At 47.6% G+C, this 71,488-nt stretch overlaps 3 protein-coding genes across 3 annotated transcripts in view; all 3 read right to left on the bottom strand.

The window, feature by feature from the left end:
- The window catches only part of LOC311183209 (phospholipase A and acyltransferase 2-like), a gene marked incomplete at both ends in the record, with an annotated part of 6,110 nt that extends 3,297 nt beyond the window's left edge, over positions 1–2,813 (bottom strand). The window contains 2 exons of the mRNA XM_084252524.1: positions 503–611; positions 2,793–2,813. Coding sequence (XP_084108650.1) covers positions 503–611; positions 2,793–2,813 — 130 coding nt within the window. The remainder of the gene's footprint in view (positions 1–502; positions 612–2,792) is intronic.
- Positions 2,814–10,071: 7,258 nt separating this feature from the next.
- Positions 10,072–28,473, bottom strand: LOC311176614 (phospholipase A and acyltransferase 3). Its single transcript, XM_084242268.1, has 5 exons — positions 28,443–28,473; positions 27,307–27,384; positions 19,200–19,302; positions 17,576–17,844; positions 10,072–10,715 (listed from the first exon to the last, which is right to left on the bottom strand). Exons 2-5 carry the CDS (start codon positions 27,319–27,321, stop codon positions 10,614–10,616), a joined length of 489 nt encoding a protein of 162 aa, XP_084098394.1. The 5' UTR covers positions 27,322–27,384; positions 28,443–28,473; the 3' UTR covers positions 10,072–10,613.
- Positions 28,474–35,262: 6,789 nt separating this feature from the next.
- ATL3 (atlastin GTPase 3) lies at positions 35,263–65,743 on the bottom strand (the record flags this gene model as incomplete). Its single annotated transcript, XM_084245886.1, has 13 exons — positions 35,263–35,349; positions 36,314–36,745; positions 37,110–37,181; positions 38,039–38,095; positions 38,973–39,100; positions 43,287–43,425; positions 44,082–44,174; positions 44,946–45,002; positions 49,154–49,204; positions 50,297–50,401; positions 55,068–55,211; positions 55,328–55,542; positions 65,698–65,743. The coding sequence occupies 13 exons, from the start codon at positions 65,741–65,743 to the stop codon at positions 35,263–35,265; spliced, it is 1,626 nt and encodes a 541-aa protein (XP_084102012.1).
- Positions 65,744–71,488: the final 5,745 nt, after the last annotated feature.

Here is a 71,488-nt window from a genome sequence, read left to right as displayed (position 1 = left end):
CATGCACTTCTCCATGTCACCCCTCCATGTCACCCCTCCACGTCACCCCTCCACTGCCAGGAAGCGAGGGACACACCCCTGGCTGCAGAGGCTGCAGCTGCACTCAGCAAGGTGAAGTCACAAGTTCGACCCACACTGTGGGCGGGCACAGGACGCAGGATTGCACACGGGGCTGTCTGGCTGGGAGGGCCTTGCTTCAGTGACACGGCAGCCAGCTGGACACTAGTTGAAGAGAATGACTGTTTCTTATTCTCCAGAACAACACTGACCAGGGAGTGCAGGCCCAGGAAGGGTCTGACCATGGTGGATTGGCTGGGACTGAGCCCCACTCCCTAATGGGACAGAGGTCAACAGTGTCTCCACCAACTTACTGATAACGAGCACGCCAGGGGGCAGCACGACTCAGCAAATGCTCCCTGCACTGAAGGGAGAACCTGGCGTAACTGTGCGGCTATCCTGTTCCGAATCCACGCCTGTGCTTAAGCAGAGGCCCGGTCCTTACTTAGAACACTCAGATGGACGACATAGCCGTTCCCCACATAGACGGCCCAGTGCTGGAAGCCAGGGCGGAAAATCTCAATCAGGTCCCCAGGTCTTGGGCCTCCTTGGTCCTGCAACAGAAAAGTCAGAGATGAGTGAGCCCTGGCAGGGACACCCAGCCCAGTTACAGGCTGTGCTCATCACCGGCCAGAAATAGGGAGCAGGGGGCTCTTCCCCTACAAGTGGGTAGCCCCTCCCTTTTCTGGGTCGGCTGAGCCGTGTGGCTGAGTGTGAGCAAGGGAGTGGGGGAGCTGGTGTGTGAGCGCATTTTACACACAGAGCATGTTTGTGACAGTCAGTGACTCTGTGGTCCCAGGTCTACACCCTTCCCAGGCGGTCCTGCCCCTCCTCCCGCATCTGTGTGATTCTTGGGGGTTTCAGAGCTGCCACTTGCAAGGCCCAATATGGCAGTCACGGTGCTCCACCCTGACCCCCGTTTTCCTCACTCCTCTGAGCAGCAACTATCACCTGGGGGTCTGCTGCCCCTAAGCGGCCTGTCCGGCCACCATTCTTTGTCACCGCAGTTCCGCGTTCCTGCACAAGGTCAGAACCGCCCGGCCGGTCTCAGGAACCAAAGCTTACACGGTGCCTTTCAAATCAACCAAGAGCTGAAAGCTTGATCACTCTGGGAAGGCTGTGCCTCCCGAGGTATGACCAGGAACTCCTGGGGGGCTGATGATCGATGCATAAACACACTCCCTACTATACAGCACGAGACATGACAGGGAACACGGGGGGGGGGGGGGGGGGGACGGATGTGTGACAAGGGACCCTAGAAGCTGGTCAGTGGTAAGTCTTGGGATAGGATGGAACCATGGCCGGGGTCTAGGGTTCGAGCTCAAGTGCAGGACTGAGTCATGAAGCAGATGGGACGTGCCGGGGGCAGACGCGCAACCCCGAGACGCCAGATGACGGAGCACATTTTCTAGCCTGACCCTCCCTTCTCTCTTTGTCCTCCTTCCCCTCACAGCTGATGCTGGGTGTTTACTCTAAGAATAAAAAGGCCAGGATCTTGCTCTTTCAGCAGCACCCTGCCTCCTACAGCTTGCTCCCCGACTCCCGAGTGTCAGTGTGGTGTCAATGCGACAATCACTGCCCCACTTGAAAGACGAGGAGGCTGAGTCTCGGGGAGGTCAGGTAACCTGCCAAAGGTGCTCACCTGGGCAGAGCCGCGAGACCAAAACCCAGGTTTGCAGTTTGAATGAGCAGGAAGTATGTTGCCTGGAACACACTCAGAATTCAAGCAATCCCCGGCCACCCCTTTTCAGGAGCACCCTGAGGCCGCCCTGCACCCTCCTCCTCTGTCTCAGCTGGGCCAGTCTCCCCGCCCAGGAGGCTGACTTGTGTGGGCGTCTGGTGGCGGGACGTGGTGGAAAGGAAAGCCTTCGGCCATGGGAGGCAGAGGTCAGCCTGACCCACAAGGGGACAATTTGAGCATCAAAAAGAATCAGAACTACGCATAGATCGAAATGCGCCAAATATTTAGAGCAGGCAGGTTTGCGGGGTCTGGGGTGCCCCCTCCCTGCCCTGTAGCACTACTAGCTCCCCTTGAGTTCTGGTTCATTGTTGAACAAGGAAAACACATTCACATATTTTTGTGAAATCAAAAAAATTTTTGGTTTGGCTTTTTTGTTTTTGTTTTTTTAAGCGAAGACTTTCCCTCTCTCTGCCCCGGTGGTAAGGCGCCTCCAGTCCTCGGCCGCCGGGCTGGGATGATTATTACCAGCCCCATGGTGTGGCCAGCAAAGATGCAAGAAAGGCCTCTCCCCGGTGTCTGGATGCACCGGGCAGCTTGAAAATGTGGCAGTTACTGAGCAGGAAGGAAGAAGGGCACGTGGAAGGGGGATAATGCGATAGGAGGGAAAGCAGAGGGGCTGGGGCTGTGCGGGAGATGAAGGGGGGCCGGAGGCCTTCCCCACGGCGCGCCACCGCCCTGCCAGCCCCTGCCACAGCCCCGCGCAGCTGTCAATCATATTTCTGAGACACACACACCCAGCCCCAGCCCCAGCTCGTCCCACCCACCCACCCAGCAGGCAGTGGCCCCGGACAATCGGGAAGGGGGTCTCCCAAGCCCACCATTCCTGCCCCCCAAGGCCGGCCCAGAGGAGTCTCCTCCCCCCCCACCCCATAGAGCGGGACCCTCAGGCCCCGCCACGGCGGCGCAGCTCTGGCCCTGCTGCCCACGCAGCAGCACCCAGGTCGTCACCTCTGCCTGGGGGGCGATTTTTGAACAGGAGCTCCCTGGGACTCACCGACGCCATCACCACCGCCATCCTGCCTCCGCGGCTGCCCGAGCGCTGCGCTGCGGCCGGAGGCCCAGGCTCGGGTGAGCTCGGAGAGTTTCGTTTTCCCTCCGGCCCCACCCAGGCCGCGCTCACGGAAAAGGTGAATCATAAATTGCAGAGCCAGGCCAGGTGAGCACGTGCAGATAAGGCCTGGAAAATCGGCCAGAGGCCGGAGCCCCGCCCAGCTCCGAGCCCACGACCTGGACAGCGCGAGGGCCCGTGGCCCCCATGGGCGCAGGGAGACGCTCTCCTCCCCCGCGGCCTCGGTGGGGAACTCCCCTGCGAGACCCGCGCGGGAACCCGGCGCCACCGGGTCTGGTGTGCGGCCTGCGAGTCTCCTCCGCGCCCACCTGGGGGCCGCGCCCCTGGCCGGGCGGGGTGGACGGGAAGGCTGGGGGGCGCCTGGATCCTCTGTGGGCTCCCCGCGGGCAGGGAGGAGCCGCTCCCTTCTCCAGCAGGCGGCGGGCAGAGGCTTAGTGCCAGGGCCGGGCGGCGGGCGCTGGACTGGGCTGCTCCGGACCCGAAGCATCTCTGCCCAGCGGCCGCCCCGGGCAGCGCGGGCCTCTCTGCGCACCTGCACGCCTGACCGCGGCCGGCACGTCACCTGGAAGCATCCTCACCGCCTCCCGAGGGAGAGCGAGGGGGGGCGGCTGCTAATTCCCAGCGCTGCTGGCCACAGCCCTTGCACGAGCCCCCCCACGCCCCCAGGCGTGCGGCCACTTTTGGGTCAGGCCCCCCAGCCCGGCCAGTCGCTGCCATCGCTGTGGAGACGTCACCGGCCCGTCCCCAGCAGCCGGCCTTGGTGGGTGCTGAGGAGACCGCGTGGGCCGACACGGGACCGCCCTGCCCTGTTCTGGTCTTGGAGCTTTGGCCTCATCGGATCTGTTCAGGATGCAGAAAAGCGGGTCCGCGAGCCCCATGAAGGGGAGGCCTCAACCAGGGCTGCTGGGCAGGGGCTGCTGCTCCTCCCAGAACTGCCCGTGCAGGACCAGAAAGGGCTCCCAGCTGGCCAGACTGGGGGGCGGGCAGGCTGGGCTCCAGCCAGCTGCATAGACAGAAGGAAAAGTAGAGGGATCGTGACTGTTTGGGAGATGGGCATACGTGTGCATATGTAAACACAGACAGATAAATTACACATACAGATATACCTAGAACTATATGTATATGTATGTGTGTTTGTGTAAATTATTTTACTTTATTTTTTTAATTTTTTTTTAATTTTATTTATTTATACAAGAACCAGGAAACAGGCCAGATGTGAGGGAGGGTGAGAGGATTCACCAGAGACAGAGCAGGAAACAGAACAGGCAGACTGATGAAATACACTGCTGAGGGGAGCAGCGGGCGAGACAGGAGAGGTCTGTCACACCGTGTGGGTTGCTCCGTGGTGGGCGGATATCGAACCAGCACTGCAGAGGCTGCAGACAGCTTCACAGTGCTGTGCTCAACTGTCTGCACCACCAGGTAGGCCCTTACTTTATTTTTTTTTAAGATTTATTTTTATTTATGCATACAAGAACTGGGGTGCAGGCCAGAGGTGCAAGGGATGACAGGATTCAAGAGAGACAGAGTGGGGAGCACAATAGGTGGATCTACTGAGATACACTGCTGAGGGGAGCAGAGGGGAGACAGGAGAGTTCTGCTAACCATGTGGGTAGCTCCCTGGCCAGGGATTGAACTCAGGCCGCAGTGGCTGGGGATAGCTTGATAGCACTGAGACTTTAACCCATTGTGCCACCAGGGAGGCCCTACTATTCATTCGTTTGCTCACATCCCATTCTAGAGGGCAGCATAGTTTAATACTCCTCTTTCCCATCGAAGGACACAAGGCTGTCCCATTACTGGCCAAACTGCCATCTTGTCCTCATGCCAGCCCCCAGGGCACCCGAGTCTTTTTGCTGGACAAAGACTTTCCAGGCTTTTTGGCCAAGATTCAGAGTAAGAAATACACTGCAATGCACCAGGATACAAACAGACTTGAGGAACATCAATAAAAGTCTTGCCAAAAATTTACCCCAAAACTGGAGACATACATCCTCTTATGTATTCTGTCATTCTGTTTCATTTAATTCTCTGGAAATATCAACTGTGACTACACGAAAGATTTCACTCACTAATGGGTCACAGAACCAGAGTTCTGGGTCATTGGTTGTGACCTTCATCCTACTGGAGAAAGAATGCCAAACTCAGCTGCCCACTGACCACGTGATAGAGCTGCAGCTGCTGGGCATCCATGTCAATCCTGGCAGCCTGGGAGCTGCCCCCTGCGTCCTTTCATTCACTTGCCATGATTTCTTACAGAGTGCCACACCTTGTCACGTGCTCACTGGATGTTTGTATTTACTCCTCTGTGTAGGGGCCATGAATATGCCCACTTTTCTGTGGAGCTATTTGTCTTTATCTAATGACTATGTACGAGTTCTTGATATATTTTTGTGTTACCAAAATCTTCCACCAGGGGCCTCCCTGGTGGCACAAGGGGTTAAGTCTCAGCACTATGAAGCTATTCCCAGCCACTGCAGCATGAGTTCAATCCCCGGCCATCCAGGGAGGTGACTGACCCACATGGCGGAGCAGCAGACCTCTCCTGTCTTGCCCGCTGCTCCCCTCAGCAGTGTATTTCAGTAGATCTGCCTGTTCTCCTCCCCACTCTCTCGTTGAATCCTCTCACCACCACCCCCTGCACCTCTAGCTTGCACCACCCCACTTCTTGTGGCATAAATATTTAAAAATCTTTAAAAAATATCTTCTACCTGTGTGGTCCCACTTTTCATTTCCTTTATGGTGTTTCTTTGTTCCGGGTTTGATTTGTTTTTTGTTTTGTTTTGTTTTGTTTTGTTTTGTCTTGATCGAAGTAACACTGTTTTTAATATTGTAACATGTTAACTGATCCATCAGACTCTCTATGTACCATGTCACCTTTACAACTAGAACTTTAGTCTTAAGATGTGGTTGGAGAAGCAAATCTTTTTATTTGAAGTGATCAATATTTTCTTGTTTGTTTCTTTCTTTTTTTCTTAGCTGTTTTCAATTTTTTAATTAAATGTATTCACTTACATATATCTTCTCCCCTTTGGTAAGACATCTTTTCATTTTGATGATAGTTTCTTTTGCTGCACAGAAGTTCTTCCCTTTGACATATAGCTGTTTGTGTACCTTTGAATTTCTTTCCATCGTAATTGTAGAGTGAGGCCCCAAAGACAACTCTAAGGCCCACGTCCAAGAATGTGTCCCCTTCCTTTTATTCTATGACTTTATGATTTCAAGTCTCACATTCAGGTCTTTAATCAATTTGAATTAACTTTGGTGGATAGTGTGAGATAATGGTCTAGTTTCATCCTTCTGCATGTGGCTGTCCAGTTTTTCCAGCATCATTTTTTGAAGAGACTATCATTTCCCTATTGTATGCATTTAGCTCCTTTGTCATAAATCAGTTGTCCATATAACTGTGGGTTTATATCTGGCTTCTCAATTCAATTCCATTAGTCTGTGTGTTCTTACTACTAATATTATGCTGATTTGATTACTATAGCTTTGTAGTATAGTTTCAAGTCAGGAAGTGTGATACCTTCCACTTTGTTCTTTTTGCTAGGATTGCTTTGGCTTTTGTACTTCCAAATAAATTTTATGATTTTTTTTGTCTTCTATTTTTGTAAAGAATGCTTTTCAGATTTTGATAGGTATTATATTGAATTGGGATATTGCTTTAGGTTGTATGATCATTTTCTAATTGATGAGCGGGGAATTTTTTATAGATCTTTACAGCTTTTTCTATTTCTTTCAATAATATCTTATAGGTTTTGGTAAAAGGTTTTTTATCTGTGATTAAATTTTTTATCTGTGATTAAATTTATTCCCAGGTATTCATATTTTTTGATGAGATGTAAATGGGATTGTTTTCCTAAATTCTCTTTCTGCTAGTTATTTTTGTATAGAAATGCAACTGATTTTTGTGTAATGATTTTGTAGCCTTCCATTTTACTGTATTCATTTATTATTTCTAATATTTCTTCACTGAAATCTTTGGGCTAGTCTATGTATATATTATCATGTCATCTGTAAATAGTGATAGTTTAACATCTTCTTTTCCAATCATGATATATTTTATTTCCTTTTCTTACCTAATTGTTCTGGCTATGACTCCAGTACTATGTTGATTGATTATAATGAACACAGACATCCTTGTCTTGTTCCTGATCTTAGAGGAAAATCCTTTAGTTTTTCTCCATTGAGTGTGGTGTTGCCTGTGGTTCTGTCTTGTACAGACTTCATCATGCTAAGATGTGTTCCTTCTATACCCATTTGTTGAGAGTTTTTATCATAAATGGATGTTAAGTCAAATGTTTTTTCTGCATTACTGAAAGATGATCATATAACTTTTTTCCTTCCTTTTTTTCCCTCGTGTTAATTGATCTGTATTTGTAGAACCATCCATCCATCCATGAACCCCTGGAATGGATCCCACTTGATCATGGTGTATGATTCTTTAATGTATTGTTGATTTGCGTTGTCAGTACTTTTTAAGGATTTTCACATCTATGTTCATCAGATCTATTGGCTATGATTTTCTTTTTTTGTGTGATGCCCTAGTCTGATTTTGGAATCAAGATAGTGTTAGCTTTATAATATGTGTTTAGAAGTTTTTCTTTCCTTTTCACTTTTTGGAAGAGTTTGAGAAGGTATTAATTCTTCTTTGATCATTTGATGGAAATCACTAGTGAAGCCATTTGGACCTGGACTTTTGTTTTTTGGGAAACTTTTGACTACTGTTGCAATATTCTTACTCATAATTAGTGTCATCAAATTTTTCATTTCTTCCTGCTTCAATCTTAGGATATTGCATCTTTCCAAGAATTTGTTCATTTTTTTCCAGTAAGTCCCTTGTTGCCATATACACCTATAGAAGCTCATCAAGTCTCCTTGTTCAAGAGGTTTTATAGAGTAGAATCTCCTGCCCTCCTTCTATTCCCAAAGGTAAGTAGGTAGAGCTGAAATTTCAAACCCTTTAATCACTCGGTCTTCCTGGTGACCACATAAGACTGTCTGGGGAGGGCCTCCCGGTGGCACAGCGGTTGAGCGCTGGGTTGCGAAGCTGCCCACAGCCTCTGCAGCACTAGTTCGATTCCCGGCTGCTCCCCGGCCACCAGAGGAGGGTCCCTCATGGCGTGCAGACCTCTCCTGCTGCCCGCTGCTCCCCTCAGCAGTGTACTTCAGTCCTGCCTGCTCTGCTCCCCGCTCTGGCTCTGGTGAATTCTCTCACCCTCCCGCGCTTCTGACTGTACCCAGTGCTTGTATAAATAAATAAATCTAAAAAAAAGAACTTTAAAAAAAATTTTAAAAAAGACTGTCTGGGGACCCCATCGTAAGTCACCTCATTAGCACAAAGTCAGGTGCATGCAAAAGAGGCTGATTGCAAGTAATAAAAGAAACTGCTCTCACTCAGAAAATTCCTAGGGATTTTGGTGCTCTATGTAGGAGCCAAGTGCAAAAAACAAATATATTTCATATTAAAACACATTTTTAATCATCTTTTTGTCCAGTATAATTTTGCTTTATATTTTTGGTTGCCAATATAATTATGCCAACTTTTAATTAGTAAGTATACCAGTTTTTAGTTAATATTTGCCTAGCATATTTCTTTTATGTTTTAATTCCTATAAATGATAATTTATTGAAATAGATTCAAACATCTTCTTTTATTTAAACTTTCAAATTCAAACTTCAGATATTTTAAAGATATTTACTAGATAAATTTTTTCACATACAGAAAGCACTAGAATACTAGTACACATATCCACTGCATAGATTAAAAACTATGCATACTTGCTTTATCTATATCTATTTTTTTTAATTAGAACATGATCTTATGTAAGTCTAATGCCATTATCACACAAAAATATTTCCTTAATATTCTTTAATATTCAATCTATCTTCAAGTTTCCCCAGTTATTCCAAATTACTTTCAAGGTTGTTTTCTCACATGTTGTTGCTAATCTCTACTGTCTTTGAAAGGAGGATGGTTTTCACACAGCCTCAGTGTTGCTCCTTGATGACACTAACATATTTATAAAGCAGACCCATTTCATATGAAGTGGCCATCCTTTTCATTTCAATCTTTGTGTCCTTACATTTTAGGATGCCTTCTATCAACTGTAGTCCGTGGATTAGTTTCGAATCCTGCATAATGTGTTGTTTTTTACTTAGAAAGTTCGGTTCATGTATATTTATGGTGATTACCCATCTATTTGGGATTAGCACTCCCATCTTTTTGGTTATTTTTATATATCCTAACCTTTGTATATTATTTTTCCCTTTTTAATTTTTTTAGTTGAACTGGGCTTTATTGCTTTCCTGTGTTTATTTTTCCTCATTCCTTTTTTCTCCATGGCTTGGGGGTTTACACTTCCATGTGCTCCCTTACCTTAGTACATGCAGGGCAGGGAGGGGCGCTTGCAGAGACCAGCCCTTTGAGCTTGACCTCTGTGCCTCTTGGAGAACTGACATGAGATGTTACATCAGCAGAGCTGAGGCAAAAAGAAAGGAAATTGTCCTGGGAGAAAGCTGCGTCCATCAACAGCGGGCATGGCCGAGCATATGTTTATCTTGCGCCAGAGTTGAGCCAAGCAGGAGGGAGCTGGCCAGCAGCCACCTGCGTTCTGTCCAGGAGCCCAACAGAGATGGTTCCCAGGCAACTAGGTATAAGGAAGGAAACATTCCCACCCAGAGAGAGGAAAAGTCTTGCCCTCTGGAGAAGAGCCAGCAGAGTATGTTTGAGGAACCCACAAAAGGCCTTTTCCGAGAAACATCCCTGTGAACAGCTGCCGGGCCCAGCCGGCAGTAGCCTAGATCTCAAGAGACCAGCAGTGACAGCCCTGCCCTCCCAGCAGCCTCCCCACCCCACCCCCACCCCCACCGCGCCTCCCCACCCCAACCCTCACCAGGGTCCTGCAGCAGGGCCTTCCCTCACAAGCCACCCTTAGGTCTGAGGGACCCTTGTTCCCTATGATCCCGGCTCCACCATGACCAGTTCGCAGGCTGAGCGATGTGGTGAGCTGAGCCAATCAGGTTCTCTCGGAGGAACTTGAACTGGGAGTCCCGGAGCCCTGAGCTACAGGAAAGTTGAGCTGAGCTGATGCAGAAGGAGAGTCTCCTGGAGGGGGAGGGTCTTCAGAGCCATGGGAGGTCATGCAAACCCAAGTGATGACGAAGAGGGGGCTCTGGGGGCAGGAGTGATGAGGCAGAAGAAAGAGAGGGCGAGCAGAGGAGGTGGGCAAGCTTTAAACCAGGCCGGTTCGTTTGCTTTGGTTTTTATTTGTGGCCAACATCACAGACTCCAGCTGCTGAGCCGCAGGAGCCACCCTAGGGCAGGCGGTGGACAAGGGCCTGGCATCTGCTCCTGGAGGCTCTTTTTATCAGTCAGGTCTGTCTTCCTTGATGCCCACAATCAAGGGACCACCCATTCCTTGCGATAACTGGGAGGTGGACTCTGTTTCCAGCAACGTAAAGCAGGCAGCCCGCCAAGGTGAGAGAAAATGTCTGCAGGGCCAAGGTACAAACTGGCGTCACCGGAAAGGGACCCCAGCTGTGCCCTCAACAGACCACACACCACAGTTCTTGTTGCATTTCACCCCATAAAATCCTCCCTTACTGGGGCTTTATTTTATTCTGTAAAAATAAGCCTTATTATAAAATAGAATGAAACCCACAAAGCAAACCTCAAACCCTCCAGGAAAAAAAAAAAAGACCCCCTCTGTGGACAGTCATTGCGGACAGGACATTCCTTTCAACTTATTGCTTCTGTCGCTTGTTTCTGGAGAGCATGACTCCGATGAGGCCCACGGCAGCCAAGCCCACGCCCGCGATGCCGACCGCCCTGACCGCGTCTCTGACCTGGAAGAGAGGAGGGTGATGAGACTCCCCGGGAACGAGCACGGGCTGTCCGCACACCAGGAGCGTTCAGCCCAGAGAGCCCCACGTGCCCCTTGGCCTCCTTGACAAACTCAGTCGTCAACAAATATTGGCCGGGACAAGGGGAGCAGAGGGCCGGGTGGGGGAGAATGAGTGGACGGGTCAGCGGGCCAGGAATGGACACAGGCTTGAATGGGAACTTGATTCACCCTGTGGGTATTTAAAGCACATCAGTCCCCAGAGTTGCTGTGGGAAGGGCAGAGAGCTGGAGCCAGGATGCTTGAGAGCTGGCTTGGCCAACGGGGAGCCCTTGACGCAGGTGTGAAATGGAGGAGGAGGAATCACTATTGATACTAAACACCCTCTGACCCCCGTGAAAGCAAAGACCTCCCCGGTGTTTTTCTGGGCCTTACCCCAAGCACCCATCCTGCCAAGCATGGGGGGACACTTTACTTGTTCTTAAGTGACTCAACGACAGGTAGTAGTGATATTATATTGAAATTACAAGGAGGGCTCACTTGGATTGCTTAGACCAGGTGGAAATGATGCAAAAGTAAGAATAAGTTTCAGGATAAAACTTGAACATGTGGGGCCTCCCTGGTGGCACAAGGGTTAAGTCTCAGCACTATGAAGCTATCCCCAGCCACTGCAGCACGAGTTCGATCCCCCGCAGACCTCTCCTGTCTCCCCGCTGCTCCCCTCAGCAGCGTTCTCCAGTAGATCTGCCTGTTCTGCTCCCCACTCTCTGTTGACTCCTCTCACCCCCACCTCTGGCTTACACCGGAGTTCTTGTATACATAAATAAATAAATCTTTTTTAAAAATAAAATATAAAAACTCTATTAGAATATAAGAGAATATTTAACCCTCAGCAAAGGGCAGGCAAACGCCCCACGAGCACACGGCTGCTGTGGCTAAGACACAAAGCCTCTCCTGGGCAGAACTACACATGACTTTCCAGAGTCACGAAAGAGGCCATGGCCACGCAGCAGGAAATCTCACCCTGGAGCCTAGGCAGCCATTTAAGCAGAATGGAGAGCAATAAAGGAAAAGACCCCCTAATCATCATTGTGTGCACACTAAGCACAGTGCAGACAGTGTATGAAAAATGCCAGCAAAGGATGAAAATGTGGACTTAGTGCCCAAAACCCACACCCCCCACCTGACATGGCCAACCCTGCCCTGGGCACCGTTAGCACAGAACCTGGCTCAACTGTCTGTGCTGTGGCCGCCTAAACCATAGGACCAGCAGAGCGATTCCGGGGCTTCTAGTCTGGGCCATCGGTGCATCCAACACAGCTGTGTGCAACGTCAGGGACACACCAGCATCATGATATCACCAGGTGCCCAGAACTGATGCTCTGAGCCTGGAACACAGGGTGACAAAGGTCTGGGTGGAGCTACTGGGCTACCATTCAGCCTTTACACCTCCCTCTTAAAGGTCCAGGGCCCGGCTCTGGGGTTAATGAGCTGGGGAACCACCTGCATCCAGTGTTTTCCTTGCTAAGCTCCATGTCAGGCTGGAAAATTGGTTTGCTGATAGTGGAGGAGGAACACGTGCCTCCAGTTCTTTGCAGAACCTCACAGTGTAACAACAAATGTTGATGCAGCTGGTTCGTACAAAAGAGACTTTGTGAGGACAAGAATAGCCTCATTGATTGTGGCCAGGCCCTAACACAGGGTCCAAGGTCATCATTCAGTACAAGAGAGGGGCCCCTGTTCGTGCTGACAATGCACATTTTACGGGGTAAGTGATCCCTGGAGGAGTCAGGGCTACCTGCTGACACCACCGAGGATGTCCTTGTCTGGATGTTCTTACCGCCAGCTGACGGCTGCCGCCCAGCCGCTGGCCGGAAGTGACAGGGGTTCTGATCAGGAAAATGGGCTACGTGGTATACATCCCAGGAGTTCAATCAGAATGTTGTGAAAGAGAAGAGCTGTCAGCATTAGCAATATAAAAATTCTGTTGTTTTTAAAGGGAGCAAACTGAAATTCTATCAGATTGCAAATAGCCACCCATGCTGGAGAAGGCTCCTGACTGAGCGAGGCTGAATTGTCTCTGGGAAAAAGAAAACTCTGATGTGCTTAAGGTCGTCCCTTCAGCAATGTTCTAAGTGGACAAAAAAGGAAGTGAGGAGAGCAGCGTTATCATGAAGAGAATTGAATTTAGATTATGAGCTGTTACGAGAGAAGACGGTTATGAAATATTGGTGTAGAAATTTACCTTTATTCACAGTCATTTTAAAAATAATGAAAATTTGTTCAGATTCAGGTAACCTACTTGTTGCCACTGGTCATATCTTCCATTTCCATTTCTGTTAAGATTTTGTCTGACAGCGTAGACTTCAGGATGAGCTTTGCTCCTAGTTGCTTTTGTAAAGAATTATTTAGTATGAAGGTTTATTTACAAAAGCTCACTAAGTGTACTTTTTGGAGGCTGAGTATCTTTAGGTAGGTGGAAAGTAGGAAATCCTTTTTTTAGAATACTCTCAGGCGTATAAAGCACAAACTACTTTTTCATTTGAGTCCATTGCTTCCTTTTCATAGTAGGAAGTTAAATGAGTCACCACTTTTCTTCTGTTAAAGGAAAATCCAGCCTGTTTCGAGGAGCCCAGCACAGAGCCACACCATGGCGACCACATTCTTAAAGACAGACAAAAACACCCTCGTGGCTTAACTAAAAAGAAAGTTACTGCTTGGCAGTGCTTCACAAGGAAAAACTGCCCTCCATCTTCCCATGGCCGTCTCTGGTGAGAGGGAGCGTGTGTGGGAATTGAATCTATTTTAGCCACAACATGCATTACCAGTAGTTCTCACCTTGGGACAGTTTTGTCCGCTGAAAAAGACACTATGAGATGTTCATTTGGGGTCTTAAGTTAAAAACCAGGCAGCACAGGGGCCTCCCTGGTGGTGCAGGGATTAAAGTCTCAGCGCTATGCTATGGATTGAACTATCTTGAGCTAGCCACAGCCACTGCGGCATGAGTTCGATCCCCAGGGAGGGAGTTGACACTCAGGGTGCAGCAGACCTCTCCTGCCTCGTCTGCTGCTCCCGTCAGCAGTGTATTTCAGTGGATCGGCCTGTTCTGCTCCCCACTCTGTCTCTGGTGAATTCTCTCACTCCCCACACCTCTGGTCTGCACTCCAGTTCTTGTAGGCATAAATAAACAAAAACAAAAAACAGGCAGCACAAACTCAGGTATTAGGGCAAAATGTGTCCCACTGAGGTCTTTTGGGGGGGGGTGTTAAATGAAAAAAAAGATGGGGGGAAGAAGATAGAATTAAAAAGAGCTTGGATTGGTTATAGATTATATTTCTTACAATGCACTGGTTTTCAGTCAATATGGCCTTGGTTACTATGGAGAAAAGAAAAAGGAAATTATTTTTGCACAATTCTCAGAGAAGGTCGAGTCTAACTAGTAACCAGTTCTTGCCAGTCAGTAAATAGATATTTTTTAAGTTGAAAGTTCAGTAAGATGGCGTCTCAGACACAAGATGGAGTCAGTTCAATCACCCTGAACAGCCCTTCCATGCTGCCAGTGACCTCAATGTCAGCGCTGAGGTTGAAAGCCCCGCCTCCCAGCCCCAGAAATGAAAGAGGAGCTCTTGGGTTGTTGTCTGAGGGGGAGCAGCAGGCCTGTTTACATAGCAACTATTGCTGTGTTGTCTGTTTCCGCTCTTTCATGTAGATGGGAAGGTGGGACAGGCCAAAGGCCCAGGAAGAAAATGGGGTACATCCAATTTGTATTGTTGCATTTTGCAAGAGGAGTTGAATTACTGCTTATAACAAGACTAAACAGTAGAACAAATTTCTTAGCCGGTTCACTGTGAGCACACTGTGAACAATCCAGGACCCCGCCTCCGGCTCCAGCATGCAGGAGAACCAGCCATCTGCACAGGCTTACGTCAGGACGGGCTGTATTCTGTGAAGAAGTCACATAGGAATCTAATGCCTGTGAGTAAACCAACCTTTCAGCCTTCACTAATGACCCGGGAGCCAGCCAAAGATGTTAACAATGAGCTCCTAGCCTTTGCATTGCCACTGTATGTTCTTCAGAAGTCAAGAAAACGATTAATCCCCAGCCTTTGCCCTCCTCTGCACAGACATAGCATCAGCATTTCTTTAGGTCCAGAGAACTTAGGAAACTGGAAGATTTAAACCTATCGATAAAGGGGCCTCCCTGGTGGTGCAAAAAGGTTAAGCATCAATACTATGAAGGCACTATGAAGCTATCTGCAGCTACTGCAGCACTGAGCTCAACCCCTGCCAGGGAGCTGACCCACAGGCACAGCAGACCTCTCCTGTCTCGCCCGCTGCTCCCCTCAGCAGTGTATTTCAGTCAATCTGCCTGTTCTGTTCCCCACTCTGTCTCTGGTGAATCCTCTCACCCCCCACACCTCTGGCTTGTACCCCAACTCTTGTATGCATAAATAAATAAATCTTTAAAAAATAAAATAAAATAAACCTATCAATGAAAATCAGAGGTCATTCTCAAGAATAATTACATTTTTATGACCAGTGACTCACTCTGTAACACAGTAAATAAACTGAACTCAAACTTGTGACTGCCAGAGCAGTTCTTACAGTATAAAGGCTGTTTCCCAGGTTTAAATCCTCACTTATATAATATAATAAACTTTGTGTAACTACCATTGAGACTTTTATTTTGGTTAACATCACTAGCTCAAGATTTGGGACTGTATTTAATTGCTCTAAATATTATTTGTGCCTAGTAACATATGTATTTTACTAAATTATGTCACAATTTTGTATTGACACAAAAAGCTTTACTTATTATAAACTTGTGAATCTGTTCTTTGGTCTATCAATGATCCCTGAAAGAATAGCTAAAAATGAGATGCTTTAGAGATATTTCATACATCTACCAAATCTTCCTAATGTAGCAGGGTGAATTTCATAAAGTAACTTACTCTTTCCCAGATTTGTAATCTTTATTTGGAGTTTATTGCTGCATAGGAGTATGGACATTTACCTGGAGCAGTAATTGTGTGTGGGTGAAGATCTTAATTGATTTGCAATGTCACCAATGGAGCAATCAGATTTATTTAGAGTTTCTCTTCGTTATATTAATATTGTCAATGCTGCTTTAAAAAAAAAACTCTCAATAAACTAGAAATAAATGCTAACTTTCTAATTTAAAAAAAGATAAATAATTGGAAAGTAGGAGAAAGAAGATTAAAAAATCAGAGGAGTAGTCTAAGGGTCCATCATCAAAATAATAGGAGCTCCAGAATGAAAGAAGAGAAAGTGGAAATTTCCCAGAACTAAAGGAATGGGTTTCATATTGAAAGGAGCCATCAAATGCCCAGCACAACACATGAAAATAAATCCTCACAAGGCCTACCAGTGATATTTCAGAACATGAAGATCAAGAGAAGATTCTATAAGCTTCTGGAAGGAAAAAACAGTTCACTCACAAAGGCATAATAACCAGAACAATTCAGACTTCTCAATAACAGTAGTAAAAGCTAGACAACAATGGAGCGATACCTTCAAAATTCTGAAGTTATTTTCAACCTAGAATTCTATACCCAGTTAAACTTTAAATCAAAAGCCTGTCATTTGTGTACTTTTCCAAACAATGTCCTAAAGCCCCCTCCCCACGGAAAAACTGATGTCAACAGTGCAAAAAAGGAAGAGGAGAAAGTGAGAGAGGATGGGAAGGAAGGAAGTTAGTTACCCGGGAGAAAAGATTCAAAAAAGAGAGCGGGCATGGCCCCAATCAAACCAAGCAAATGAATTAAACTGCATCCCCCGGGGTCTCTGGGACTGACCCTTGGATTTCAGAAGGTGATGCTTTTATAAACACGATAAGTGCATCAAATTCCAGCTCTGGAACTTATCAGCATGGCTGCAGACATGCCAGAAAATATTAGCACCGGCTCTGGAGAGTCAACACACATTGATTTGATGACATGAAGGGTAACCAGCAAATTACTGAAGCACAGCTAGCCTCCGTTTCCCCTTCTGTAAAGCGAAGTGATACAACCTGCCTCCAGGAGGCTGTGATGAGGGTCCAGCCGGGTGGCCAGGGAGGGCTCAGCAACGGGGTGACATCCTGGCTGTGACCCTCACCCTTGGCCTTGATGTGCTGGTCTGCTCTATCATCCTGCCAATCTCCCCACCCTCATCCCTACCCTTGTCCCCACCCCATGTCTTCAGGGACAGGGATTCTATCATCTTTGCTACTCATCCTGTTCATGCCTTCACCTCCACCCCAGTGCACACAGATGCCCAGCGGAGGGAGTTGAAACCATGGGGGTCATGATGGTCATCTCCTATTTCTGATTATTTTGCAAGAGCAGGGCAGGCTTGCAACAGTGGGCAAAAATGTCCCTACCCATCTGAAATTATGGGGGGAGAAACAATCTGTGTTTCAGAGCATAGGCCCAGAAGAGTGTTCTCTGTCCTCAAAGTGACCTCTCATTGTTTGGTCTGAAAAATAGTCCTGGAAGATGGAACTAAGACAGCCCCTCCTGGCTAGACAGACGGTCAGGATCCAGACACACTCACTTTTGTTGCAGTTCTGAACCTGAATTTGAGTGACACCATGGTTCAGCCGAAAGCCACCAATCAAACTTTACCAACCTGCATTTTCCTTTGCTGCTCAACCCCATACATACTGCCCCACACTGCCGAGAGCCCCATCCTCAGGGAGACTGGTTTGGATCTGCCTCCAATCTCCTGCCAGATGACCTTGCATTAAACTGGCTCTTTTCTCAAAAGCCGGTGGCAGGTTTTGGGCTTGGGTGCCCTTGGGCAGAGGCCGCCAGCATCAGGACAGTGTGCTCCCCGAGCATGGGGAGACGGCTGAGGACGCACCTGGTCGCTGCGGGCCACTCCATAGCGCAGCTCGTTCACAAAGTGCTCGCAGTTCTCGCTGGTGAGCTTGTACAGCACCTCCTGCCCCACCAGCTCCTCCGCCCGCTGGAGGATCTTGCTGGGCGGCAGCGGCGGGTACTCGTCATCGTGTTTGTTGTTGACCTGGTACTTGTCCCTCCCAGCCACGTCATACAGCAGCTCCTTCTTCACGATGGCCTTGTCAGTCAGGGCCGACATGATGCTTGCTGCACCCGCCCCGGCGACTTCACCTGTGGGTTCACAAGCAAGAAACAGGGGTGGGTCCCGGGCAGCCCGCGGGGACTCAGAGCAGGCCCCCAGCCGGAGCCACACTTGGCACCGTCCACAAGGGCATGAGTAGATGTGGAAGGGCCAAGCAGGAAGGGTGCGGCACATGGCTGTGGGGCTTTGGAGAAAGCTCTTGTGCTCTCTGGGCTCTGGCCTCCTTATCTGATATGAGGAGCGGTGAAGTTCCGTGATTCCATGGTGGTTACTCTGCCTGGACATAAACAGATCTGACAAGTGTGGGAAGGGGGTGTGCTCTGCGCAAGTGCTCCCTGCCCTGGGAGCATGAGGACCAAAACCCCAGAGCTGTATCCCGGGATGTGACACCAGGGAGGCCGGGTGGGCAGACCAGCATAGCCCTGGCCAAGGCTGGGAGCTGGGATGGGGCACCAAAACGCCAGAAGTGAAGCTGCTTAGAAGAAAGGGAATCCGGGGCCAATGCTCAGACCAGGAGGAGGCGGGAAAGCGAAGCCAACACAGAGACCACACAGCCCTCCGAGCTGCCGGCCTGTGTGTGTGGGTGGGTGGGGGTGGGTGAGACATGCACTGAAAAGGTGGGCCTGGGAGCCCAGGGCACATCATGAAAGGGGCTCACTCTCCCTCCGGCCCTGCCAGGATGGGACCCCCACAGTGCCTCTCACAGGGGAGGCACCTTGCTCAAGGAGCAAGACTGGTCCTGCACTGGGACACTGTGTGAGAGCCACAAGCAAGGGCAGGCGGCGCTGCTCTGTGAGGCTCTTCAGAGAGGCCCGTCTCCCTTTGCCCTGAGCACAAACCTTGAGATTTTAGGAAATCACAGGAATTCAGACTTGCTACCAGGAGGACGGGGGCACTCAGGGGCCCCCTGGATCAGCTAAGGAGACAGTGCTTGTGTCTGGGGTCTGTGAGCAGGTCAGCGTGGGAACCAGGCCAGAGTGGGGACCAGGTCAGCGTGGGTACATTTGTTTAAGAAAAGGGGTGAACAGCAGTTCTCCACGATAAGTCTTAGCCTCAGTTTACAAATGAGGAAACCAAGGCTGGAGAGCAGAACTGGATTCACAGCCAAGTCTGCTACCCGAACACCCGTGCTCTTTCCGGGACTGTATATATAAACGTTTTAAATCAAGCCATAGGAAACAAAACACAGAGGAGCAGAGCTGCTCCCGAGGAAGCCCACCTCAGCCCCTCCACAGAACCCCTACCCCACGCCAAACTGCCTTCTCATTGCACTCAGGAACTAACCGCCAGTCGGGGAGCAAGGAGAATGTTGGGGTGACCCCTTACCCACAGCTCCCATCTCCCACTCCTCCCAGCCCCAGCACAGCGAGGCCCTGGGCCTTACTTGGGGGGGCCAAGTGGATCACATATCCATCACCGACGTAGATGGCCCAGTGTCTGTACAGGGGACGGAAAATCTCAATCAGGTCTCCAGGCTTGGGCTCTGGCTGCGAAACCAAGAACAGGCTGTTAGAGGCGCCAGGAGGCCTTGGGGCAGCGGCAGGCGGGTTAGGAAGGCGCAGCTCAGCAGCCCCAGCTCTCAGCTCCTCCTGAAATCTAGTTCATGAACATGGAAACCACCCCCCTACACACCTGAGACAGAGCCCCCCATCCTTTGCCCAAGTCTTCAGGCACAGGAACCCCCCTCCTTCAGCACAGTGAAGTGGGGAGAGGGGCCCGGTCCTCTTGCTCTTAGGGGACAGACCTATTTCCTTTGCCCAAATCCCACCACCAGGCTCTGTGGACCTGAGAGACTCCATTTAGGGTGAGGAGGGGATTACCCGACCTTGTGCAAACTCCCTGGGATCAGAGCAAAGCGCAGTGGGAAGAGCCCGTCCCAACCCACCACGAAGCAGGGTCAAGGGCAGTTCATTTCCACTTCGTAACAACCACAAACCAGCATCACTTGGGCAGGGGAAACTTTTCATGAGATTTTACAAATAGATCATGTTCTCTTATGTAGCAATTACAATTCATCTTCCAAAAACAGACGCACCCAGACCTTCCTGAGAACCTACTTCAGAACAATGGGTAATGTCACAACTTGCGGATCTCTCTTGTTATCCAGAACAAAAGGGAAAAAATTCTTTTTAAGAGTTAGGGCATCTTTAAGGACCCCAAGGAAGGATTTAGCTGGGGGTCTCCATGAATAGGCAAGGACAGGGGCCCCACCCCCTGGAGGCTGCCCAAAGGGGGCACACGGGTGATGCTGTGTCCGTGACATACAGCATGGGGGGCACAGACCCAAGGCTGTGTTCCAAATACCAAGGAGAGACCTATACACAGGAACACGCCTTAGAAAAGTTCTTAATATAAAAAGGAAACAGCAGAGGGTGTGGGCTGCAAGACACGTTAAGTGAAAGAAGCCACAGCCCCAAAGCCACAGCCCCAAATCCAGGGGACGCCTAACCCCTGCTGTCACTCCCAACAGCAAACAGGGGCGATTGTCAGGGAGGGGGGGGGGGGAATGAGGAGGGGCTTGAGACAAAGGGGTGAGGGAGTTTCAGGGACAATTCAAACTCCTGTAGCCTTCGGATCCCCTCGGTGTGGTGGTTCTGCAACCGTTTATCTTTATCCAAGATACCCACAGACTCCAATACTAAAGGGATCAATTAGGCCTTAATTTTTTTAAAGACTAATCTTTTAAAAATGAAGATGTTGGGCCTCCCCGGTGGCGCAACGGTTGAGCGCTGGGTTGCAAAGCTGCCCGCGGCCTCCGCAGCGCCGGTTCGATCCCCGGCTGCTCCCCGGCCACCTGAGGAGGGTCCCGCATGGCGCAGACCTCTCCTGCCACCCGCTGCTCCCCTCAGCAGTGTACTTCGGTCCTTCTGCCTGCTCTGCTCCCTGCTCTGGCTCTGGTGAATTCTCTCACCCTCCCACGCTTCTGACTGTGCCCAATGCATATATAAACAAAACAAACAAATAAATAAAATGCCTCTATTTAAAAAAAAAAAAAAAACATAAAAAAAAAATAAAAATGAAGATGTTAAAGATTTGTTCATGGACACCTACACTTTGAAAGGAAAGATAGTTGTGATTTTTTTTAATCCTCCATCAAATTGCTTGCAAGGGCAAAAGGCACCCACTTCCAGGGCGCACGAGCCCGAGGTGGCCCCTGGCAAGGAAGCGCCTGTGGCGGGGGTGGCACCGCCCGTGGGGCCCCCAGCCACGTGCACGCGCCCGTGGATCGGAAAAAACGAGAGCGGGTCCCGCACACACCTCTCTGATGAGCCCCACTCGGACCAATAACATGTCCTCCTGAGACACGTACTCGAAAACTACATTTTTAAAAAGCGACGGCGAGAAAAGGACCACACAAATGAAAGCTCACACCCACCCACCGAGGGGGGCAGACGGGCAGGATGGTCCAGAGCCAAAGGAACCGAAAAGAAAACCCTCAAGACAGAGGGGCCTTGCAGCGACCCGCAGGGACTGGGTGCCAGGAACCCAGACTGTGGGTGATGGCCCTGCCCCCCAAAACCAGCCGAGAGAAGCAATTACATCACCAGCCGGCTCAGCTGGATCAAAGTTAAGAACCCGAGAGATCATGCTGCAAAATTAGCAGGACCGGCCGGCCGCCCGGGTCACGGGGTGCGGGGGGTGGGGGGGGCGCTGCTTATTTTTATACCTGCGAGATAAGAGCGGCTGCGCACGCCGTCGCGGTGGGAGCTGGCAAAAGAAACAGGCTGCCTGATAGGGAATTCAGCCTTCGGAGTCCACGAAGGCCCACTGGCCCGGCCTGACCATTCCTTCCCCTGGGCCTGGCCGCCTTCTCCCTGCAGGGGAAGAGCTGAGCGGCTGCCGAGCCCCGGGCTGCAAACCCTCAAGTCACTGCCCGGCCCTTTACAGAAAGGTGTGCCCGCTCGCGTTATGCACGGATCAGCAGGGACCCCTCCTTCGCTCGCTTGACCCCCAGTTCCAGGACCCGGGTTATCTCATGGCCCAGCTGCCAGCAGCAAGTGGGGGTGGGTGTTCCCAGCCTGCTCAGGGCTGGGCGGCGGGGGAGGCGCCTGGACAGCGGGGGCTGGGTGCCCAGGCGGTTTCAGAACAAAAAGTCTTTCTCCTGCAAAGCCCCGTCACAATAAGCTGTGTAACCATCATTTTCCCTAACAAGCAAATTGAAGAGCATTTTCAGGCTTCCCAACGTCCTATTGGAAAAACAACCTAAACAGCTATTCATAAAAACCAAAATAGAAGCCTCCCTGCTGGTGCAAGGGGTTAAGTCTCAGCACCCAAGTTCAGGGAGCAACCCACATGGTGAGCAGACCTCTCCTGTCTGGCCCGCTGCTCCCCGCAGCAGCGTATTTCAGTCAGTCTGTCTGTTCTGCTCCCCACTCTGTCTCTGGTGAATCCTGCCCTGCCCCCACACCTGCACATCTGGCCTGTACCCCTGTTCTTGTATGCATAAATAAATAAATCTTTTTTTAAAAAAGTCTTGAAGAATGAGAGAAACACATACGAGGTAGAAACAGAATTCAGACCCATATCCCACACTCAGCCTTCACACTCCTGCAGTCAGAGAAGGGCGTGGGCAAAGTGGACAGGTGGAGACATGTAGGTAGGTGTGCAGAACCAAGGGAGCAAAGCACAGGGGCGGGTAGGGGCTTGGGGTTCAGCCAGAAGCAGAATCCCTGCAGCATCCTGGGGCAGCCAGGGCTGGCCTGCATAAAGCGTGCAGGTGATGCCCTGTGCAGCGCAGAGTGGGTCTGAACAGGAGAGCATGTCTAGGGGGAGCTGAGAGGTTTGGCAGAAATGGGAAGTCACACCTCATTTTGCAGGGGGGTTATTGCAGCTAAGGGAGATGAGGGCACGTGCCCAGGGTTAACCTCAAAGTGGCAAAGTAAGAAGTTGACCCCAAACTCCTCTACAAGAAAGGAGACAGCCCAGCCCCATAGCAGAGTTCAGAGTTCAGGGCTTCACCGCCCACGAGCCGCTCAGACGGTACCAGAGCCTCAGCCGTGGCCTCAGGAAGGGCCCCGGAGAAAGGTGAGGGCACTTTTAGAAGAGCTGTCAGTGCTAGGGTTGAAACAAACACAAAGAATGCTTTCCTTTGATTCAAGGCCGCTAAGGAACTCAAGGCCAAGCCACGCACACTCACCTGCTTTAGCCCAGCCCAGGGGTTTGCGGTCTTATTTTTGAATGAATTATTTCCAGCATATGAAAAGGTGCAGAAAGTAAGCTGAGAAGCACAACCCTCCATGTTCACATCAAGGACTGAGTTTTCAGAAACAGCCCATGGATCACAGCCCGGAGGCTGTGGAACCCACAGCTGGGTCCAAATCCGGACTCTGCTGCTTACTAACTGCACCTTCTCCCAGCCTCAGTTTCCTCTGCCGTGCAGTGAAGTTCATCAAAGCACTGGATTGTCCCCCTGAGGATCGGTGCATCAATCCCTGTCAAACACACACGCGGCCTGGTGCCTGGGGAACGGGCTGGGAGTGGCAGGTCTCACTGCCATATTGTTGTGTGTGGATGTGGAGAGGTGACTCTGGGGCACTGGAGCTTGTAAAACTCGGCCCCAGACAAGTTCTCCTCTGTGTTCCGAAACCACACCCTGGTGAGCATGTGGAAATCCCTCAAGACATTCCATCAGTGTTCCAGGGAACAGTTCTTGTGACATGAAGAAAGACTAAAGTCCAGGGCAAGAGTTGCAAGGGACTTGCCAGCAAGGAATTGAGAGTTTCGATGCCAAGGTTTCAGGAAGAAAAGAAACCCGTGGCCCGGGCGCCAGTCCATCTGTGTGAGGCTGTTTTCAAAAGCAAAGCCCAGCCCACCCTCAACTGAGCCCCCTGTGCCCTATTGCTGTGATCTTCAGGAATCACTAAACCTCACTGAGCTTCTCTGATAAAAGGGGGCTAAGACCATCCAGCATAATCTGTGTGAGGAATAAACGAGATCATGGGAGCAAAAGTAGAGGAGTTGAGACTCCAGGAAGGGTGGGTGCCCGTCTCCCAACCTCAGGCCCAGAGAGAAGCTGGGGGAGGGGAAGGGCAGATGCCACCCCTACCCTCATGAGCTGCTGGGACACAGACAGTGGCAGCTCCAGCGGGCACCAGGTCCAGCCTCAGCAGCCCAGAGGCCATGAGTATCCCAGGAGGAGGCCCAATTCAGCTGCCCTCCTGGGCTCCTGGCCTCTAGGCCCAGGTCAATTTGATGTGGTAGCCCCCCACTGCACCCCCTTACAAACACACACACACACACACACACACCCTGGCAGCCACCACCACCCTGCACTGCTCAGGGTTTTCAATCAGTTACCAGAAACTCATACAGCGCCTTTTTACGCCAGGAAATGGAGACAGGAAGTAACAGGCCCAGGTTCTCAGAGGTGGAGAAGCAGTGCCAGAACCGTCTCAGTCCAGGGGCCAAGCTCCTCCCACCACACACAAGTAGCTACCACAAGGGTACTGCAGGCCCATGGCGAGCCCACAGCAAGCATTCCCACTCACTGCAGGCTGGGTCTCGATGCCCAGGTCATTCAGACTCCCACTCATCCCTCAAAAGGGCTCAGCCACCTCCTCCGGCCTCCCAGGCTGTGCTGAGGCCGCCTTCCCGCCCACACCCTGCTTATCTGTGGCTGTCACTGTGGAGCTGACCCAAAAGGAGTAGCTGCCATCTAGACTGGGCGCCCAGGACTGGGTCCAGTCCACCTGCCACAAGCCCCTCCATCGGGGACACTGCTTACTCCCCAAGTCCCTCTCAGCCTGGGGTCCCTCCAGAGTGAGCATGAACCCCTTCCCTCCACAGAGATCTGTCAGAACACCAAGCAAACCGGAGGAGTCCTGCAGAGTAAGAGAGGAAGCTGAGTCCCCCTCCCCCACTGCAGGCTGGCCCCACTGCTGCTTCACAGGAGAGTCTCATTTTCACTTTCCATCTTCATTTCCCCAGCAACCCCCCAGGTCAAGGGCAAGGTGAAGGGAAACAAAGCCTTCTGGCCCACCCAGCCTGGCAAATGTGGATGCAGGGAGAGAGGGGAAAAATGGTCAGTGTGACCCAGGCCTCACCGCCAGACCAAGGACTCAGGGAAATGTGGGTCCCTGGGGGAGCCATGCAGCCTGGCACGTGGCCCCAGGAAGGGTGCCTGAAGCTGCTGTAACAACTTACAGTTGGGACTCCCTGAGGCCCAGGCAGGCACACACCCAGAGTCGGGAGGTGGGCGCTATACTCCCTGGGCGCAGACATACAGGGCTGAGTGGTCTACGGAGAATTTTAAAACAATAATAAGACACACCAGGAGTCAGTCTGCTGTTTATTATCACCAGGAACCCACAATTATAAAGAATATCAGTGCTAAAATGCTACTCCCCGGCCCAGAGCCAGTTGGTCTAAATCCTACCCGCTACAGTCGCTGTTGAGATGTGATACGTGAGCCTCAATTAGCACGTTTTTATTTCTTACTCTTTCCAAAGCTTTGTCTTCCACATGGGATTTCAATCAGAACATCTTTTTCTACAACAGCCCCACACACAGACTGGGCTCGGGGTGTCTGGGCTCCCACACTCAGTTCCCAGTGACCCCCACCAGCTGGAGCTCACTTTGCGGCAAGGTCTGTGTGACTAAGCCTGGCTCACCTACATCTTCCTCTTCTTAAGAAGACAAAAGAATCTGCTCTCCCGTCACCCGCCAGAAGCAACTCAAAGTGAGTGTTTCAAAGTCTGGGCCAGGTTCTCCACGAGCCTGGCTCGCCCTCTAAAGCAATGGAGTAAATAAATGTCCGTGTTCCCTAATCGCTCGCCATTTCTCTGATTTTTACAGAAGTGAGAAAAACTTGAGGGAATTTTTGCCAAACGAAATGAAAACTTAGGATGAGTTTTCTGGTGAAGAGGTTTTAGTTAAAATATTTAGAATGTGGAGATATTTAAAAACTAGAAATGTTTTAAGAGACATACAGTATTGCAATTTCTGGAATTTATTATGAAAAGGGGCTTTCTATTTCTCTTTGACAAGCCCTAATATCTAAGGCTTTTCCTTAAACAGATGTGCTGTTTCAGGCGAGAGAAGTGAAGTTAAAATAGTTTAATAGATTTTATTAATTGTGATCAATCTATTTTGATAGGTTGATCTATTTTTATGGGTTAATAAAAATTGATTAAAATGCCCTTCCATGGGATCATGCTCAGCGAAATAAGCCAGAAAGAAAAAGAAAAATACCAGATGGTCTCACTCATAGCAAGAATCTAGAAAACCTAAACAAGGGACCAGGAAAAAGAATAACTATAAGAAAGAAAAAATCAAAATCAACAAACAACTATGAACCAGAGACACACTAAGGTTATTTTGTATGGGGAATACAAAAATAAAATTTTTTTAAAAAGTCACATTTATTTAAAAAAAAAGATGTGAAGTTACTTAATAAATAAAAAATTTTTTTAAAAAATAAAATGCCCTTTCTTCAACTGGAGCAAAGTGGGACTGATAAAGCTAGCTCTGCTGAATACTGAACATGAAAATGCAAAGATCAATATTGACAAAGTCATGGAGAACTGCTCAGAAGTTAAGTTTCCAAAACAGACACTGTAATGTTAGTATTATCCATGACTGCAATCAGCCTGTAGGTATTAAGATTTTTTCCATTTTAAAATACATTCATGCCATTACAAACTATCAATTCATTATTTTTTCTATTTTTGATCTATACCTTTTTCATTTTTCACTGTTTCACACAGGATTTCATATACACAGCTCAATAAAAGAAAATTCTCACTGCATCTTCTCCATTTTGTGATTATTACTGACAATAATGTTGCTAAAGGAAAGGGATATTTTTAAATGACCCCTCCAGACATCCAATGCACCAGGCACACCCTGATGCCAGGCACTGAGAGGGTTAAAATAATATTAGCAGTGAATTAGGGCAGGGCACTTGATAAGCGCACAAAGCACTGTCCCCAGAACTTCGTAAATGTGAAGCCCCAGAATCTTCTTGACCAGTCCCACAGGGGTTGGGAACCTGACCTCCAGCTCTGAAACTCTCCACAGCAGGTGGAGAGGAAGCACTTGCCTTCCTTTTTGGCTTCTGAACCACCGCACGGTTAGCAAAAGGAATTTCCTAGCTGGCCACAAGGTGAATGAGCTAAGGGCAGAAAGGGCCTCTGTGGGGTCAGCCCCTCGCAGGCAGCTCCAGGCCCCACACTCGCCCCCTGAGTGGGCCAGAGGTGCTGCTCCGACCCAGGAAAGCAGCGAGGGCGTCGCGGAGAGGGGCCGCCCTCGCCGCGTCCCGCAGGGCCCGTCTCCGCGCGGGTCTGCCCCGGGCCGGGGCCTCCACCCGGACCCACGAGGCGCTTCCCAGAGGTGCCCGCCGGCTGCGCCCCGCCTGACACCTGATGCTCAGCCCCGGAGGGGGCGCGCACCCCCCCTCGAGGATCCTCTCGGGCGCCGAGACTCGGGCTCCGGGGCGAGGAGGCCCCACCCTCGCAGGGCCCCCACCCCAGCCCGCCCGACCCCACACTTACAATGAGGGCGCGCATCTTCCTTCGGGCTGTGGAACCTCAATGTCACACTGGATTTCGCTCGCTCGGCCGCGTGGACACCTGGCAGGGGAGCAGGGATTCACCACCAGGAGACCGAGTCCCCCAGACTCAGCAGGCGGCGGGTCCCGGCAGGGAGGCCGCGAGGGGCGCGTCTCCGACCGCCGGGGAGCGGCCACCCCACCCCGCGCAGCGCCTCGCGGGCTGCTCCTGCCCTGCACCAGGCGGCGAACCCCCCCACCCCGCGAGGGCCGGGGCCCCCACCCGACACCCGCGAGCAGGTGGCGCAGCCGCGGGGCGCGCGGTCGGCGTCGGCTCGCCAGGAGCATCGCGCCCCAAAAAGTCAGCCCGGCCGGGCCGCACCGCGCTCCTCCCGCCCCTGCGCGCCGGGACTCGGCCGCCGAACTTGTTTACTCCAGCGCACCCCAAGTCCCCGCCTCCCACGCAGCCCGCGGGCCGGGAGCGGCCCCCGAACACCTCACCCTCCCCGAGTCCCGGGAGGACCCGACCACCCACCTCGCCGCTCCGAGTCAGCGCCGCCGCCACGTCAGGAGCGAGTTTAATGGCCGCGGACGGCGGCGGGGTGAGGTCACGCGGCCCCTCCCCGCGTGACGGGGTAACCGGACCCAGCCCCGGCCCAGGGACGCCCCCCCGCCCCCCCGCACCCCCCCCCCGCCTCGGGACAGCCGGGCCGCGCCGCCCGCCGCCCTGGGCCGCGCCACCCGGCTCGGGACCGGCCCCCCGGGTCGCCCCGCACCCCCGCACCCCTTCCAGGCCCCCCGGTATTCAAGGACTGGGTTCTGCCTGATCCCCGGGTACGCTGAGGGTGGCGCGATTCACTCATCGGCTAAAGCTGCATTCAAACTGCAAAGCGCCCAAAGGCCAGGGGCCCCTCAGGGAAAAGCACTTTTAGCTACGGGGCGCTAAGTGGCGACGCCCCCAAACCCCGCGCGCAGTGGCCGGGGAAGGAAGGCAGCAGGCCCCGAGCTGTGCCGCCCCCCGCCCCGCGCCCGCGCCCCGCGCCCCACCCCGGAGAAGCCGCCCCTGCTCGTCTCCATGGCGCCCCCAACCCCAGCAGCTCGGAGCCCCGGCCGCGCGCGAGTCCAGCCCCGCCCGCGCACCTGCAGGCCCGCCCGGCCCGTGGGGGGTGACGGCGGCGTCGTGACCGCGTACCCCGTAAAGGCGCGTCCTCGAGGGGAGCGAGCAGCAGACGGTGCTGCTCAGGCGCTGCGCCCCGGCCGGCGCGCGGGCCGCACCCGGTCACCTGCGCCGCTGCCGACGCACCTGGGCGGCCCCGCACCTGGGAGGCGGCGCGACACCCGCGGCTCCGCCACCAGGGGAGTCCGAGGCAAAGTGAGGATCAACGTCGCGGGTGCGTCGGGCCCCGCCCCGCCGGGCTGTGCGCGCCGAGCGAGGGGCGCGCCCTGAGGCCGGGGGAAGCCGGGACGAGGGGTTCAGGTTTGGGGAAACGACCTTCTCCGAGTCCGCGCGCTCCGCCGCCGCAACGGCCCGTGTCGGGGAGAGATAAAAGCACAAGGGGGGGGGGCGGGTCCGATGCCAGGACGGGGTGATTTTGCCTGTCATGCAGGAGCCCCGGCCCCAGGGCCCGGTGTTGGGGCGCCCTCACCAGGAGGCGTCCTCAGCCCACCCCGTCACCCCCTAGTGTCCAGCCCGGCAGGGTCCATGCCCCGTGACCCGGCCGTCTCGGGTCTTCTGGGCAGCGCCCCCTTCCTGGGGGGAGTGGGGGGCTGGGGAGGGGTCGCAGAGGCCTGCGGCCTCTTTGATCTCTGCCTTCCAGGGGCGAGACCGGCCCCCAGGAGGAGCCCCTCTCGGGGGAGCCTGTGGAAGACGGAGCCGAGAAAGGGGACAACATGGCCCAGGGCGAAATAGAGGAGGCGGGGTGAGGGCAGGAGACCCCGCGGGGGTTCTGCTCACCTCCACACCGCCGCAGGGTAGGCTCAGAAGAAGAAAGGGGGAGCGGGGAGCAAAAGCCTTTGAGGGGGGCGGCGGCAAGGCGGCCTCTCACCCCGCTGCAGCTTTTCGCTCACCACAGGGACGAGATGGCAGCCGCAGAGCACCTGCTTCCAACAGGTGTCCAGGTGTCCCGGGAGGCTTGTGTCAGAGGCTTGTTCCGACCAGAAAATCGGGGCGGGGGGGGGGGCGGGGGGGGCGGGGGGGCGGGGGGGCGGGGGGGGCGGGGAGACGGAGTATAATAACTTCCCCCGGATTCCGCCTCTGAGACCCCTCAGATCCTACAGAAGAGGCGAGAACAAATCTCTGAAGAGCCTCCACTGGAGAAACACCGAGTACACCGACTCTGCTCCCCTTTAAAGACCCGTCCTAGAAGGGCCCCAGCCTCTCACCCCACTGCTGAGTGGCCAGCCTGGGGAGCTGCCGAGGGGCTGTTGGCTTGTGGGCCAGCATCTTGCCCGGTGGCTGTGGTTCTGGCAGAGCTGGGCCCGTGGCCGTGACGGGAGACATGTCACCAGGTCCAAATGGTGAAGGTGCCCCAGGCTCCAGATTCCAAGGAGTATGACCAAGCCAGACACGTCAGAAGCCCTTTCCGGGACGGAGATTAGATACACACAGCTTTTAATAGGCAGTGGAATTATTTTTTTAAGCCTCTTTCTTCCGAGGATGTTCAAGTGGGAGGATGGGAGCCAGAGGCCGGGATGCCAGGCCTTTGCTGCAGCCGGAGGGCAGATAATGTGGCCACTGCACGCCTGAGATAATAGCCCTCAGGGGGACTTCGGGGTCAGTTGTCAGTTTTACTCCCAGACATCCAATTACAAGAAACTATTCGCCGGTTACAACTCTATTCTCAGTGAAGCACAGTGGAGCTGGACTTATCTTTTGCAAATGGACATGACACTCAGAGGGGAGGGTGTGCCACCCAAGCCTTCCTTTGCTTGACTTCTCCCCACCCACACACGACCCCTTTGCCCATGCTGGCTCCCTCCCCCCTGCTTGTGCTAATAGGACCATCAACACTCAAGGGTGGATGGACCCGGCTGCCCACTGCCCATTGTTTATGTGAGGCTCAGTGCAGTCCAGTCAGTATTTGACAAGTTCAACCAAACCTCCCCCAGGGCCACCAAGGTCACTAGTGAATGAGAAGTTTCAGTTGAGCTTTACCCCACCTCACCCCAAATTGGAACCACTTGGCTCCATATGGGCAACCAAAGGAAGTGGTACAAATTCAAGGTCCTCCCATGTCCCATACCCTAGTGTTTGATTTTAAGCACCACCACGGCCTCCAGCACCAGGCTAGTAAGACTCAGTATAGTTTGCAGGGGAGAGATCACCCTGAAACCACCTTTCCTCTATCACCAAGTTCTCCACCCCTCAGATACCCTGTTAGCACTGCCAAACCCTCACAGCTGTCCCCTACTAAAGAACAACGCTGACACACACACAGATAACATAGTGCTGATCTTTATTCCATTAAACAGCCCTGCGACGAAGGAACAGAAACATGCTTTTGATATACTAATAGCATCTCATCCCATTGCACTTTATAGAAGTATATTAAATTGTAAAATCAAAGGCAAGAGTCTAAAAGGAAGTCACTTTAACAAATCATTTTAAAATATATGTGTGTATATATATATATATATATATATATATGTTCAAGATCGCTATCAATGCCTTTAAAGAGGCTGAAGTCCATGACAGCATTTATTCAAAGCTAAGTGAGAAAGCTTTGGGAATCAAATGCAACCGTCCCTTGGTCATAAAAATACCACATTCAAATCTCAGTTCTGGCGCATGAAATTCCTTCCCAAGAAAAAGTTCTTTTAGAACATTTCTGTCCCTAAATCTATTTTGAGGTTCCTTTTATGGGATACTTCTGTCAGTAATTTTCAAAATTATGATCCTCTCCTTTTTTTTTTTTCCTTTGCTTTTTGTTCCTAATTTTTACTAGTGATTTCAGGTTTTCTGTGTGTAGAAGATTTAGGGATTCAAAACACAGGGCTCAATTCCACTTTTTAATAGAAAAACAACTTTCAAAAAAATTTTAACCCAAATTACACCTACTAGCAAATAGGATACTTGTACATTCGTTTTTCAGAGAAGGCACTGATAATCTGAATTTAGAAAGTTTAAAGTTTAAATAACCTAGAATAAAGGCATCCTCTTCACTCTGAATGCTGTAAACGCTCAGTGACTGTGTCCAGCAGACCCCCTATCCTGCACCTCAGGTGAGAGTCGGCCACCTGTGTCCAGACACTGGTTGCACTTCCCATCCCACCAAGTCTCTCTTGCTGTGGCCTCTGAACTTGATACTATTTATAAAAGTGGTGGTTCCAGGATCATGGCCTAGACAGACAGGGGCAATCCCTGGATATAAAGCTGGGGTTTTGGATTTTTTTGAAGGCTCCCCAGTTAAGTGTTATGCTCCCAGGTAGATGAGCACCACCACCCAAAGTGTAGCTGTAACACAACTTATCATCAGGAAGATAAGCAAAGGTCTTTTACAAAGACTGTTCTTAATGTCTTCTATTCTAAGCACACAAAAATTTGTTACTTTTGTAAGTGAAGCTTTTGTTCATTACGCTTATTCCTTGCCAAAAACTTTATCGGATCTAAATGTAAGCTCAATGACCTAGCCCAATGGTAGCCATCCTAATGCATCCCATGTTACATTTCAAAAGTTTATGAGAAATCATTCTATGAAGACTTCCATAAAAGTTACATTAAAAAAAAAAAACAGGGAAAAAATAAAACTTTATTGCTTTTGCCTGGATTTAAATCTCCTTCAAATTTTAATTATTTATAATTCTTAAGTACATACTTATCTAAACTCTCCCTATGCAAGGCATGGCTTTTATAAAGCCAGGTAAACAGTGGGTCTGTTCTGGCCTGCTTCAGGGCACTCTGCTAGGACAGGGCAGTATGTATGTTTGCCTAAAGCATTTTACTTCATGCTGAGTAAGAGAAAAGAATAAAACAAAAACATTCATAGGCAACTTTATCAAGGATAAAGCGTTAAAGCATCACCCACAGAGAGATCCCGTAGGACACTCCTCAAATGAAGTACGACTCTGAAGCTTCAAGATTTCATCACCTGGGCCTCCCCGGGTGGTGCAGCCGCTTTAGCGCAGCGCTATGAAGCTGTCAGCAGCCTCCGCAGCACTGGTTCGATTCCCGGCCAGCCAGGGAGAATCCCAAATGGCGCTGCAGACTTCTCCTGTCTCCCCCCTTGCTCCCCTCGGCAGTGCTTTCAGTCCATCTGCCTGTTCTGCAACCTGCTCTGTCTCTGGTGAATCCTCTCACCCTCCCGTGACTCTGGCCTGTACCCCAGCTCTTGTACAAATAAAATAAATCTTTAAAAAAAAAAAAGATTTCATCACCATCATGCCTGATAGTCCGCCCTCATTTTGTCTACAAACCAATTTAGAAAGATTTCTCAGTGAAAGAATTGAAACTCCAAGTCTACTTTTACTATAAGCTAATTGGAAGTATTTAAAAAACAAGAAACTTAGCAACACCACTTCTGAAATGAGCTTTAATAGAAAATCCTGAAAACTTTTTTTATGTTAATAGGAATGTGTCCCATATACTGTTAGGAATGTGCAAATTAAAAAATGCCCGTGTGGGAAGGTCGGCCAGTTGTAGAACAGCAATAAACACCAAGCAAACACAGTCTGAATTCCCAAGTAATGTCCCTGACCCAAAAAATAAAGGCTAAGGGAAGAGGTCAAAGACATTTTTTAAACTTGATTATAAATCTCCTCTCAACCATTTACAGTCAGCAACGAGAATGCGTCTTATTGAAAAAGCTAACATAAAATCAATTTACTGTTAAAAAGAGGCCATAGAAAACTCAAAAGAAATCCTCAGTGAAAAAATTTTACAAACACTTTTCAGAGGAAGGATAAGTTTAACTGATAAAGACCCCCCCCCCAAAAAAATTAAAAATTACAAAACAAGAAGGCTTCCCCCATGGTAATTAAGCCAAGTTATTCCTTTATAAGAGCCAAAACAGAAATGGTGAGTGTGAGCAGTTAAGCAGTCATCAAATCCCTAAGATTATATCATTTATTATATAATAATTTCTTAAAAGAAAAAAAAGAAGGCCTAAAACTGAAGTGTTACGTAAGTTTTAGACCTATTGTCCCCTTCTCACCATGAAAAGCAAGGCCACCCAAGACAAATCAGTGTGCTGACAGAATGCATTAAAAGCAAAGTATGTCAACCTCTGTGAGCTAACTAGTAACTATGAACCTCAGGGCAGAGAGGCCCCGGGGAAACATGCCAAATTTTCAGAAGCTTCCGATTTAACAGTCACAGCTAACCATCAATGACGTGCAAGTCAAGTTTTTAGAAACAGCTGGAACATATCTAAAGTTTAATGGTGAGTAAATAACAGAGGAAGAACTTCTGGGCACAAAGGTATGTAGCTATGAAAAGAATATAAAATGCTTGGAATTCAATTCTCTGCTCACAAAAATAGTTTAATAAAGTGTTAAAGTAGTAACAAGGAAGTTATCTGATAGAGTCCACGCTAGAACAGGCTGTCTTTTCTGCACCTTTCATTTATATACTTCATGAAGTTACAATTTACACTTAGACTTTGTCATCCTACCTCCCTCCCACAACAAAAATTATTTTCAGAATTAAGGCTTATACCTGAATGTTTATATATAAATACTTGCAGGCAAGTTTTAAGACATTTTAAAATCCACAATTAATTCATCATTATAAATCAAAGAAAAAAGCAAGTAATAGACTGAAAAAATTTTATCACACAATCGAGGTAAATAAAAACTTACATAGTGTCCATATTTGGGTGAGATTTTGGTCCTCACTAAGCCGGAGCTATTTTAAAGCTATCAGACTAGTCAAGTAAAGTGAAATAAAGGGAGATTCACTAAATAAATGGCAAGTTTTAGATTAATTATTAAAAACATTAGAGCATGCAAAAAACCATTTTTGGATAAAGAACTGATTTACTGCTAAGTGACATGAAATAGAACATCTGTTAAAGGCAGTAATATTTGGTCATGTCTTTCCTCTAATCCTTAATAAAGTTCTGTTCTTATGCAGTATTCTTGAAAACAAAATCTCTGGAATGACAACTGCGTGAGTGCTGTGTGATATATACATACATGTTTACAAGCTGACCAAGGCACAAGTTCAAGTGACTAATCAGAGGTCGCAGAGTTCATTTAACCTCAAGCTTTTTTCTCTTATTATAATAAAAGCTCATTTCTTTTTTATTCTTTTTATTATAGGCCACTGACTTTTCAAGGCATATTTGCCTCTTTTCTAGAAAGAAGCTATAGAAACAAAGGCAGAAAAAAACATCTCACAAAACTGCCAGCCTGTCAGGTCAAAGACCTTAAATCTCAGGATGGATTTAAATATGATACGATTTTTCCACACTATGTGACAAGCAGGACGGTATAAGATTTTAAAGTATAATGGCATCATTTTCAGTCTTTAGCTCTGAAGCTTTTGTAAGTTTCGTAAACTTTTTAAAAGAGAATTCCTGCTCAAGAGAGTAAGGTATGAAAGAACCGACAAGTTTCACCCCAAAACAGCATCTTCCATGAGGCTATCCTCAATCCCCTCCCCAGCGTGTCCACAAAAGCTTGGATTCAATCTTACAAGGCACTGAGCGGCACAAGAAAGGACTCAAAACCATATTTCTCTTCTTTCCCTTAGCTTTCCCCCCCATAAAGTGCACAAAGCAGAATAATAAGAAAATAGACACAGGCTTGGATCTATATCAGCAAGGAAGAGAGATGCTTCCAGCAGAAATGGAAGTGTGTCAAGGATTGGAGACCACAGGCGAGGTCTGTGCGTTCACTGGTGCCATGTCCAGTTCATCCTGGGTGGCCCTGTGCTCCTCAGGACCAAGATGTGTGGCTGTGGCAGAATCCCAGAAATCAGCAGGGGCTGGTCGGGTTCTTGCTGGAGCCTCTTGTTTTCTTGCTATTGAGTTTTTTTATCCACGGGCGGTCTGCCAACAAGGGCATCCCTCACGGCAGCCTGAGTGGAATTACCAATGTGAGACGTCGCCTGCAAAAGTCCCCAGATTCAACATGTAAGTTGATAAAACAGCACAAGATCAAGAGAGTAAATACTCAGAGAATAACTTTCAAAACTCTGTCTCCCTTTCCTTCCACTGGGGAGGGAAGAGGCCGGGAGGCCTGTGGCAGGCAGCTCCCTTGCAAGATGATGGCCGCGGCCCCGCTCTGTTACTGAGGTAGGATGAGCAGCTCTCCCGCTGTCCCTACACACTCCTGACCTAACTGATCTACTCAAACCAGCCGGAAAAAGAAATCTGCTAAAAGAGTAGATCTGCTAAAAGAGTAGATCTGAAAAGTCCTTATCACAAGAAAATACTTTTTTCTAACTACATATGGGGACAGATGTAAACTAGATTTATCGTGGTGAGACAGTAAGATACAAATTTCACATCACTGTGTGGCATGCACGAGACTAATGTTATGTGTCAATTATACCCCCCCCCCCAAAAAAAAGAACTGAACCAGAGCCTCAAGGGTCTGTAAACCTGGAGACGACAACAAAGTCAACATCACAGGCTTTGGGAAGATTTTAGGTGAAGGAGATCCCACGCATTAAAAGGACTCCAAACAACATTTTAAGTTCATACTTTTCAAAGCTCTTGATTTCCAGTGAAGCCCGTCAATCTTGGATGGGAATATATAATGAACGTAATAAATGGATATAATCAGAAAAGCCTGTGAACAACACAGCATGTCTTAAGTCGGAGTCTTTTTTTTTTTTTTTTTTTGCATAAAAGAGCAGCTCTTAGACACAGAAACAAAATATTAGGAAAACATACATACTAGCAACCTAAAGGATATTCAAACATAAAGGCTATCAGAAAAAAAATGGCCACAGTAGGTTCCTCAGACCTTCTTTCACTATGTAATGCTCCCACACAGAAATATCTGACAACAGAAGCACAGACACGTACAGGTTGTCGACCCCGGGCTCCTCAGGCCGCTCCACTTACCTGCTCTAACACAAATGCCGCACCAGAATCGATAGCTCCACCCAGCTCACGGTACTGGCCGGAATACCTGATGTAGCCCCAGGTGAGAAGCGCGATGAGCAGCAGCCCGATCACACAGTTGAACAGCTGGGCCACGACCTCCAGCCCAACGAAGCCAGTGAGGCCGGAGGCGACATACAGGGCCATGATGCCCGCGAAGAGCACGGCAGGCGTGCGGAAGGTGCTGAAGACGTTCTTGCTGCCGTTGTGCTTGCAGAAGTTCTCGTAGAGCTCCTTGAGCTCCTCCTCCAGCTCCTGCTGGTAGCGGAGGCTGAAATCCTTCCCACCCATCTTCTTGGTCTTCTGAAAATGGTCGAGAGCGAGCTGCCTGAACTCAGTGTGCTTCTCCTCTAAACTGTCTGGAGACATGTAAGGTTTCTCTCCTCCGCAGACCTAAAAAGAATAAAGATACAATATATGGAAGAGCCCTTCAAAGTCCAGTGCCCAACAGAACAGGAGGAAAGATGCTGCCCGGATGAGAGCACCATGTGAGAAACTAACTTCCGAGTGATGACCAGGACCATGTTGGGCACCCTTTTCTCTGAGAAACAACTTAAACACTGAGGGTGCTGGGCCCAGAGAGACACAGACCCAGTAAGGAATGCCATCATTACAAGGCCTGACAAGGGAGAAGGGCGTGACTCAGCTCCAGAGGCCAGTCGCCTTTAGGACACTCAGCAGGAGCCAGTGTGAGCTGCTGACATGAGCGACAACAGCCGGGTCACAGATATGTCAGAGGAGGAAACATGCCACGTACCTCCTCCATGTGTTTATAATAAATGTCCTTGGCAGAGGCTGCGGCTGCTAAGTTGTTGGCTTCAGCAGTGGCCTTTCAAGAAAGGAAAGCATGAATCACAAACCCTTCTTCTTTCCGCATCCTTCCACCAATAAGAAGTAAAAGTTTCCCCCATTCTTTCTTTTTTATTGTTCTTCTGGTTTTGGCTTGGTTTTCTTTGTAGGTTTCCATTTCATACAATTTATGAAATAAAATATACCTTTTCTGACAAATTTTCTGCCAAAACAATGTTCTTATACATAAGAATCCTTACCACACATTAAACTTCCAGAAATATCACTTCCTTTGCTTCAGCTTTAAACTTTTTTGATGTAGATCAAAAAAAAGGAAAAAGCTATCTATATGACATCAATTCCAGGCTCGAGCTTCCTTTGTAAAAATGTTTTACTACTAAAGAAACAAACATTGGGCAATAAATGGCCTCATGCTCAGCTCATGAGAGAAAGAAATTGTAGCTTGAATAAAATAACACCTTGAAAATATCAAAATCTTAAAAATAAGACCAGCTGGAAACTAGAAAAACAGCTGTAAATTTGTAAATTTACTATTTGTAGATTTGCAAATTTACTATTTACTAAAACAGGAAGATAACAGAAAACAGAAAAATGACTTGTCGACATAACTGGGTATGTTTTACCTGTACAGAACAAAAACTGTTCTCCACAGTGTGTATGGTGGGAGGCCAGGCCCAGAGAGGGCGTCCTGTCTCAAATGTACCCCACCGACACAGACCAGAAAACCAAAGGCCGTCTCACCACTAGAAAACATGCCAGACAGTAACAGGTCTCTGCAGAATGGGAAGGGAGAACAACAGTCTTCTGGAAGGATCCTGCTTACTGCCTGTGTCTCAAGCAGCCAGACTCTCATTCAGGCCGCAGAGAGTTGCTTACCTGGAGCATGGATTTGGGGTGAGGCAGATCTTCTCCTTGGTAAATTTTAATATATGCCTTAGGGTAGGAACATACACACAATTATGAAAAACGTCATCTGTCTTATTTAAAAGTACTTTCATTTTTAGAAACAACTGCATTTTCTTAAAGATCTAGATTTCACACCCAGGAATTAGCAAAAACACAACACATCTTTAAGTGCATGTTAGCATTTTTAGCTAACTAAATGCTCCCACGCAGCATGAGCCCACAAGGCTGGCTCCCCGCAGACTCCCCATGCACACTGGCTGCCGCTACCTGGGGGCAGGGTGACCATCCGCCTTGAGGGGTCATGTCCCATCTAGGTGCCGGCTCCTACTCACAGCCACTTCCTACCCATCTCCTGTCCACATCATCTTCCTTGAGGAACAATCTTCCTTTAGCCACAGTAATTGCTCCTCTAAAAGAGTGCAAAGAACATCCCCTTGGTTCTTAGCTGATACTGCCACCCAGTGGCCCACTCGTGGAAGGACAGTGACGTCTAAAAGGGCCCTCTCCCGGGTGAAACCTGCCCTAAGTTGTGTTTTTTTTTTTAAGATTTATTTATTTATGCATACAAGAGCTGGGGTACAGGCTAGAGATGCAGGGGGTGAGAGGATCCACCAGAGACAGAATGGGGAACAGAACAGGCAGAATGACTGAAATACACTGCTGAGGGGAGCAACAGGCAAGCCAGGAGAGTGTCTCCCTGCCATGTGGGTTTCTCCCTGGCCTGCCAGGGATCGAACTCGTGCTGCAAAGGCTGCAGATTGCTTCATAGTGCAGTGCTTAACCCCTTGCACCATCAGGAAGGCCCTGCTCTAAGTTTTAATTTAAATTTAAATTCAAGTTAGTTTAAACCTAGATCAGTTTTGCCCCAAATCAAACATTTCCAATAATTAAAACCCATACGTACCTTAAAATACTCCAACAGCCCCCGACAGGTGACTTTTGAGCCATTGATCTCCTTTTCCATTAAGTTAGCCGAGTTTAACACAAATGGTATCAACGTCTGTAACTGCTCTTTGAATTCACCAGAAACATCTGTTCACAGGACCATGAAGAAAGAAGCAATAAGCCAAAGTGACGTATTCAACCACAGTGAGCATAGAACAAAACCCTCACACTCTAGCTCAATTTCACACGTAAAGGAATTTCAATTCCCAAGAAACTAAATATGTATGTGAGTATGTGTGTGTGTGTGTGTCCCCGTCCATGTGAGTGTATGAGAGTCAACACTTGTGTATGTGTAAAGAAAAGGATTTTCTAAAATGAGACTTAGAAACAAACTCAAAGGCGAGAATCAACCACATGAAGACTGAGGCACCAGAAAGAGGACAGCAAGCAACAAGAGGAAAGGCGCCCTCTGCAGCTCATAACTAGCAAAGGGTCGGCCATGTCTAAGACAAGCACAGGATCTTCACATCACAGAGGAAAACAAGCAACTCAGCAGCATCCTTCTGCCCACCTGTGCCTATGCAGGTGCTCCTCGCCACCAACTCTCTCCCTCCGCGGGGCAGCAGCCTTCTGCCTGCCCATGACCTGCACCAGCCCAGGCTTCTCTGCACTGACCTCCCTCAGCAGAGGCGGTGCTCCTCAAGGCCGCCCGCCTGCGACCACGCAGGCCTCTCTCAGCAAACCTGTCCCTGTCGGGGCAGCCTTTTCTGCCTGCTTGTATCTATGCAAGTGGCCTTTATTCTTCTCTCCCTTTTATAATAAACCTGCCCTTTTGGATACAAAAGAAAGAAAGAAAAACAAGCAGCTAAATTGAAAACCGGATAAGCAGGAATTTCACAGGAAAGAAACATGAATGGAAATACATACATGACAACATATATAGTCTCATTAGTAATAAATACATTTTAAGACCACAGTGATAATAACCAAACATTGCCCAGGATATGGACCAATGAGAAATTTTATAAACACTGATGTGGGGACTATAAACCAGAACACCTACTTTGGAAAACAATTTGGCATGACCTAATAAGGTGAAGACATACACTCTAACATCCCAAAATTCTGCTTTAAAGCACATATCCTTGGGAAACTCCAGATTCAAAACTAAAGAAACTTATTAAACTCTTAAGTTAATCAAATATATGTAATTTTTTTTTTAAATCAAGGGCAAAATAAGCAAAATGTAGAGTAGTGATTGTTTATGTGGGGAGGCAGGGATGACTGGGAGGAAGCACACAGAAATAGGCAACAGTACTGATGTTCTAGACATGGGATTGGCAAACTAACAGTGGCTGGATAAACTATGGCCTGCTATTTGGAAAATAAAGTTTTACTGAAACTCAACCATGCCCATTCATTTACATACTGACTACCGCTGCTTTCTTGCTACAACAGCAGAGCTAAATAGTTGTATGGTTCACAAAGCCTTATAGTATTTACTATCTGGCCCATTGCAGGAACAGGTTAACTTCAATTCATTTACAGATAAATGCTAATGAAGTGAGATCAAACTGGATTAGGGTGAGATGTAAATCCAGAAAGTGGTATCCTTGCAAGAAGGGAAAACTCACAGATATACACAAAGAAGGTGTCCAAGTAAGATGGAGATAGAAATTGGAGTGAAAAAAAAACAAACCACAAGGCATGCCAGGCTCTGCCAGCAACCGCCTGAAGCCAAGAGAAAAGGTTAGGACAGATTCTCTTGTGAGAGCCCCAAAAGGAATCAACCCTACTGACACCTTGGTTTCTAAATTCTGGCCTCCCAAACCATGAAGGAACTAAATCTCTATTGTTTTAAGTCACCCCAGTTTGTGGCAATTTGTTAAGGCAGTCCTAGGAAACTAATGCATTATGCACACCCAAAAGTGATACAGAATGTCAAGGGTTTTTCAACAGGGTTATAGAACTTTAAAGTTCTTCCTGAGCTAAACAGACACTTCTCCAAAGAAGACATACAGATGGCCAACAGACACATGAAAAAGTGCTCATCATCACTTTCATCAGGAAACTACAAATGGCCCTTAACAAAAGACCAGAAACAGCAAGTGTTGGCAAGGATGTGGCAAAAAAGGAGCCCTCATACACTGTTGGTGGAATGTAGACAGCCTTTCTGGAAACAGCACAAAGGTTCTCAAAAGATTAAAAATAGGATGACCATAGGACCCAGCAAGGCACCACTTACAGTAGCCAAGTCATGGAAACAACCTAAGTGCTCAAAGACAGATAAGTTGATTAGGAAGATGTGGTCTATATACACAGTGGAATATTACTCAGTCATAAAAAAGACAAACTCTCGGCATTTGAGACAACACAGATGGAACTGAAGGGGATAATACAAAGCAAAATAAATTAGGAGAAAGACAAACAATGGGTGGTATCACTTATAGATGGAATATGGAGAAATAAAACACAGGGTCAGACAAAACCAAACCAATAACATATCCTAGAAATCGGACTGTAGAATTGAGGAAACACGATGGAGAAGGGGAAGGGGAGATGCAGAGAAGAGGGGGCACAAGCAGACACTGGTGGAGGCTGAGGGTGCTTTGGTGGTGGGTGTGGCGTTGTGACAGGCTCCTGAGGAGGTGTGATTCTTGCCTCTGAATCACATACAGTCATACAGTGCTGTAGATCAGTTACCTCAATTTAAAAAAAAAGCAAAACACATAGAAATGGAGTAGACTGGTGGTTGGCAGGAGTTTAAAAAAAAAAACAACAAACTTCCTATTTTCCTATATTCTAGAACAACATAACATCATTAAAATGCTTTAAAAATATGGAGGAATGCCATTTTGTATGTTTATGCCCCATCATCTGAAACACTCTGAGTCAGGAGGAAAGGATGAGGGGTCATGCTAACCCACCCCTCCCAAACATCCTCAATTAAGAATTCTACTAGGCATCTTCCCTGCCAGTGATGAACAAAGCAGAGTTTAGGTTTGGTGAAATTATGCCTAACAATGGCACTGTAACCCTAAAAGAAAACATCACCTACACACACAACTTCCTCTCCCTATTTAACCTCTACTATAACTCAAAGCTATGATTTTTTCCATTTTACTGGGCTCAGGTAAGTTTACAGACAAAAATGTTTAGTTTATCTCACATGTAAACTGAGAGCTAGCCATCAAGTGACTCAAAATCTCAGTGAACAAGGAACCAAAAATAAGCAATGGGTCCCAGGAGCTCCGACTCTGGTCTTGCTAAGCGCCCTTGGAGTCAGCAATTCCTGACACTGAAACATGTCCCAGCATCAGGTTTTGCAGTGACTACAGGTAAGATGAACCACAGCTAAACTATGCATCATGTTATCTTTCTTGAGGAAATATTTAACCTTCCTTTATTTAGCACTTTCAACTCTTGTAAACCAATCATCATAGCCTGTCACTTGGGAAGGTCATCACTGGACATCACCACCCCCATGAAGGTGAACTGATTCTGACAGTCACAGTAAAGCAGGAATGAATTCCAAGCTAGACTCTGAATGCTGTTGTTTCTAAGAAAATGCACTAATCCTCTTAAGCATTCAGTGGACGCACAGTTCACATTTTCTGGTCACTATTTAATTCCAAAGATCAAAACACATATTTAAAACATCATCATCTGGGCCTCCCCGGTGGCGCAGCGGTTGAGCGCTGGGTTGCGAAGCTGCCCGCGGCCTCTGCGAAGCCGGTTCGATCCCCGGCCGCTCCCCGGCCACCAGAGGAGGGTCCCACATGGCGCGCAGACCTCTCCTGCCGCCCGCTGCTCCCCTCAGCAGTGTACTTCGGTCCTTCTGCCTGCTCTGCTCCCTGCTCTGGCTCTGGTGAATTCTCTCACCCTCCCGCGCTTCTGACTGTACCCAGTGCTTGTATAAACAAAACAAACAAACAAATAAATAAATAAATAAGTAAAAACATGCCTCTATAAAAAATAAATAAATAAATAAATAAAGTAGATGAGCTTTAAAAAAAAAAAAATAAAAAAATAAAACATCATCATCTGGGCCTCCCTGGTGACACAGGGGTTAAAGTCTCAGCACTATCAAGCTATCGTAGCCACTGCAACATGAGTTCGATCCCTGGCCAGGGAGCCGACCCACATGGTACAGCAGACCTTTCCTGTCTCACCTGTTGCTCCCCTCAGCAGTTTATTTCCATAGATGCCCACTCTGTCTCTGGTGAATCCTTTCACCCCACCACACCTCTGGCCTACACCCTAGTTCTTGTATGCATAAATAACTAAAAATAAATCTTAAAAAAAAAAAAATAAAGCATCATCTGTAACACACCTTTCAATTTCCCATCGAAGTCAGGACTTGTTGCCACCTGGAGCCCTGGATGTGGCAGGAGGAAACAGGTGACTTTGGAGAAACATGAGTGGATGTGATTTCGGACACTCTGAATTTCTTCATGCTGGTGCTCTTTCACCTGCCAAGGAAGACCACGATTTACAACGACCACTGTGTTTCTTTCCTAAGAACCAATAGTTGGCACGAGAAAGCAAAGAAGACTTTCTAAATCTCATGGGTCACAGTGGCCCATGTTTCCAGTGGGAAAACTCAGAACCCTACAAAGCAATAAATGTACAAATTTGGTTAACCATGGCTTGGTTCCTATAGCTACCGAAGAACAGGTACTAAAGGATTTCTTAAAGGAGCGTTGCGCAATACTTAGGGCAAACAAGAGAAGGTTTGTGAGCATGAGGGGGACCTAGCCAGTTAGTAGTGACCTAGCCAGTTAGTAGTGTCTTAGTAGTGACTGAGACAAAAGACTTCTCTGTTTTCATTTTGGAGAACAGGCTACACCTGTTTATGTCCATCCCAAAACAAATAAAGATTTTGAATAAAAACAACAGAAATAAAGTTTGAATGTGACATTCTAAAGGCACATACTCTATAGTCCTGGGGCACATGTGCCCAGACCCATCTTCTCTAATCTTAGCAGGACCCATATTAGCGTGTACTAATGTTCATAAATATTTAATACACTTAATATCATTTTCCATAATCTTCTGAAAACAACAGCTATATGCAAATGAGAGATCAGTACTTTTAGGTGATTCCTCAGATTGTAGTCCTACTTACCTGCAGACGTTTATCCAAAAAGGACATTCCCCCCTCTAGTCCATAGCTGTATTCATAAGGAAAACTCCAGTCTCGAACCAAAAACATCAATGTCTTTTTAGGAAAAGAGCAGACTAGTTAAAATGTTGCATAAGTGCATTTTCAAAATAACAAATACTTCTCTGCATAATGCCAGCTTCTCAGAGGGGGCAGGAAGATGTGCTGAAGTGTTTATCTATTCTGCATGTCCCTATCTACACTGCAGGCACATGGACAGGCCAAATGTGAGATCAGTATATCCCATCTGCTATTTTTGATCCCATGGATTTATGGGAACAGAAGGAAGAAGCGGATGAGAAAATGCTAAATCCGGGGCTCTGATCTAAAGGCAAGTATGGGGAATGTGCTAAAAGATGAGAGAGGAAACAATATGGCAATAGCTGCATACAAACCCAGGCCTACTTTCAACATCAGAAAGGAGAGGGAAAGTATATAATAATACTCCAAGCTCATCCACTCTGAGGTCACTGTGCCTCCCCATCCTCATGAAACAATTAGCTATAGCAGAGGTCAGCAGACTTTTCGTAAAGAACCAGAGAGTAAACATTTCAGGCTGCTGTAGCCAGAAGCAGCCGTGGTGGACAATGCAAAGAAGCATGGCTATATTCCAAGAAAACTTTAGCCACAGAAACTAACCTTTAAACTTCAGATATTTACACATCATGAAATATTTTCCTTTCAATTTTTTTTTTCAACAGATTAAAAACATAAAGACCTTTCCTAACTCATAGGTCATATAAAAACAGGCAGCCGGCCAGACTGGGCCTGAGTGCTCTCTCTCAACTAAAACAAAAATATGAATTGCATTTATAGCTAATAACCTACCTGGAAGGGCTTTTGGAAAATTTCATCCATCGCCAGACGGCCATATTCTGTGAAGAGCTATAAAAAAGAAGAGTTACAGATTGTCAGGCAAAATTACTTAAAGTGCTCCCGTGGCTATTTTTTAGCAAAGCATTCATTTAACAGACTGAAGACACACAACTTACATAAGGCCACGGTTCCGCAGTTTCAAATGCCCGAGGGAGCTATGAACCTTAAAATACTCTTGGCTATCCCTCTCTCACATCCCACATTCCAGTTCACTAGCAAGTCCAGGACTCACCCACGCACAACGTCCACGTGACTTGGGATACTGCCGGAGTCGCCTGACCAGTCTCCCTAGCTCTGCCCTCACCCGCCCAGACCATTCTCACCATAGCAGCCACAGTGGCGGTTACATACCCGAGGCCAGCCAGGTCCTATAGCCTCCATGCAAACCCCACCACCCCCCAAGTTCACCAGGAAAGCCAGGCCTTCCTGTGATCCAGCCCTACCGCTCCCTCTGCTGTTCCTGGGAATGGACACACTGTTGCAGAGGGCCCTTGCACTACTGGCTCCTCCTTCTGCCTGGAACATTCTTCCCCCAGATTATCAACACAAGCAGTAACCACACTTCTTGATCTCTTTACTCAAATGGCTCTTTTCCAAAGAAGCCTTCCACGGCCACCTACCTGAAAAGATTATTGCTCGCCACGCAGTACTTCCTACCTGGATCTTTTTTAAATTTTTCTCCACAGCACGTCTTACCATCTAATGCACTTCACCTTTAACTTGTGAGAGTTAAGCACAGAAACTCCACAGGGTGGGAATGTGTGTCTGTTTTGTGCACGATGGCACCTCCAGCAGCAGGAAAGGCGCTAGGCCCACAGGGTTTATGCCATTTAAGTGACTGAAACAACAGGTGCTTTCAGGTCAGGGTTTATACAATCTAAATTTACTCCAATTTCTACATGAAGCCTTACCAAAGGGTATAAAAGCACAGGACGAAGAGGTTGAGAAATAATATGAGAGTAGAGAAGAGTTGTCAAAAACATCTGGAAGAAAAAGTGACAAACTGAGGACTCCCTGGGGTTTGGCATTCTCTGGCCTGCTAAGACATCAGCCAAAGGCACAGGGTCAGATCCTCCCTGTGGCACCCCTGAGAGACTCAGGAGTCAGAAGCACCAGAGGCCCTGCAGGAGGCAGTAAGGGAGTGGGGCTGACAGGTAAAGAAAAGGTTGGAAGTCTTTGGAAAGAGCACCAACACACCCAGATGCTGCCCCCGCCACCCTGTGCCAAGCCTCTTCTTGTCCCCACAAGCGGGAAATGTAGACAGAGAGAGGATGAACCACAAAAATTTGAGCCTTGGATGCCAAACAGGAGGATAGGAGTGGGAACCCTGGGCCTCACTGGAGAAAGGCACTTACATCAAAGTCTGCAAACTGACAGAGACACCTTCATCCTCTCGCCCTGCTAGTGTCACAGCCAGCTCCCAGGCAGGAGTTCAAGAATTCTTCTGGTGGAGGGGTGGGGATGGGGGAATAACAGCCCTAAAATAACAGTCTCCAAATGCAGACATCTAGGGCTTGCCGCAAAAATAGCTAAATAACCTTGCCCGGTCACCTCGCTGTGATCCAAACTACTGCACAGGTTACCCCTTCCCCAAAGCTCCAAGTCAGATTGTCAGTGGCTCACTCGCAACTAACCAGGCAAGGGATACCAGACATTTGGGAAAAGCCTCCAGGAAGAAAGACAAAAACTCATGTCCTTCAATGCTAGAACCTCATATTATTGCTTTTGTAATTTCTTTCTCTTCATTTTCTCTGTTGTCTTTCACTAAAGCATCTGTATTAACATAGCAAACCTCCTCCTCTCTCTTCCTCTCTCCCTCCACCCCTCCTGATTTCTGCTTTTTATCTCTTTATTCAATCCGCTAAGAAAATTTTCTCCACTTTGGGACTCCCTGACGGCCTCAGGATAAGTCTCAGAGCTACCACTGCCACTACCTGAGTATGATTCCGGGCCAGGGAGCTAGCCCACATGTACTGCAGCAGACCTCTCCTGTCTCTTCCGCTGCTCCCCTCAGCAGTGTATTTCAGTAGCTCTGCCCGTTCTGCTCTCCACTGTCTCTGATGAATCCTCTCACCTCCCTCACCTATGGCCTACACCCCAGTTCTTCTATGCCAAAAAAATAAAAAAGAGAGACCAGAAGGTGGAGACAATGCTCTATTTATTGCAAACATCATACTATTGCCTTCCAAACCACGTGTGTGTGTGTGTGTGTGTGTGTGTATTACATATTATTAGTTCATCAAAAAGTAAAACACTGCTGGGCCTCCCTGGTGTTGCAGAGGTTAAAGTCTCAGCACTATCAAGCTATCACCAGCCACTGCAACATGAGTTCGATCCCCAGCCAGAGAGTGTATTACATATTATTGTGTGTGTATTACATATTATTACTTCATCAAAAAGTAAAACACTGCTGGGCCTCCCTGGTGTTGCAGAGGTTAAAGTCTCAGCGCTATCAAGCTATCACCAGCCACTGCAACATGAGTTCGATCCCCAGCCAGAGAGCTAGCCCACACAGTGCAGCAGACATCTCCTGTTTTGCCCACTGACCTTTTAACAGTATATTTCAGTAAATCCATCTGTTCTGCATCCCATTCTGTCTCTGGTGAATCCTCTCAGCTACCTCTGGCCTACACCCCAGTTCTTGTATGCAAAAATAAATTTTAAAAATCTTTTAAAAAAAATAAAATATTGCTTAAAAAAAAAGTACTGATACACATAAAATGCTATATACAAGTAAAACAAAACACACAAAACAAAAACAGATTCTCTATCTATTATTCTGAAATCCAAAAATCTCTAAAATCCCAAGTTAGAAAGGAAACTCATTCAGATGAAATCCTACCTTGAATTGATTTGAGGTTTCTTACAGCCCTTATTTATCTCATTTCACGTAATTAGCCAAACATCTCACTGCAGAAATACTATGTTTAATTAGGAGGCATCATCTGAAGGCCATTCTAGACTAGACTTCATGCTATATACACCATACCATCTACCTAAAATCCAAAACTGTCAACTCCAAAACACATCTGCCTCAAAGGATTTGAGTAAGGGCTTGCTGCCATCTTATATATTCTATGGGAATATGCATCTATTTGCAATTACAAAGAAAAAGAGAAAGGATATATTCAAAGTTGATACAGCAGTTACCTCTGGAAGAAGCAAAGGGGACACCAGCTTTATCCAGGGTTCCCAATAAATTGATAACGGCTAGCCGTTATTAAGCACATAGTATTATTCAGGCACATAACATATTGTGCAAGTATTATTGCAATAGCTTCACTACCAGTTTCACAGAATGCCTTTACAGCCCCCTAAAAATCTATTCTAAACATGACAGCCAGAGTAACCAATCCCTTTACAATATGTCAATAACATCACACCTCTGCTCAATCAGGGCTCCCAATCCCACCCAGAGGGAAAGCCCCCGTCCTTACGTACACCCACCAGGCATCCCCAGGACCTCAATGCTTCTGTGAATTCAAGGCTCAGTCTCCTGTCACACCCCCATCCCCGCCCACTGGCTTCCTTGCTGTTCCTTGATCCTGCCAAGCACACTCAACCTCAGGGTCTTTTTTATGCTGTTTCCTCCTTTAGATCACTCCCCCCAGAGGTATCTGCAGGGCTTATTAGCTCCTTCCTTCTGTTCCCTGGGTGGTCAACCCCAACCAACCAGCAATCCATGTGCAGAGAGTAGAGTTTACTGTGAACCAAAAACCTTCCATATTTCAATCTTTTATTAAAACTACTCATTTGGGGGCCAACCCTGGTGGCGCAGCGGTTGAGCGCTAGCTGCGAAGCTGCCCGCAGCCTCTGCAGCACTGGTTAGATCCCCGGCCGCCGGCGAGGGTCCCACATGGTACGCATACCTCTCCTGCAGTGCCCGCTGCTCCCCTCAGCAGTGTGTTTCGTCACTCTACCTGTTCTGTTCCCTGCTCTGGCTCTGCTGAGTTCTCTCACCTGCCCGCATTTCTGACTGTACCCAGTACTTGTATAAATAAATAAATAAATCTTTAAAAAATAAAACAAAACAAAACTACTCATTTGAGGGCAGGAAGGGGAGAGTGGGATTAAAAAAAAAAACTACTCAATCGTAAATATTTTTCGTAGTCTTAAAACTTAAATGATACGTTATGATGTTAAAATTTTTATTACCATACCTGTAGCTGTTGAAGATCATCTTCCTGAATGTTCTGGGACAAATTATAAATCTAGAAAACAAAAATCCAAATTGATACTGCTCTAGCTTACTTCAGACAAGCCCTCAATCTCAATAAGCTTAAAAGCACTGAAAGTTTTGCATATAAGAAAATGAGGGGGACCTCCCTGGTGGCACAGGCGGTTGAGCGCAGCGCTGTGAAGCTGTCCGCAGCCTCTGCAGTGCCAGTTCAATCCCCGCCAGCCTCAGAGCAACCCACATGGCAAGCAGACCTCTCCTGTCTCACCCGCTGCTCCCCTCAGCAGTGTATTTCAGTCAGTTTGACTGTTCTGTTCCCCACTCTGTCTCTGGTGAATCCTCTCACCCTCCCACACATCTGGCCTGTACCCCGGTTCTTGTATAAATAATCTTTAAAAAAAAAAAAAAAAGGAAAGAAAATGAGGGGCCTCCCTGGTGACCTAGGGGTTAAGTCTCAGCACTATCAGGCTATCACTGGTGTGGCCTGAATTCAATCCCTGGCCGGGAGCTGACCCACATGGCGCAGCAGACCTCTCCTGTCTCACCACTGCTCCCCACAGCAGTGTATTTCAGTAGATCCGCTGCTCTGCTCCCCACTCTGTCTCTGATGAGTCCTCTCAACCCCTGCACCTCTGGTGTAGATCCCAATTCTTATATGCTTAAATAAATAAAAATAAATCTTTAAAAAAAAAAAGAAAGAAAATGAGGCCTGTTCAAATACAGTTTTACCTGTCTTTTGGAAAACAATGTGAAGGTTAAAATCACAAAATCCTCTTTCACAACATGAAATAAAGTTTTTCTAAGTTTTTACCAAACCTACATTTCCTATTTGGTGTAACTGGTGTCATCTCAATTTCCACTTTTCAAGCTTTTCTTGGAACATTTTATACACAAACACACACACACACACATATACACACATACATACACACACACACACACATATGTGAGCAAAATAGAAAAACAGCTTAGGCTGCTTCTTAAGCTTCTAAAAGATTAACTTTTATCTGCAGTCTAAAAACATTTACATCTCACCCAGAGACTGGGAAGACATAATAACTGACACAAGATATACTCCCTTTAGTGTTTCCTCTGTTTTTTTTTTTCTTTAGCCAAGTGGTTTTACCTGAACAGAACTGGTCATGGTGCTGAGAGCAAAGATGGTAGCACAGTCTTTCACAGTGGACTGGCTGTCAAATGCCCCCTGGGTATCCATCAGAACGACTGCAACCTAAAAAAAGTAGGTAAGACATACAAAATAGGTTGCTGTGAGAAAAAAGAAATGTAAAAAGGGAGAAACTGAAAAGCACAGGTTAACACTTAAATGGCACTTAAGCACCTGCTTACAGGTTCCACAAAATAGTACAATGGTTTAGGTGCTTTGTTTTCACCAGAGACCTTTGCTGGGAAAGACTGTCTGCTCTGTCCTGGTGAGAGGATACAAAACCAGGAGGTGAGAGCAACACAGAAGGGGGAAATCACCCCACCTATCCAAACAGTTCATCCAGCTAATCACAAGGATGTTTTTTGTTGCCGAAAAAGAAATAAAAAATATGAATGGACTTAGTTCAAACTTAGGTATATTATAAAGTAAAACAGACGGCATTCACCTGCAAGGCTGCATGGTCCCAAATTTCTAGGGTTTTCTGGTTCACATAAAAAAATTTTAGGTTTATTTTGATCTTTACAAAAGACAGATGCCAAGTGACAGCAGGAGAATTAGATATCATTACCCCCTACAGAACTCGGTTTCATGAAGCCTCAGGTTTTCCTAAAATTGAGATTTATGCAAAATGTTAAATATAGTATATTATCCTAAAACTTCTCAAATTCATGTATAATGTAACTGACTCCGAGAGAGGGACTGGGCTTAGTATGTTCAGAAAAATAAGTTAATTCATCAGCAAGGGACTGATTCTTTATCAAGACAATGGCAAAGGACAACAGGGGGACTTTCTAGGAAGCTCCACTGAGTCCAAAAAGAGAAATATCACAGTCAAAATGCTTTAAAGATTCATAGAAGCAAATACAAATAAAAATACTGTAAGGACAGTTGACCCTTGAACAACGTGGGGGTTAAGAGGTATAGACTTCCTCTCTCCACTCAGTGGAAAATCCATGTGTAACTTTTTTTTTTTTTTAATAGAGGCATGTTTTATTTATTTATTTATTTGTTTGGTTGGTTTATACATGCACTGGGTACAGTCAGAAGCGCAGGAGAGTGAGAGAATCCACCAGAGCCAGAGCAGGCAGAAGGACCGAGGTACACTGCTGAGGGGAGCAGCAGGCGGCAGGAGAGGTCTGCGCGCCATGCGGGACCCTCCCCTGGTGGCCGGGGATCAGCCGGGGATCGAACCAGCGCCGCAGAGACCACGGGCAGCTTCGCAACCCAGCGCTCAACCGCTGCGCCACCGGGGAGGCCCCCATGTGTAACTTTTGACTCCGGGAAAACTTAACCATTAACCTCCTGTTGACTGGAAGCGTTACCAATAACATAAAGGTCAACTAACATGTTTTGTACATTATAGGAATTCTAACAATAACGTAAGCTAGAGAAAAGAAAACGACTAGGGAAAACACGTTCACGGTACTAGACTGTCTGTCTCCATAAGTTCAGGTGATGGATTGACTAGAAAAGCCACACACTGGGGGCCTGCACAGGTCAAACCCAAGTTGCTCAAGTATTTTTATTCCTAGAAATGAAGGTTCACTTCACATAACTTGCATGTCAAGTTGAAATGACCTCATTACGTTTATGGATTTAATTTCATATGCCCAACCCATGGTGGTGGAATGAGTTAAAAATACTCAGCAGAAAAGAAAGATAAATTCAAACTAAATAAAGTCTCCAGCCCGAATACAATGGCACCTAAAGGTGAACACAGCTGGCTCAACCCACCCACACTTTATCCACTTTGTGATGAGAATGCTGCCAAACTCCAAGAGCAATCAAGACGGATCAGGCCACAAGGAGATCCACATACAAAAGAATGGCCCTGGGTCCCAACTCATGCCACATAAAAGTTAACTCAGAATGGATCAAAGACCATAAAGCACTTAGAAGAAAACCTAAGCATGACTCTTCATGACCCGGCATTAGACAACAGCTCTTTTCCATGGGACACCTAAAATACAAGCAACCAAATACAGAGACAAACTGCACTGATCAAAACAAAAATACGTGTGCATCAAAAGACACTCCCAATAAAGTAAAAAGACAACCCAAAGAATGGAAGAAAGTATTTGACAAGACTCTGGTATCCAAAATACAAAGGGGGGTCCTCCCCGTTGGCGCAGTGGGTTGAGTGCAGCGCTGTGAAGCTGTCCACAGCCTCTGCAGCGTGAGTTTGATCTCCGGCCAGCCAGGGAGATTCCTACATGGAGCGGGAGACCTTGCCTGTCTCGCCCACTGCCCCCCTCAGCCGTGTTTTCGGTCCATATGCCTGTTCTATTCCCTACTCTGTCTCTGGTGAATCCTCTCATCCTCCCGCGCCTCTCGCCTATACCCCAGTTCTTGTATAAATAAAATAAATCTTTAAAAAAATACAAAATACAAAAGGAACAATTTGAAAACAAAAAGACAACCCAACAAAAAGATGGATTTGATGTGAACACATTTCTCCCAGAAAAAAATAAATGTTTAATAAGTACACGAAAAGATATCAACATCATTAGTCAACCCTACTACTGCACACCTACCAGGTGGCCTATAATCAGAAAATGAACAGTATCAGGTGTGACCAGGTGTGCTGAGGCGTGGCCAGGCGGAGCAAGATAGGAGCCTCCTACACCGCTGGTGAGACCATAGCGCGGTGCAGCTGCTTTGAGGAACAGTTCAGCAATTTGTTAAAGGGTTAGACGGGGGTCTGTGATGCAGAAACTGTACTCCTAGGTATATCCCCAAAAGAACAGAAAACATATTTTACGCCTTCAAACTCAGTAGTGAAAAGCCCAATTTAAAAATAAGGACACGGGGCCTCCCCAGTGGCGCAGCGGTGAAGCGCTGGGTTGCGAAGCTGCCCGTAGCCTCTGCAACGCCAGTTCAATCCCCGGCCACCGGGTGAGGGTCCCACATGGCGCGCAGACCTCTCCTGCCGCCCAGACCTCTCCTGCCGCCCGCTGCTCCCCTCAGCAGTGCACTTCGTCAGTCTGCCTGCTCTGTTATCCCCTCTGGCTCTGGTGAATTCTCTCACCCTCCCGCACTTCTGACTGTACCCAGTGCTTGTATAAATAAATAAATAAATCTTTTTTTAATAAATAAATAAAAATAAAAATAAGGACATGAATAGATATTTCTCCCAAGAACATACATGAAGCGGCCAAAAGGTACTGTAAGAAAAGGTGTGCGTCAGCCATCGTCAAGAAAGCACAAATCAAACCACAATTTGACACCCTCTCCCAGCTGTGAGGGGGCGACTATCAGAAAACAAGAGCTAAGCCAGGGGGAAGGTGGAACCCTTTCACACACTGGTGGGTCTACAGAATGGTGTTGGCATTGTGGAAATGGTGGAGGAAAAGTATGATTGTGCATAAAATAAAAAATAGAACCACCTTATGATTCAGCAATCACACTTCACTTCTGGAGGTAGAGCCAAAAGAACTGAAATCAGGATTTTGAAAAGATATCTGCAGCCCCAAGTGACAGCAGCCCTGCTAACAATAGTCAGCACATGAAAACAGCCTGAAAGTCCACCTACTGACAAGTGAAGCCCCCCGGGGACACACACCACGGGACACTTTTCAGTCTCAGCAAGAGGGCCGGGGGAAGACACCAGCCACACATAACAGCAGGGATGAACCTGGAAAGATGCTGAGTGAGGTGAGTCAGTTGGAGAAGAACAATCACCGCTTGGTTCCACCTCGAGGGCCCTACAACAGTGAGACTCGGAGAAACAATTATATGGTGGGCACCAGGGCTGGGGAGGGAAGGAGATGCGACTTCAAGTTTTGGTTACCAAGATACCTGGGTTCTAGTGGTTGCTGTGCAGCCCCGTGTCCACGGGAACACCATGACCTGTACACTTAAAGATTTGTTAAGAGCAGATGCAATGTTAAGTGTTCCTACCCCAGTAAAAACAAAGAAAAAGAAAACATTTCCAACACAAAAACTAGCGCACAAATGCTCATGGCAACATTATTCATAACAGCAAAAAAATGGAAATAACCCGGATGGCCTTCCCGGGAGGGCAGGGTGAATGTAGCGGGCACATTCATGCCACGGAGCATTGTTCAGCCCGGAAAGGAGGGACCTTCCGAGCCGCACGGGCCTGGAGGGCACTGAGCTGGGTAGGGAAACCAGATAAAAATGACCACACAATGCACGACCCCATCTGTACGAAATGTCCAGAGGAGGAAGACCCCTGTGGCCAGGACCTGGGAGGACAGGCGTTTGAGGAGTGACTATTCATGGTACGGGGTTTCTTGCGGTGGTAATAAAAATGTTCTGGGCTTCAGCCTGTTGAAGAAATAATTGGGGCCTCCCCTGGTGGCGCAGTGGTTGAGCACTGGGCTGGGAAGTTGCTAGCAGCCTCTGCAGCACCGGTTCCATCTCCGGCTGCCGCGAGGGTCCCACATGGCATGCAGACCTCTCCTGTCGCCTGCTGCTCCCCTCAGCAGCGTATTTTGTCAGTCTGCCTGCTCTGCTCTCCCCTCTGGCTCTGGTGAATTCTCTCACCATCCTGAGCTTCTGACTGTACCCAGTGCTTGTATAAATAAATAAATAAATCTTAAAAACAAAAAAGAAGCCTTACATTACTACTGAATTATATTCATGCTCATCTTTAACCCATCTATTCATATCATTTTGATAAATTATTTTTAAGTTGGATTATCCCAGCACCCATTACAGTTCTCATTTTGCTGCTCTTGCACTACCTGTAGATCGTTTTCCGCCTTACCTTCTTCCCACCTGGCTTCTCCACAGTGAAAACTTCACTCCAGATCTGAATCCCCGTGGTTTCTGGGTCAGAGCCCCCTCGCCACGAAAATCCTGTTAATGGTTCTTCTGGGTCACCCAACCAATTTGAATGGCCACCTTCCTTCTATTGGAGAAATAAAATCTCCATTATATCTTAAATTTTGAGTTCATTTATATATCAAGGATAATTCATGAGCTTATTTTGCTCTTTGGGTATAAAATGAAAGAATTCTAGCTCACCTGGGAGTATAAGTATCGTAGCATGAAGTCCAGAAAGAAGGACTTGCCCTTCCGGAAGGCACCAGCCACTGACACCACCACGACATCGAGGTCCCGGATGTGGTCCTGCAACAGGATGCTGGCCAAGGCTTTCTCCTCTAGCTCAAAGGAATGCTGGTCTTTCTGAACCAACACCACCTGCACTGGGCCAGGTTTTCCACTCTCCATGGCATCACCTATTATCACAAAGAAAAGAATGACCTTCAAGTATTTCTAAAATATGTATTTGTGGGTCCTCCCTGGTGGCACAAGGGGTTAAGCACCACACTATGAAGCAATCCGCAGCCTCTGCAGCATGAGTTCGATCCCCAGCCGGCCAGGGAGCAGCCCACGTGGTACAGCAGACCTCTCCCATCTCACCCACTGCTCCCCTCAGCAGTGTATTTCAGTCTGCCTGCCTGTTCTGCTCCCCACTCTGTCTCTGGTGAATCCTCTCACACCCCCGCATCTCTGGTCTGTACCCCAGTTATTGTATGCATAAATAAATAAATCTTTAAAAAAAATATGTATTTCTGAACAGAACAGGGCACAGAAGAGCATTAACCATAAAAGTAAAAATGATAGGACCTCCCTGGTGGCACAAGGGGTTAAGTCTCAGTACTATCAAGCTATCACCAGCCACTGCAGCATGAGTTTGATCCCCAGCCAGGGAGCTAACCCACATGGCGCAGCAGACCTCTCTTGTCTTGCCCGCTGCTCCCCTCAGCAGTGTATTTCCGCAGATCTGCCTGTTCTGCTCCCCACTCTGGTGAATCCTCTCACCACCACCCCTTGGCACCTCTGGCCTTTACCCCAGTTCTTCTGTGCATAAATAAAATATACCATTATGGGGGTAAAAATACAAACCACAGATTAGGAGAAAATACAATAACCATATCCAAGGAATTCATAGCAAGAATCAATACAGAAATCAAGAAAAGACAAATATTTCTATTTCACATATATTAATGGGCAAAAAGATCATGAACAAGCACTTCATTAAAAAGACATTCAAATGATCAATAATCATATGAACAGGTGCTTTTACACCACTACTTTTCAGAGAAAGTAAGCCATAATGAGGTGCCACTACTGGCCCGCTAGACTGGAACAAATTTAAGAGACCAACAATATGAATTGGTGGAGAAAATTTAGCACAACTAGAATTCTCAGACTTTCTGGTGGAGTATAACCCCCCGGGAAAACTGTTTGGCAGTAACCACGATGATTAAACACACAATGACCCAGCAATTCCACTCATAGGTGTACACCTAAGAGAAAGGCTCATGTCCCACTAAAGGCACATATACCAGAATGTTCACACCAGCTTAACTCAGAACAGTCCAAAACTGGAAATAACCCAAATGTCCATTAGCATTAGAAGGGGTGCCTCCCTCCACTAAGTCTTAGCATACATTATTTTATTTAATCCTCAAGGTAATTCTAGGAGGTAAATAATACTGCTCCATTTTAAAAATAAGGAAACTAAGACTTACAAAAGTTAAGCATCTTACCCAACAGGTCCTGGAGAAAAGCTTGGAGAGCTCTTCAGTTGGCTGTTTTACAGATCACTCTTAACCTAGCCAAAGTGTCAGAGGCAATTAATTCTAAAGTTCAAAAATCAAGCACTCACTAGCAGTTTCCCTACCAGAGTTGAAAGCAGAAAGTTATTCTCTGAAATTCAGAGCCACTTAGTAGCCACGGATTTATGCAAAGCTTGCCGAAAGCTACTAGCAGGGCCTAGAGAATGAGGTCAAAGCACTACTTCCTGAGTGAGCGTACACACCACTATATTATGGGAGATGTTTTTCAGGGAGGTAAAAGGACATTTTATGATTTTAATAATTATATATTTTAATATTAAGAAACATCAAAATTAGATTTTAATGGACTATTACTTATAAGCAGGCTAAGTTTAAACTTTAAACTTTAAGTATGAGGACAGTTATTCAGTAAAGCATAGTACAGGCAGACAGATAAGGCCCCAAATATGACTGGCCCCCAGGTGGCTCTCACCTAGAGAGCAGGGCAGGCGGCAGGATCACAGCCAGCTAACAGCGCAAACAGCCAGACTCCACCCCTCCTGCCCAGGTCTGTTGTTCACTGTTTATATTTACCTTATCAGAGCAACACAAGGGATCCTGCACTTTTTTCCCCCCAGACTATTGAAAAGCAAGTTATAGATTAAATGTCATGCTGCCACTGTTAACAAATGTATACTAATGCTTTTTCTTTCCCATTGTCGCCTGGGTAAAAAGGAAACATTTCTCTATATAATCTCTTAGAGTTCTTGTTGCCACCACAGCAGGTGAATCCAGAACCTAAAGACTTTTAGTCACTTGATACAAAAGAACTAAGGAGAACAATTATTCAGACCTTGTGGATAAGCGCATGTGAAATGCTGTGCAGCACTCAAAGCAGCACCAAAATCCCTCAGATGGCTGGTTACTTCAATATTTTGCCCCCACCCCCATGGCGATGGATTTTTGGCTGGGCATATATAACTGCCCAAAAGAAACACATTTCCAACCCCATCTTGCAGCTAGTGACAGGAAAGATACAACAACTTCCAGGTGATGCCTCTTCACCATTCCTGCTGGCTGCAAGTTTGAACAGGGGTGAGTCACCTGAACCAGGCATAGGAAAGTAACACCCCAAGAATATGGGAGCAACATGGTTAAGAGAGAGGGCCAAGGGCTGTGTGCAGCAGGACGCCATACTGGTTCACTTTTTTTGTGAAAGAATAAATGTCAACCTTTTTTAAATCATTTATTTGGGAGCTCTATCAGATACACACAAACCTAGTAACCAAAAGTCCCCACACTTCACAATGACATTCAGGTACCAGCTCTTCATCTATTTCACTACCGACACACGGTAAGCACACAACCCACAACTGTAAAAAGAGTGAATGACAAGTACCGTGACAGAGTTAGGCCATCACCCCAAGGGTGCAGGTAGCATCCTCGGAGCAACAGGCAGGGAAGATAAAGTTTCAAGAGCTGGGCCTCCCCGGTGGTGCAGCGGTTTGAGCGCTGGGTTGCAAAGCTGCCCGCAGCCTCTGCAGGGCCAATTCGATCCCCGGCCGCCGGGTGAGGGTCCCACATGGCACGCGGACCTCTCCTGCCACCCACTGCTCCCCTCAGCGGTGTACTTCAGTGGTCTGCCTGTTCTACTCTCTGCTCTGGTTCTGGTGAATTCTCTCACCCTCCTGTGCTTGTATAAATAAATAAAATACGTCTTTTTAAAAAAAAGTTTCAAAAGCTACAGGCAAGCAGAAATAATCCAATGATCAAAATGCATGCAGTTCCGCACAGGGAATTACACTCCAAAATAAGTTAAAGAGGCTGAGAAGGACAACTGGGGGAGGTCAGGAGGGTTAGGAGGTGATAAAGCTTCACTCATCTCTTCCTCTCCATCTATTGCACAGTAAAAAGGAAGAGAACCAGGCTGTTCACACTTGGGAGCAGACTGGGCAGCCTGGGTTTAAAAAAATCTTGTTCCTTTGGTTTGGGTCCATTTAAGGAAAAAATCCTTTGGAACCCTTTGCCTTACATTTTGAACTGTGCACATCGCACTCGATTTAAACAAGCAGAGCGGCTCACTTCCCACATCATCTCTGTCACATCCTAAGACAGCAGGACTGACTATATTATTGACTTTCCAGGTAAAAACTTTATTCCTACTCAGCCCTTTCCAGATGTCACATAAGTGTCCTTTTCTGATCTATCCTTGACTTCTCAGACTACCCAATCCCTTAGATCCCTGCATGGGAGGCCTGAGGTCCTCTGCTGTACACCACGCCACCTTCCACCAGTACTTGCTCGGGCGCTCATCCCAGTCACCATCCCCATGTGGTGCTTCGATGACATCACTGCATGTCTTAGGATTGAACCCTTCGTTACTTGTGCTGATGTATCACGACGGTAACTGCATTTCATGACTTGAGCTCAGAGGTCCAGTTATAAATTGCGCTCAATGCTAAAATCACCAAACCTCAAGTGAAAGCCTTTCACCCTTCTCCCCTCCTCCCCTCCACTGCCTTATTTCCTCTTAATCCTTAATTCCATACTCTCTCTCCCAAGCAAACTTATTCCCATTGGTCCTTCTACTAGAAGAAAGTTAGGATTCAGGTCCTGTCCAGTCTCGGTGCCAAAATTTCAAATGTACAAGCTCTTCAACCCTATGTTCCCACATCTGAACTGCCTCTTCCGCTGGACTCCAAGTACTTTCTCAAGCTCTAGCTCACCCTCGCCCACCTTACCTCCTCTCATGCCTATCACTTTACAGCTCTACTAAAGAGAAAACAGGTCTGCAATTTGGATGGGCAGGCCTGGATCCTTTCTCCCCTCTAGAATGTAAGCGCCACAAGGCAGGTCTGTTCAGTCCCGCATCCCTCAAGAGGCCAGGGGCAGTGCTTTGCACACGGCAGGCATCCAATTAATATTTGTGGACTAAACAAACTCTACCCCTTAGTCAAAATGTGACAATGGATGTAAATTTTGAACCCCTGAGGCTCCATTTATTTATAAATTTAATACCCATCTCAAAGCAATGCCCACACATATTAGGGACACGCTAAGTATGGATCCACTTTCCTATTCCCACTAAAACCTTGGACATGCTATTATTCCACTCACTGCAATGCTGTCACACTGTAATTAGGGTTCATCAGCCAGCCTGGGAAGTAGGGGAAATGTCATATTCAGTGCAATATACAACACAGGAGAGTGTTTCCTTGTACTGTGAATACTAAACCCAACAGGACAGGTAAAGCACCTCAATAAAAATCCGTTTTTCTTTTCTCTCCCCCAGTCTCCTTCCTCTCATTGCTAAACCCCCTAAAGCTAAGACTTCACCCACTGGCTATCCACCTGCTCCTTGCAACCTGACTTTCTTCTCAACCTGCTGAAACTCTCCTCTAGTTTTAGCAGTGACCTTACTTGCCAAGTCTAGGGGCCACCTTCTTGCTTCTCATTTAAGACTATCATTGGATGAGGGCCTGCCCTGGTGGTGCTGGCAGTTGAGCACCGCACTGTGAAGCTGTCCGCAGCCTCTGCAACTCCGGTTCCATCCCAGCTGGCCAGCAAGGGCTCCACATGGCACTGCAGACCTCCCCTGTCTTGCCCGCTGCTCCCCTCAGCTGTATATTTTGTCAGTCTACCTGTTCTGTTCCCCACTCTGTCTCTGGTGAATCCTCTCACCCTCCCACGCATCTGGCCTGTACCCCAGTTATTATATAAATAAATAAATAAATATTTTATTTAAAAAAAAGACTATCAACAGCTGAGAAAACACAATTGCCACCCATTTTTAAAACTTCTTAAAACCTTGTGACCATCTTAAAACCTCTTCACCAACTCATTTCACTGGTTCTTTTCCTTCTTTCCAGCCTTCAGTGGACACACACCAGTGTCCTGCTGTCTTCCAAGTTCCCATTCACTCCTCAAGGAGCTCTTCATGCTGATAATTTCACTATGACCTCTCTTTCAGTGGTGCAACTTTAGTATTTTCGAAAGTGCTTTTAGATCCAAAAGCACAAGTGCCTAAGGGACTGATTCACCTAATAATTCCACCTTCACTTCAGCTCGGCAATAATATGTAGAAACATCTGCGCATAAGAGTCAGAAGACAAGTTCCTGTTCCAGTTCTACCACTAACAGTGGGCACATTGGGCATGTCCAGTCTTCAGCTCAAAAGGGCATGAGTCAGGGCTGAACCTCAGGCAAGTCTTCTGGGGCCGACACCGTGGCCGCCTACGTTTGTATCATCAAAATGAACCCGCTCGTGGTTGCCCATTATAGTTCCTTGTTTAAAAAAAAAGGGTCCTCTCAGTGACTCCACTGCTGTCAAATCATCTCAGCCTGTGCCCCTGACTCTATCTTCCCACATGCAACAGACCAGGGAACCCCAGCATTTCTTCCTTCTCTGCTGTAATTCTGCTTTTGGCAAAGGTTGTCCTGGTGAGGCAGCGTGTATAGGAGCAAGACCTTCCCCCACAATCAGGAAAGACCCAAGTTCTGGGCCCAGTATCGTGCTGTCTACAACAGCATAAGCGACCTCAGTGTCGCTTCTCAGTGTCTCCGTGTCCTCTACAAAAGCAGGCAGTTACGTGAAGCTGTTTCCTACTTCTAAAATTCAATGACTCTTGAACTGACAATTTCCTGCATATCCAAAACTAGCCAAACTTGCTAGCTAACTTATTCATCCCTTGACTTCACTGAAATTGTACAGGCCTGACTCAAGAACAGATCAAAATTCATGATGCTAAAAACAGTAAAGCAACTTGCTCAGTAAGGACCCACACAAAATACTGGGGGGTAAGGAAGGAAGGGCTCCTCCTAATTACACTGAAATTATTCCCGCTTCTCAGGAATCTCTGCTCTGGAGATCTAACCTCCAAGGACGGTACTAGGAAAACCTCTCATGGGCAAACTTACATATATGCCCTCTCCTTTAACAAAGTAATTATTTCCCAAGGTTTAGACAAGCATTCGGAGACAACAGTTAATGTTCGCTTAGATGTGCAATTAATTCTATATTACGTTCACAGATATGAATAGCAGATGTGACATCTCCGTATATATACAAAGATGTGGATAAACCAAAGCCACATCTGTCATTCATACACATGTAAATGAACTTAAAACCAATGTTGAAAAAAAAGTGAGTGGTAAAAATACTGATTATTGTAGCAAAGAGCTCATGATAATACTGTATCAACCGTCACTTCAAGTATGTAGACACTGCTATAAATAGTTGGATAATTAAAAAGTACTTCAATAGTTCATGTGAGTTTCAGCTTTTCTTGTAATTACTGTTTTATCCTTTACTTTTGGTACCTCACACCTTAACTAGAACAACCAATAGGTTTTAATGTCTTCAAATAATTTCTGTAAAAACTGCATTCAATAAACTAGCTCTGAACTAAAATGATGACAGTCCAGTAAGATGAAGTTGAATGACCAGGGTGAAATGATTACAGAAATAAAGAGATCTGTGCAGATAAGGGCACTCTTCCTAGAATTAGCTCTTAACTTGGTTTTTAAAAGCCTTAAAAGAACTGCACAGATTGAATCAAAGTAGATGAGAACACTGAACCATAATTAGCCTTTTCAGTCCTATGGAAAACATAAAATCAAAGAAGTTCCATTAGGAAAAAGTCTCAAATATTTGAGACTGTGAACAGTGATAAATTCAGTGAAACCAGTTCATTGATGCAGTTATAATTGCTATTTCAGGAAACTCATAGTTTCTCAGCCTCAGTACTAGTACTGTGTTTATTGCCCCTCCCACACAAGAGGAAGCATTTTGAGACCCCAAAATGTCTCCAAACATTGTTAAAATCTCTACTGTGGCAAAAATCACCCTGCATTAAGAACCACTGGGGTAAAGTCAGTGTCAAGTTGTAGAAAGCAAATTCACGTTACAGAAACACTTGAGTGCATGAGTCAGGGAAAAGCTATGACCTGAGGTTTCCACTCTCCTCTGGAGACACCACATTCTCTACAGGGTAAGAACAACACACCCAAAACCAGAAGCATACCATTTCCACGGGCTGTGCCTGCTGGCAGCCTCACAAGTTCCCAATTCACAGACAAGTCAGAGAAAACACATCAGCATCTTCCAGGTAAATCTCAGGAAACTCTGGGACTGCTAGGTGTGGCACCTTCTTGGTGATGGTGGGGTGAGCTTCTATATAATGTTTGTCTTAAGGCATTAAATAGGCAGGTAGATACACACATATTTTTAAGATTGTTTCAGCAAAACTACTACTTAAATCCAACTAAATAGAATATTGGGGGAAATTTACATTCTAATTAAAGGAAGCTTTTTCTCACTTCATCTGTTGTCAAAAAGCTGGACTGTAGCACAGAATGCTAAGCAAAACCACATTTTCTTCATCAGCTAAGAATTTTGTCGTGCTTCATGATATATGAAAATCAATTATGACTAAACAGTATTGAAGATTCAGAAATGCAGAGACCAGACTGAACCTAAAAATAATGCCAAGTTATTCTGCATGGGGGAAAAAACTCTTTTTTTTAATAGAGTTCAATATTCATCTTACTTAACTCTTTCCTAAAAATAAAAAGACCAAAATTAATCTGGTTACCCAAGTTTACTTTCTGTATTGCAGCTAATTAAGTTTCTCTTCACTAGCAATATCTGACTTGGATTCCTTATCATTCAAGGCATTAATAAAAAGTTCAGCAACTCCTTTGCTTACTTTCAGTAAAGTCTGTTTCCTAATTTGTAATACACTTTAGCTATGAAATATATTTAGCATGTTCTGACAATCAAAATGCATGCCAAGAAAAAGCATTTTCAGAAATTTACACAAAAGAGCAACTTCTCAAAACACTGAACTCACACATTATACTTCCTATAAAGTAACAAATCAATTCAAAGGTAAACAACCACCTTCAGTTAAACTTGTTAGTAAGTAGATTAGTTACTTACGTCTTTTTAACTGTTGTCTGATCCCAGGATGAATTACATCCAAATCTAAGACTTAAGCACATGCAGATGTAGGAACCATAGCTGTAAAGCAACTGATTATTTTTTTCCCTTTTAAATGTGTTCCCTCTTTTTCCCATTAGTGTTCTTTAGATAGTAAGTGTCTATAATCTCAAAAATAACCTGGGAAAACGCTTTAAAATTCAGACTCAAAGCTGTAGTTACATGCACAGTTTCTCAATAAGAAACACAGGCCCTTAAAATTTTTAACAGGCATGCTCAATCATCTAGGTAAATTCTAAAGCAGTTCTCACACAAGAACTACAATCTAGGGTTCACTAAGATACTTAAAAGTTATCTTTAAAAGAATATATGAACAGGGCCTCCCTGGTGGCACAGGGTTGTTAAAGACAGCACTATTAAGTTATCCCCAGCCACATGGCTACCCACATGGCAGAGCAGACCTCTCCTGCCTCTCTGCTGCTCCCCTCAGCAGCGTATTTCAGTAGATCTGCCTGTTCTACTCCCAGTTCTGTCTCTGGTGAATCTGCTTTTCCAACACCCCCCACCTCTGGCCCACACCCCAGTTCTTCTATGCATAAATAAAAATAAATCCTTTAAACTTAATAACAACTTGGAATGGATGAGATGAGGATTTTGTATTTCTTGCTCCTTACAAGTCTATTATTTCATTTTAAATAACTGAGCATATCCTTTGTTCTATGGTTAATGCCCCCCCAAAAAAAATACTCATAAGAAACTACTTTTGAATAGTATTCAGAACAAGCTCTATTTAGTGAAACCAAGAAGATTATGCCAGCACCGATCGTCACATTTATGCCCCGTTGTTATCGCTCTTACTGTCATGACTGCTCCAATGAGAGATTACAGACCAAGGCGAAGAAGGCAGCGCGCTGCGCTGGTGCAACTCTGCACTATTAAAGCTCCTTTTTATGCAAATGTGGCCCTCACCGGTACTAAGGCAGCAACAGGACTTTCTAGACAACCTCTGTGGTGACTGAAAAGCAGCACTGATTTGAATTTCAGTCCACGGCAATGCCTGGAACTATGCAATTTTGCTTCTCCAAACCCAGACAAAACGTGGTCCCTTCGCTTTTTCGGCCTTTCGCACAACATGCCACCTAAGTTGTCACCCGCATGTGAGGGCTGGGATTTAGCAAGTCTTCAAACAATGGCTTGGGTGTTTTCTTTTCTGTTTAGATTTCGCAAGGGAAATTTCTGGCCGCTTCAGCAGGGCACGCATTAAACAAGACCAGAGCCAGGGAAAGTGACAGATGCAGCCGTCCCGTGGTGTACGGTGATTCTATTTAGTTTTTATTTGGATACTTTCATCACTTCTTATGTCTTCAGGAGAAGAAAACCATCCTGTACCCCACGTCGTTGAAAAACTTACAAAGAAAAAAAAAAAGACCACAGTCCACCTCCTTTACGGGATAAGGGGGGTGAACACCAACTCCCCCCGCGCGCCCGGCCGGCAGGGCCGCAGCCGGTGACAGAGCTTCGCGCAAAGCAACTCCCAGCGCCGGCGCTGCGCCCCCGGCGCCCCCGCGCCGCGGCCCTTCCCGCGCCCTCCCCGTCCGCGCGGCCACGGCGCCCGGCCCCAGCGCCCGCCCGGCCGGGCGGGTCCACGCGGCGCAGCCTCCAGGCGCCGCCCCGGCCCCCCGGCGGCCCCCCGGCGCCCGAGCCAGACCCCCCCAGCGCGCGGGGGAAGGAAGCGCCGCCGCGCCGCAGCCGGGCCCCGACATCGCGGGCCGGGGGGCCCCGGGGAGGCGAGCGCGGCCCGGCCCCGGGGGACGCGGCGCGGGCACCACGGCCGCGGGCCACAGCAGGAGACGGGGGTCCCGCGGCGGGCCGGGGAGGGGGCGCCTCACCTGCTCCTCCCGAGGGCGCCGCTGCCGCTCGCTGAGGGGACAACATGGAGCCTCCGCCTTCGGCAGGAGCAGCCCGGCGCGGGGAGGGGCGGGCAGGGGCGGGTCGAGCCAGGCCCGGAGGCGGGCCGCGGGCGGGGCCTGGGCGCCAGAGGAAACCGCGGCGGAGGAGGGGCGCGGGGCCGCCGGGCGGCGAGCGCCGGGCACGCAGGCCGGGCCGTCGGGCGGCCGGGCGGGAAAGCGCACGCGGCCGGATCCCGCCGGCGCCCGGAGCGTGTGCGCGTGCGCGGGAGCGCGAGGCGCGTCCCGGCCCCCTGGGCTGGGCCTTGGAGACGACGACACCTCGGGAACTGGAGCCCCCCGCGCGCCGGGTCCCCCGGCCTGTGGGGTCTATTCTGCGCCCTCATCCGGGGCCGGGAGGAAGCAGGAAAGAGGCCCGCAGCTGGGCGCGCCTCTCCGACGCCGAACTACAACTCCCAGCAAGCCGTGCGGAGAGGAGACGGGAAGGCGGGCCGCGCGGAGTCCGCCTAAGAGCCCCACCTGGCGCTCCAACCGCTGAACTACAACTCCCAGCAGGCCGTGCGGGGTCCGCCTGGCGCCCAGCGTGGACGCCGGCAGGGCTGGAGGCCTGGAGATACCTGGCCTCGAACCCCACGTGGGACGACTTGGCCGCGTGGAGACGACTTCTTGTTTAGCGCGGGGGCGGGGAGGGGGCTCAATCCTGAGTGACATGAGCGTCCCTGTTTTTTTTTTTTTACGATCTTGACTTTATTACCACCATCCGCAGTTTCACCCTGCACTCCTGTCCCTGGCTGGTCCGAAGGTGCACCACCACCGCCTTCACGTCTAAAGTAAGGACTTGCAATGAAACCCCTTCCATTGGCCTTGTCCAGACATGGCCTCAGGTTTACGGGAGCCTGTTTTGTGGCTGCTTTTAGCGAGCACACGCTTTAATCTGTATGGTTTATCAAAACAAATCAGGGTTCTCTGAAAATGCTTCTATTCACACTTAACATGTGAGACGAGGAGAAAATGTCAGTTTCCACAAATGAAGAATATTGGGAAGAGTTTATTTTGGATTTGTTGGGGAATGGGGGTGGCGGGACATTTTGAAAGAGAGATAAGAAACTGCTGGGGGCCTCCCCGGTGGCACAGCGGGTTGAGCGCAGCGCTGTGAAGCTGGCCGCAGCCTCTGCAGCGCGGGTTCAATTCCCGGCCGGCCAGGGAGATTCCCACATGGCGCAGCAGACCTCTCCTGTCTCGCCAGCTGCTCCCCGCAGCAGTGTATTTCATTAGTCTGCCTGTTCTGTTCCCTGCTCTGTCTCTGGTGAATCCTCTCACCCGCCCGCGCCTCTGGCCTGTACCCCAGTTCTTGTATAAAAATAAATAAATCTAAAAAAAAAAAACTGCTGAAACTTGTGGAGGCTAAACCTCCATACACCATCACCACCTCTTGGCATTACCACTGCCTCATTCATTAGACTCACTTTCTTGTTCCTTTAATGTTAAGCACCTAACTTTTGCTTTGGGAAAACCAAAATTATTCCATTTTCTTCTTTGTCTGACTTAGCTATTTAACCTTCCCAGAAGCTCATTCCAGCTACTTCTAGGCCCTGACAAGCCTTCGAGTTATTTTTTACTTTCCAAATGATTAGGCCAAAGGTGAAAAGGTAACGATAATTCTACCTTCTCTTACCTAAAGAGTTCCTGTTTTGATTTCTTCACCCCTATCCCTTTTGTTTTTTTTTTTTAATTTGTACAAGAACCGGGGTACAGGCCAGATGTGTGGGAGGGTGAGAGAACTCACCAGAGACGAAGCGGGGAACAGAACAGGCAGACTGACAAAATACACTGCTGATGTGGGACCCTCGCTGGCTGGCTGGGATGGAACCGGCGCTGCAGAGACTGCGGACAGCTTCACAGCGCTGTGCTCAACCGCCTGCACCACTAGGGGAGGCCCTCCCCAATCCCTTTTGATTCCCACCCCTTCCCCTGCCCCCAGCCCCCAACTCTCAATATTATTTAAATACCCTCCTTTAGATTTATTTTTTTTAAAGATTTATTTATTTATTTTATACAAGAGCTGGGGTACAGGCCAGAGGCGTGGGAGGGTGAGAGGATTCACCAGAGACAGAGCAGGGAGCAGAAGAGGCAGACGACTGAAAACACTGCTGAGGGGAGCAGTGGGGGAGATAGGAGAGGTCTGCCTCACCATGTGGGACTCTCCCTGGCCGGCAGGGAATCGAACTGGTGCTGCAGAGGCTGCGGACAGCTTCACAGCGCTGCGCTCAACCTGCTGCGCCACCAGTACCCTCCTTTAAAGAGTGGATATTAGAGCTAAATATGTTTGGTTATTGGGGTTTTACCCTGGAGGTGGGAAGGCAAGTCCTACGGGTTGTGATACTAATGTGGATTATTACGTGCATGCTCAGAAAGAGAGAGGAGGGGCCAACGGGCAATGGTTCTTCACAATCACAACATTCACTGTAAGAGTTTAAAATTGTGTGCACAAAGGGCCTCCGTGGTGGCGCAAGAGGCTAAGCACCGCACTATGAAGCAATCCGCAGCCTCTGCAGCAAGAGTTCCCTTCACATGGCAGCCACCACATGGCGCAGCAGACCTCTCCTGTCTTGCCCGCGGCCCCCCTCAGCAGCGTATTTCAGTCAAACTGCCTGTTCTGTCCCCCACTCTCTGGTGAATGCTCTCTCTCTCTCTCGCTCTCTCTCGCTCTCTCTCTCTCACAGACACACACACACACACACACACACACACCCATCTCTGGCCTGTACCCCAGCTCTTGTATGCATAAATAAATCTTTAAAAAATAAAAAAATAGGGCCTCCCCGGTGGCGCAGAGGTTGAGCGCTGGGTCGCGAAGCTGCCCGTGGCCTCTGCAGCGCCGGTTGGAGCGCCGGTTCGATCCCCGGCTGCTCCCCCACCTCCGGAGGAGGGTCCCACATGGCGTGTAGACCTCACAGACCTCTCCTGCCGCCCGCTGTTCCCCTCAGCAGTGTACTTCAGTCCTTCTGCCTGCTCTGCTCCCCGCTCTGGCTCTGGTGAATTCTCTCACCCTTCCATGCTTCTGACTGTAACCAGTGCTTGTATAAATAAATAAATAAATAATATTTAAAAAAATAAATCTTTAAAAAAATAAAATTGGGTGCACAGCCATCATTTTCTATTCCCCTTCTTACATTATCATTCTCCATAAGATCTCTGACCATCTGACTTGTGTTTTATTTTTCTTTTTGCCTCTTATTACTATAATATAAGTTACAGGAACAGGAACAGGAACTTTCGTCAGTTTTTGTCTATTGCTGCATTCCCAGTGCTTCAAATTGTGCCAAAGAAGGTAGATGTTACAACTAACACTGTTTGCTCACTTTCTTGTTCCTTTAAAGCTGAGTACGTAACATCTGCTTTTGAACAAAATTGCCTGTTCTATTTTATTTATTTTTAGATTTATTTATGCACAGAACTGGGGTGTAGGTCAGATGTGTGGGGTGGTGAGAGGATTCACTAGAGACAGAGTGGGGAGCAGAACAGGCAGATTTACTGAAATACACTGCTGAGGGGAGCAGTGGGTAAGACAGGAGAGGTCTGCTGCGCCATGTGTGGATGAGCTCCCTGGCCAGGGGTCGAACTCAGGCTGCAGCGGTGATAGCGCTGAGACTTAACCCCTACACCTGTTCTATTTTAAGGGCTCCCAATAGAGGGCCCCTGAAATCCATCCTGTCAGGAAATGACCAGCAAGTACTGACATTACATCTGTCTCAATATAACATCAAGGTGGACATTAGTACATCAGCCTTCCCCTTACCTTGGTGAGGTTTTTGGCATTTGGAAACAGTAGAAATTATAGGTGGGCTTTAAGATTAGTCACAATTTAGAAAGCAATCCTGCTAAACAAACCAAAAAACATGTTTTTTTGGTTGGAGTTATTTCCCTCTCAAACATCCATGGTCATCAAAATAGTGAACATTCAAACTGCTAAATACTGATGACCCTGAGTATAGCCTGCCTTCCGCCATCTCACTCGAAATTAAGTCATGGGGTGAGATCAGAGGCTGAGCTTTCCTTGGAGCTTTCCAGAAGTAGGCAACTAATGTGTAGACATGTTTGAGTGGTTCAGGCCACTCGCTGTGGGGTCAGACTCACCTGTTTTTGAATTCTGCTCTGATGCTCACTAGCTGTGCAACCTTGGGTGAGTTGCTTAACCTCTTGAACCCATTTCATCATCTGCCAAATTATCTGAATACTCCAGTCACAGAGTTGTTGTGGGTTAAATGAGATGTGTTTGGCAACAATGACTGATGCATGGTTAGTGCTCAAAAATTGGTAGTAATCACACTCATTCTGGAAACGCAAAACAAACTTAAAATGCTCAAGATACTCATGTACTTTATGAAGCACAAAAATAGCAAAATTGTTTCCTGCTAAATTGACATCCACTGGTGACTCAGGTTCCAAAGCTTTCCAAAAATAGAGTGTTTGTTATATGCCAGGCACAGTGCTAGGCACAAAAATATTTAAAACACATTCCTGTCCTCTAGAGACTCACAGTCAAGAGAATAATTATCAAGCCAAGGAAGTAATTATCAAGCACATGACTGTGCTGGGACACAGTGGAACCTTCTCTTTTACCATCTACCTGCAGGATCCATGTTTAAGCATCAGTCTAGGCCCTGAGAAGGGACAGATTGGAATACTGGCATCCCTGCATTCCCCTGCTCTTGTGTAAAATGAGGAACTATCTCGGTATACTCATTCATAAAAAGAAAATAAACAGATGAGTGGATCAAGAAGCTGTGGTACATATACACAATGGAGTATTACTCAGTGATCATAAAAGAAAAACATGCCATTTGTGGCAACATGGATGGAGCTGGAAGGGACTGTGTTAAGTGCAGTTAACCAGAAGTAGATACACTTATTTGTGGAATATAGAGAAACCAAACAGCAGGTCAATCTAAGACAAACATTAAAACCAACCCTGAAAGCTGCCCATAGATCTGAGGCACCCAAGGGGAAGGAGTAGGGAGGGGAGAGCACAGTGGACGGCAGTGAAGTACCATGGCTGCTTTAGTGGTGAGAGAGCAACATGACTACAGCTGAGAAGAGAAATCCTATACTGTGAAAAATATTAAGAAAGCAGTAAAACAATGGTCTTTCATTAAATAATCAGAGAGAAAGAAAGTTGTCAATCCCACTTCATAGGGTAAATATCGGACCCATCCTCAAAGTGTAAGATCTTTCAACTGCTTCATTGTTATTTCAACCAACAGCACAGCTAAGAAAAAAAAATCTCAGAATTTACTGTTAAGGGGCCTCCCTGGTGGCACAAGGGGTTAAGCAGAGGACTATGAAGCAATCCGCAGCCTCTGCAGCAAGACTTCGATCCCTGGCTAGCCAGGGAGGTGACCCACATGGCACAGCAGACCTCTCCTGCCTCGCCCGCTGCTCCCCTCAGCAGTGTGTTTCAGTCAGTCTGCCTGATATGTTCCCCATTCTGTTTCTGGTGAATCCTCTTTCCCTCCGCATCTCTGGCCTGTACCCCAGCTCTTGTATGCATAAATAAATAAATCTTTAAAAAAAATAATTTGCTGTTAAGGAAGCCACATACCTCACAGCATGTACAGCATGTTATCATTTGTATTTGAAAGGGTAAATGAGGTTATAGATTTGCTATATTCATCTTTGTTTGCAATGGCCACAGAAAGCTCTTAACTAATTAGCGATGTGTATGTAGAGGGGAGGCTGGTGGATAGAGAATGGCTAGAGATAGAAAAAAACC

Source organism: Talpa europaea, assembly GCF_964194135.1.
Source record: "Talpa europaea genome assembly, chromosome: 1".
In the NCBI taxonomy this organism is placed as follows: domain Eukaryota; kingdom Metazoa; phylum Chordata; class Mammalia; order Eulipotyphla; family Talpidae; genus Talpa; species Talpa europaea.
The sequence above is the reverse complement of the archived record's forward strand: the minus strand, read 5'-3'. Positions and strand labels throughout refer to the sequence as shown.

Excerpts from the sequence above, each read along its gene's own strand:
- LOC311176614 (XM_084242268.1), bottom strand. Across the intron at positions 17,845-19,199 it reads GATCCACTTGGCCCCCCCAA|GTGAAGTCGCCGGGGCGGGT; the intron begins GTAAGGCCCAGG and ends GTGAACCCACAG. Across the intron at positions 10,716-17,575 it reads GAGTGGCCCGCAGCGACCAG|GTCAGAGACGCGGTCAGGGC; the intron begins GTGCGTCCTCAG and ends CCTCTCTTCCAG.